Here is a 72,089-nt window from a genome sequence, read left to right as displayed (position 1 = left end):
TCCCACCATTCATTTTTCTTTATAAAAAAATCAAATAAGCCCAGGCGAGTGCACTCTCCCGCGCGGGTGGTCGAATTCCTCAGAGACAGAATGAACAGCGATAGGAAGGGAAGAGAAGCAGCAATACATTCAAGCAGGAATATGGGAGAGAGGGAACAGAATGTGTGAAAGACACAAGTTCCCCCCAACACTGTTTCCTCTCCTGGTTGCTTGTAGATCCACTGCTGACAAACTGCCCGCCCTCCCCCTGCCCTGTTAGCTCCCCTCTCATTTATTTCTATGCTTGCCACACAGTGTTCTTCCCCCTATGCTTACCAAAGCTAGGCCCGCGCTGAGCACTCAAAACGACACCATAATAATAACAATGAAAGGTAGACATTCGCGTGAGGTCGGTAGAACTTTATGAAGGTGTGAAAATAAGAAAGGCAGGGATGGAGATGCGAGAATGAGAGGTGGAGGTTAAATAAACCTTGTAGAGATATTGGTAAGATGAGGGCAATGGTAAAGATGAAGGTGAGAGAGTAACGAACATGGTGATGTGAAGAGAGTGAGGCAGAGGGTACCCAAAGCACTGGCACGTTACAGATGCACACTGGGGTTGGCATTGATGTACATCTGGCGGCCTTATGTCTCTCTCCGTATCTCCAGCATTAATGTTTCACGTGTGGTTGCTTCTCCCCCTCCCCAGCATCTGAGCCCAGCATCCAAGATTTTAGATGTGGTTGCTCCCACAAGCCTTTGCAAACATGTATTTTAAGCCTCCCCGGTAGAGAAGCTGTTAGGCTCAGTAGGGGATCAGTTTTTCCTCTCATTATGAGCACCACTGCTGCTTTTAGCATGCTATTTGCTTTGGCCATAGCCCCCTGCTATGATGGGCGGGGTGTTGGGACTGTAGACGCTGCGGTGCACGTCATTTCCTGAGATACTGCTGAATCCTCTCTCCCGGATGCTCCGCTGCCCCACCATACCCTGCACTCTCCTCTCCACCTATGAATTCGGCAATGTATGAGTTCAACACTGGGCTTTTTGTGCATATTTTGCTTGTGCCTAGGTTATGGGAGCATCTAATTTTCAATCTGCCAATTAAAAAATGATATGTTTGTCATGTTTTCCTGGTGGTTATGTCTCATTCTTTTTATATCCATATGTGTGGTGATCCTAAAAGGGTACCTACCAGCCCCTCGTTATCAGTACCATGTTAGGTGGAGGCACGGTTCCTGTGACGTTGCCTATCAGCTCGGTCCAATAGTTTGCCAGTTTTCTAAGTTACACCCATATAGAATTGGGTATTATAGCCATTGGGCCCCTCGCCTCTTTGCCAACAGACCGCAAAAACACCCTTCGTTAATTTAGAGGGCACTTAAGAGTTATATTGTTACTGTTCTCAGAGAATGAAAGGGGGCGCTTCAGGGGGCACGCGCAAGCGTTTCCATCTGGGTTGTTTTGTGCGCTGCACAGGCCAGATAGCTGGCTGCACATAGAGCACCTCTTTCGTAGGTATAAATTGGGGCAGGGAAGTTTCGGGAGCAAGCGGCAGTTGGTGGGATAGCGTTTGTCGGGTTGCTGATCCCGAGCCTTCCCTGCCTTGGCCTGTTCCTGTGCCGTTGGTTGTCGGTCGGTAGGGAACTGATGTATTGGTGGAGAGGGCACTTGTGTCTTTGGTTGGGCAGGATAAAAAAATGGGGGCTTATATTAAGGGGGGTTTGTAAATAAAGCACAGCTTGTTTATCTGGTGGGGGGGTTTGTCACATGGTACTTTTCAGGGCCGGTATCTCTTTGCCTCCTTTCTGTTTTCTTGATGGTGTTGTGCCTGCTCCTACAGGCTTGGCTTTCTGTCGGGGTATCGCGTGTGGTCCTGGGATTGGGGGAGCACGGGCGCACAGTACTTCTTTCGCCTTCCTGGGGGTGGGCAACCTGTGCTTTTCCTGCCACCTGTGCAGGACCCGGTGAAATAGGGCAGCAGGCAGTTTTAGCAAGGTGGAGAGCACCCTCTGCTCACACGCAGTAACTTTACAGGCGGTGCCGTTGTGGCCACAAGGGGGTAGTGCTGTGCGCAGCATCTGAGATTGCTACATTTCCTACAAACCGTGGGGAAGCCGATTAGCAGCGCCGGCCAAGGTGTGTGGGAGGAAGCATAGAATTTGAAAACATTTAGTTGAGTTTAAGTAATTAATATTTATATATTGCAGAGGTCAGGGTTTATCATTTAGGTTATTCAGATCTTTGCAAGCCCTGTGAGGGTTTCAGGAGTTTAGATGTGTTTTTTACTTTGTGGAAGGGTGGTGGCCCCTTGGCTGCTATGGTATATATGAAAAAATATATAGATAAAGGATACATAGGTATACAGAATAATATTTTAAGGGTTGGCCATTACAAACATATATAGGAAATAAGCCCCGAGAAAGGCGATTTAGCCTCCCAGGTGCTTGGTAAGAAGTCAATTCCTTTTTTTATAGGTGATGGGGCCGGTGGCATTAGGCGAACCCGTTTCTTTCTGGAGGCAAGATGGCAAGGAGGGATATACACAGGAGGGCGGCCAGGAGTAGGGGAGCAGACGGCGGTGGGCCAGGCAATGGGCTTGGAGCAGCTGGTGCGGGAGAGGGTGCTAATGGGGAAGGAGCAGGGGCGCAGGTGGGCACGGGGCAGGTTAGTGAGGTGGGGTTGGGACGGATTGAAGGGGCGCAGCGGTACAAAGGGGGCAAGGTGTTAAATGCCTGCAGAAGAGTGCAAAGGGAAGGAGGAGGACAATATCTCTGGCTGAGGGTGGAGAAAGGGGAAAGGGGAAGGTATGGAGCAACCTCCCCATAGTGTGGTATGCATAGGGAATGGCATGGCCCCCGCAGTGGTAGAGAAGGTGGACGGAGAGGGTTTTAGAGCAGTCCCTCCGGCAGGCAGAAGCAGATAGCCTAGAGGGTGTGGTACAGCCCCTAGCACGACAGAGGGCAGGGTGGAGGAGAGAATGCCTCGCCCGAGAAGAGCAGGAAGGGGTTAGTGCGACCCCGCCGAGAAGACGACACAGGAGCATCGGGGTGGACGCCCTGTGCTGGCCCGACGAGGATCTGCCCGGCCCGAGTGGGTGCTCGCAACATGAATGGTATATGACTGGGGAAGATTTGGGGATGAGGATTGTTTGTGGTGGGGGAGAGGGACCTGCGAGAGCGGTTGGGGATAGAAAAGGTGTGAAGGGGTTTAAGGTCTGAAGGGGAAGATGAGACTGGGAGTAGCAGGAACACAAGAAGTATGCGGGGAAGATGGCCTGGAGATTCTACTAATGTTTTTGTCCCCGCAGTAGGAGCCTGTTGAGGAAAGAAAGGAGGAGTTGCGGTGTGGAGGCAAGGATGACGCAGCTAGGTGACGGCTGGGCAGTAAGAGGTGAGCAAGAAAGGGAATGGTCTGCGGCATGGGTAAGGATGGGGACTAGGTGGGGGACGCAAAAGGGGGTCGGGGCACCTGGGGCAAGCAAAAAGAAAGAGTGTGTGTCAGCAGGGGCATTGGTGGGGGCGAACAAGAGAGGTGTCTCCTCAGTTGAAGTTCAGACAGACAAGGCCGCGGATCCAGTGGCACAAAGGGTGGAAATACAAGTGAGAGTATATAGAAGATTAAGAAGCTGCCTTACATCGGCATTACAAAGCCACTGGGCACGCATCTGATGATGGCCACAAAGGAGAAAATATGGGCAGAGGAGTTTGTAGAAGTGTTTAAACTCTTACACAGGGAGATGAGAGCCAAAGAAGGGTACAAGGAAGAGGAGCGGGAGCTAGCATCAAGACCAAGGGTACCGTTCATGATTGAGAACTGGACGTAAGCATTTATAATATATGCTAGCGTTTATTGTAAAAAGTTCCCTGAGAGGTGGGTGGACTTGCTGAAATATATGGACTTGATTATGAAACCTTTCACAAGTTTTGTGGGGTTTGCATGTGTGAGATATGATGAAGAATTCAGGGCAAGGAAGGGTGAGGACAAGCAAGCGGTATGGGGAGAGATTGATATGGACTCCTGGTTAAAATGGATGGGGCCCACGCATCCAGCCCCAGCGCTGCATACAGGAAGCGGTTTACCTGTGCCTTACCGGCCTTTTCCTGGTCACCCTGCCTTTGATGGTGCAGGGGGAGGAGGTAGGGGTCAGCCATCAGCAGTATGCTGGGCATTTAATAAAGAGGACTGCTCTAGACCAGTGTGCAAATATAGGCAAAAGTGTAGCATATGCGCGGGACGGCATCACGTTATACAATGTTTTGCAAAAGGAGACAGAAGGAGGGGTTGTGGGACAGGGCGAGGAGTTGTGGGGAAAGGTCTATACTCCTGTTAAGGTGGAGGTATTGGAGGAATGGCTCTGTTTTTACCCAGATAGGGAAGGGGCAAGGATTTTGGGGGAATGGTTTTGTGAAGGTTTTAATTTGGGATACAAGGGCCTGAGGATGCAGCGGTAGGTGGCAAACTTGAAGTCTGCTCGGGAGAATTTGGAAGTGGTAAGGTTGAAGCTGCAAAAGGAGGTGGCGGTGGGAAAAGTGGTTGGGCTGTTTCTGGATTTGCCGCGTGATTTGGTGGTGTCCCCTCTAGAGGTTGTGCCTAAGAAATAAGCCAGAGAATTCAGACTGATTCATCATTTATCAGGGCCAGAGACATGTAGGTGAATGACTTCATTGCACCGGAGGATTGCGGGCTGTCTTATGCCAGTGTAGATCAGGCTGGGGGTTTAGTGAGGAAGGAAGGTGGTGGTGCTTTCATGTCTAAGTGTGATAGCAAAGCAGCTTTTCTTTTGCTACCGGTGCATCCTGAGGGTTTTTGCCTCCTGGGAATGCAGTTTGAAGGTCAGATTTAAGTTGACAAAGCATTGCTAATGGGCTGCGCAATTTCATGTGCATTGCTTGAGTGTTTTAGCTCTTCTTCAGTGGGTTTTTACTTACAGTTCTGGTTGTGGGGAGTGCTGCATTATTTGGATGATTTTCCTGTCATCAGTGGGGCGGGCAGCAAACAGGAATGTCAGCAGATGCTAGAGGTTTCACTCATTGATGCTGGAGTTGGGAGTGCCATTGGCAGAGGATTAGACTGAAGGGCCAGCGGTGGTTTTGACTTTTCTAGGAATAGAGTTGGATTCAGCGGCCATGACCTCACGCTTGCCATACGACAAGGTGAGCAGGCTTGTAGAGTTGCTGGAGAAGGCGATAGCGGGCCATAAAATGACGCTGGTGGACATGCAGATGTTAGTAGGGCATCTCAATTTCGCATGTCAGTGGTGGCCCCGGGTCGCACTTTTTGCAGGAATATGGCACTGTGTATGGTGGAAGAATTCAATGTAGTTTCAATGTGGCTGCAAGGGGACCGAGTGGCATGGGAAGTTCACGTTTCTTTGCATGCAACAGTTTCTGGAGCATTTGGAGTGTACTCAATGGGTAGGTGGTGCGCAGAAAAGTGGCCTGAGAAGTGGCAGAGAGGGGGGAGGAGCATAGCCTTTTTGGAGTTTTTCCCATTGCTAGTGGCACTGGAGTTGTGGGGCAGAAAGCTGCAGAATAAAAAAGTTAATTTTAACGTTGACAATGAAGCGGTGGTCTACATTGTGAACAAGCGGTCAGCTAGGGACCAATGGGTAGCCAGGATAATGAGAGAATTTGTGCTGCAGTGTCTGAAGTGGAATGTGGTGTTCAGAGCAACTCACGTCCCTGGGAAGGATAACTGCATCACTGATGCATTATCTCATTTTCAGTGGTACAGATTCCGTTGGATGGCACTGGAAGCAGAGGTGAAAGGGCATGAGATCCCGGAGGTGCTGTGGCATCTAGGAGATTGAGAGCACTGCGTTTAGTAGAGGGTTCACTAGCCCCAGCTTCGAGGGGTGCACACAGGAAAGCATAGTTGGACTTTCTGAATGGGGATGCATGCATTTGGAAGGGTATAGAGGATTCAGAGTATTAAAGAAGGGAGGATGTGATTGAATTTATGTTGAGATGTGTGGACAAGGGTTGGTCTAGGGCAACAATAGCAGAGAAACTGGCGGGCATAGCTTTCTATGGAAAGTGGTTCTGGGGTTTCCAGCCCAGTGGGGGTGAAATGGCAAGTAGGATGTTGGAAGGTTGGGCAAGGGAAACAAGGAAAGGTAAGGACAGGAGGAGAACAATTTCAGCTGCCCTGTTATTGAAGTTGTCCAAGGTTATTGAGGGCGTGTGCTGGTCATCATCGGAAAGTGACATGTTTGCAAAGTGTTTCATTTGGTTGTTTTTTGGGGCATTATGGGTCTCAGACCTGGTAGCGGGTTGGAGAGGCGAAGACGGTCTGCTGTGGAGGGTTGTTCAGCTGTCAGGAAACAGCGTGGATATAAACATTTGTAGATCATAAATGGATCAGAAGGGCAGGGGGTTTTGAGTGCATCTGGTTAGAGGTAGTAAGTAGTTGTTTCCAGTGAAGGCGGGAGCATGGTGATGGGACAAATGTAAAGGAAGAGAGGGTTTGGTTTTCCAGCATGAGAATGGGTCAGAGGTGTCGGCATCTCAGGTTTTGGGTGCGATGAGGAGAGGCTTGTTGGCATTGGGTGAGAAAGCTGAGGATTTTGGGACTTATTCTTTTAGGATGGGGGCGGCATCCGAAGGTAGTAGGATGGTCTGCCTGAAGAAATGGTTGAGTTTGGGGTGCTGGAAATCGGCAAAGTACAAGGGATACATTAGACATCTGGGAAATGGGGGCTGTTAGGTAACAAAAGGGATTTGGGCGGAGGGGCAAGTGGGTTGTTGGAGAGAAGGCTCACAAACATTTTTCTTTTTCAGATGTGGCACGGAGGAGGGGTGAGTTGCCTCAGATCTAGATATGCGGACACTCCATTGTGAAATTGGTGGAGAAAGATGCAGCAAAAAGGATTTTCGGGACCCAGTCGAGGTGTAGTTATAACTTGCTGTGGTTGAAATGGTCTGGTGGTCAGGGGGCTCAGGTGGGACCAATTGTTACCTATTCTGGTTGGTATGAGTGAGCTTCATGAGGTTTCCGACGGTTCGCATTTTACATGCAGGGGAGAACGATTTGGTTAAGGATACGGGTGTTGCACTGTTAAAAACTATGAAGATGGATCTTAGTTGGTTGAGGGTGATATGGCCCAGGGTGGGGTTGGTTTGGACCAAGTTGATGCTGAGAAGGGTATGGAAAGGGACTGTGAAGGAAGGGGCGGTGGAACGAACGAGTTAAAATGTCAACAGGGAAATGGGGACGTTTTTCAAGTCCTGTGGGGTGTGAACGCTGGCGCACCAGGAGATAATTTATGAGGCTTTGACTTTTTTCGGGAGGATGGGGTGCACTCGTCACTCATGGGAAAGCAGTACTACTTCTGTGATGTTAGGATGGCAGTGGAGGATATTATAAAGGGTTGGAGGTAGACGAGAAGTGGGATGGGGGTCGGGCAGAAAGAGCACCACAGGGAAGGGTTTTTCTGGTACCGGGGACATGGACATTTGGAGGAGGGTTAGGGGAAGCAAAAAGGAGTACCAGCGCGGTAAAGGAGGAGGGTGGTGCTGTTTGCACGAACAGGCTACCCCAAGTGTACAAAGAGGGTGAAGAGGTATTGAAGAAGGAGGGGAGTGGCCTCGGGGAGAAGATGGGAGAAAGCGGGAATTAAGGTTGAGAGGAATTGAGGTGGAGGGGAGGGGAGGGAGCAAGGGACAGGAAGTGATGAATTGTACATTGTTTAATTGTTTATTTCTTTTGGCGATTGTTAATTGATCTGTTAGTCTGTAAGGCCAGGGAGCCAGATTAGTGTGTTTTTTGTAAGCTGTGGTCTGTGACATTAAAGCAACCTTTTCCACTTTAAGCGAGTCTGGGATTGTTTGTGCATTAAGCCCAAAGGGCGTGACTGCATGCATGTGAGAAACGTTGGCCACAGGCAGCACCGGTCTACACTGTGAAAGAGTAAACACCTCAGACTGACTTTGTCAGTGGAGCCTTAAAATGCCACAACGCTAAAATCCACCTGCAGCCGGTGTGGGAACGGCCTCCAAGCGCTGCAGTGCAGCCTGTCACCCGGCCTGACCTGGGCATGCCTATACATGCATCAGAGTGCAGGTTCCTGTACCGGGCCAGGCCTTACGCCTTGTTGCCCGAACACCATCCCTGCCTCCGCCACGCACTGCAGAGGGTAGGCCATCTTACCAGACATTCTAGATTTTCCGGGCGGTCACTGTTTTCACTTCCTGACCCTGATTGCAAGTTTACTCGAAGTTGTCCTCGACTTTGCATCCTATTTCTGCATACTAAGAGTCGGGAAGCAAGTGGCTAAAGTCATGTGTGTCCCACGTATGGCGAAAAATGGCACGAACATGCAAGAGAGAGCGTCATTCGGGGCAATGGTAATAAGCATCCAGCTGCCATTTCACTACTTAAAAACGAGAAAACATTCTGAATCAAGGCAAATGCAAAGGTGGCAGGGGTCTGACGCGCCCCGGCAGCCCCTGTGGTGCAGGTGGACCTCCGCTATCCAGTGGCCGCCTAATTGACATGAGTCCTGTGTGTGCTGATTGATGGTGGGAATATCAGGGGACCTTCAGCACACTCTGCACCCCTCATTCTGTCTTGTACCAATGAGCCGTGCAAGGGAATAATCAATGCAAGGCCAGCATAGTAGGAAAAGTCACTTTATTTTAACCATGCCATATTTGACGCCCGAGTTAGAGAGGGCCAACCTACTCCTAGGTTGGCTGCACCTTGCTAAAGGCTTTGGTTTCTACCCCTGGTATTAGGCTGTGCCCTGTGCGGGGGAGCGCAGATTCAGGGACAGGGCACATTGACTCCTTCATGGCAGCCACTTAGTGTGAAGGGTTGTTCTTTGTTTTTGGGGGGCATTTTTTGTAATGATGGGGGGGCCTAGAAAGGTTCATTTGTTTGACGTTCCTCTCTTGGAATTATTCACGCACATTTCCCGATTTGTCGCAAATATGGCTTTGCAGAGTGACAAACTAGTGATTCCGGGAGCACCGAATATTATATAAAACACACTAAGGTAGTGGTCGAATTCGCGGACTTCCCAAAATGTATGCATTTATTCAACAATGCCTACAAGGGTGACAAACTGCAAGGACCCGTGGAGTCGGTCGCACCACCGCGGCACCCGTGCCTACCATCCATCATCCAGGGAAACAGCTCCCTGTGAGAGGGACAGGCTGCTGGGAATGGGCGAGCAGCGACATGTACCGCCCTCCTCTCCTGCACGTGCTTCCTTGCTAAACCAGCTCTCTCTACCCGTCTCCTTGAACGTGCGGTTTTCCTGCCGCGCCCTCCCGCGGCTTCCAGAGAAGAGGGAAGTGATGCGAGCGGCAGCCACATGGGCGAGGCTGTTCCTCAGTGGCCGTGTCGGTGCGGCTGGCAAAGAAAACCAGGCCCTGTGACCCGGGACGCATCAATCCTGACAACCGACACCAATCGAGAAGAGGGCACTAACTCACTCGTACTTCTCAAGTACTTTTCTTTAGGTGGAATCCTGCGCCTACGAAATCCGAAATTGCCTGGTGTCATGTATTTTGCTGTTTTTTCCCCTTCAACCGCACCCTCCCGCCCCCATCCCCTGGCAAAAATCGCAGCTGAACATTCTCATTAACGAGCACAAAACACAAAGGATGCACTTTTTAAATGTGCGGTACTTTTAGAAATGCGCACGTCACCTTGTTCTCATAGATGGCAAGTACAGGGGGGCTGGACTAGAGTGCAGAGGATGTGCTGGCCGCCCCTCTTGCATGCATTAGTGTTGGGGGCTGGCTCTCAGCACTCATTTACGGCTGGCTTTCTCCACCCACTGGATGCTGGGAGAGGATTTCACAGTGGCACGCCCTTGAAGTGGCCCCTTCACATTGCACTTGCTGTAATTAAAAGCGTGGTGAATAGAGAGGGAGGTTGGTAATGAAGAATTCTGAAATCTGTGAATGTTTTCGTTCTTTTTATGAGGCTTTATATGAGGAGAGGAGCTAACCCGTGAACAGGATATGGATACTCCTTTTCCCATGATTAATTTACCCAAATTGGCTCCTGATAGTGAAATGGCTTTGGAGGCGAGAATTACAGGTTTGGAAGCTTTAACGGCTATTTCCCAACTTCAAGCTGGTAAATCTCCAGGGTTCGATGGTTTACCGGGGGTACGGGGGGAGGGGGGATTTCCAAGGTATTCCAAACTCAGTTGTCCCCTTTTCTAGGTGAGTTGTACAATTTTGTGCTGGGGGTTGGTGGGTTATGCCCCTCTATGTGAGAAGCTCTTATTACTCTAATCCCGAAACCAGATAAAGATCATATGAAAATTGGTCATTGTTGCCCTATATCATTGTTCAATGTCGACTTAAAACTTTTCACGAAAATATTGACGAACAGGCTTGAGAAATGTATTAAGGAGATTATTCATCGGACCCAATCTGGATTTATGCGTCAGCGTTTTGGTTATGATAATATTAGACACTGATCGATATTTTAGTGCAATTTGGGAGCGCTACTTCTGGTGCTGCAATGTTTTTTTTGGACGCAGAAAAGGTCTTTGACAGGGTGAACTGTGCTTTCTTGGAGCGTACGATGAGGGAGATGGGATTTGGTGACTTTTTTGGGGCGGCAACAGGTTGTTTACATGCCAGGGCAAAGGCTAAGATTTGACTGAATGGGGTCCTTTTCAAGGGAATTTTCATGATGCAGAGTAATAGGCAGGGCTGTACCCTCTCTCCGGTTCTGTTTAATATTGCATTGGATCCGCTTGCAGCTCGCCTAAGAAAGGATGAGGATATTCGCGAGAAAACAATCTCTGGCATTAAGAGCATAAAAGAACAATTATAATTATATGTGTATGGAGCCAGGAGTTTAAGGTCTTGTCATATGCTGATGAAATGGTTGTACTTTAGTCCAAGGTGAGGGAAGGTAGAGTTTTGTTGAACAGGGTTTTCGAAGAAGTTGGGCAATTGTCTGGATACAAGAAAAACGGACAAACTGAGGTCTTTCCGCTGTCTCCCATATGCACTCAGGAATGATTTACCTTCTGAGATTGTAAATTGTCAGATTTGCAAGTGAAATATTTAGGGATTTTTTTTTACGTAACTTGAGTAAGATTGTAGATTATAATGTGGATAGACTGATAGAGGTGATCTTGAAACCTCAATCAGTCGGTCCGATAGCACAGCAAGTAGAGCGCTCGCTTTGACATCTGTGCAGAGCCTGCTGACACAGGTTTGAATCCCGGCGGGGCCAAACTCAGCCTTTCATCCTTCTGATGTTGATAAATGAGCACCACACACCGTGGCTAATAATAAGCAGCACTCAGATACCTGAGGGTTGGTAGCGCTATATAAATGCTAAATTATTATTATTATTATTGAAAGATGTGAGGAGGTAGGAGACATTGCAGTTGAGTGTTGGGCCAGGGTCAGGGTTAATGCGATATAAATGACAATACTCCCTAAGGTACTCAATCTGCAGTTGAGATTTACGAAGAAAAATGTGCGGAGGATTGACAAGGTTTTTCAGCGGTTCCTCTGGGGTAGTGGGAAGAAACCCACAATTCCTAGGTTATATTGCCACAGGGTGTAGATGAGGGTGGGTTTGGTTATCCTGATTTATCAGAAGGGGTTGATGCTGAAGAAATCAGTTTATTGCTCTTTGGATCGGAGGATAGTTGTGTACTGGGTTGGAGAGGGAGGTTGTGCATCCCTTTTCCTTTGATCATTTTATTTGCATTATTTATTTTTAAAGCTCTCACACAGCGGGCAGGGGGGCATGGAGGCGCTGTTACAGAATTTCTTTTTGTTGTCTTAGTTGCATATTTATAATGCGCTTAAATACCAAGAGGTTTCTAAGCGCAGACCCGGGGATCGAACCTGTGCTGCTTTGTGTCGTCTTGCTTCCAAGGCGAACACGTTGCCACTGGGCTATCCTCCCGGGACTAATGTTTATTGTTTTTATTGTGTGGGTGAGGGGGTATGCGTATGTGTGGTTTTGTGTACTGTCTTTTGTGGGGGTTCGCATACCTCATGCGATTTAGTTTGTTCATATGTTTTACTGTTAATATGTGCATGTTTCACACTTTATATAATTGCTTGTTCTGTTTATGGAAAATGAAATAAACCTACCAGAAATGCACAGGTCACCTTGTTCTCATAGATGGCACGCACAGTTAAGTGGGGCTGGACAACAGTGCAGAGGATCTGCTGGCCAGCCCCCTTGCATTCATTGGCTCTCAACACTAATATGTGGCTGGCTTTCTCCACCCACTGGATGCTGGGAGAGTATTTCACAGTGACACACCCTTGAAGTGGCCCCATCTTTTGAACCCAAGTGATGGGGCACCTTCACATTGCACTTGGTGATGCCGCCTGCGCGTTCAATGATGGTGAGAGCCTGTGACCCTCTTCCCAAGGGGCAACATTGTCACTATCCCCTGGAAGAAGGTTGAGCCTAACACATCCACTCCAGCAGAGAGCAATATCTGCTCATAAGGCCGCACCGAGAGGGCCCACCATGGATGGCCCTGGCCACCAGCATTTCAGCCTCCTCTTGTAGCAGTATGTTGTGCCTGAAACTGCTGCCCATCCATAAATGCTGATTGAATACCAGGCCCATGCAGATTAAATGTACATCTCAAGAGAATATTGGTTGCATGGATTGAATAGGTGTAAGTAGAGTGTCAGTTGGGCCTTAGCAAGTAGAGAATGATGATGGCCAGTGGGTGCTCTCATTATGTCAACAGTTAAGAGTAACAGGAAGCTTGTCTATAGCATAAATCAAATAACCTGGACATTTGTAACTTATGCTAATGGCTGGCTTGTGCAGAGAGTAATCGTGCAACTCTAGTTACAACAGTGGTGATGAGGATGGGATAGAAATCCAAGTGAGCACAGGACAACATACAGGCACACACATTGATGGGGCAATGACCTCATACACCTAACGCATGGAAATAGAAATGGGACCTACAGAGTAACACAACACAATTTAAAAGCTACCTTACCTCCACTGCACTAAAATCCCTAACCCCAACCTACACTGAATTTATGCCACGGCACTCATAACTAGGCACATACACACACACACACACACCAGTACCTCAGCCCCCAATACCTGACCTAAGGAAATTAACCCAAAATGGCTACATGGCAATAGAAAGAGTCCACCATGTTCGGGGGCACTGACTTCTGGTGTACCCTGTGAGTGTCGTCGCCTGATAAAAAAAAGTCCCATTTATATAGGGACTTTTACTTAGATGGCCTTTCCTGGTATGCAGATGGCCTTTCCTGAGGGGAGGGGTGGCATGGAGCACCCGCATACTCTGTGCCCCATGCCATGTCTACTGTTCAGCACAATGAGCACACTTATCCTGATCACATTGTCCCCACTGGCATACACAGACCACCGCCAGGCCAGTCAGCAGATGTTCCATCTGCACGTCAAGACATCGAGCAGCACCCCAACATCCTTAATGGGGCCATGGAGCCATGGATACAGGGGGTGCACATCTCTGTTATGATGGAAATTGCCAGGTGCCCCGCCCAACAGTAATGGACCGCCGTATATCTTGATGCTTCGCTTGTGAATAGAAATGGCCACAATTTCTATAGTGGACACCATGAGCAGGCCTTGAGAGTTCAAAAGGGCGGGTCAAGGAGGTAGAGTTTAGGGTGGGCGTAGTTAATTGTGGTCACGAGAGCACAATGGCGAACTTTAGGGACAAAAGCAATTTCTTATAAAGTTGTCTTTATTACAGTTACCTGTGTCTAGGGGTCTGACTAACTGGAAACAGCTGGGCCTCCTCAGCAGGCTTTGCTATCAATGGTAATATTGGAGGATCAAGCCTGAAACTAATGTTGGAAATTAACATGTTTCAAGGCTAAGGGCGAAAGAGAATTACAGCTTATGAAGACCACGCAATTTCCTAGAAAAATTGCTCTAAGAAAACTAGTTGGATCCAATGTTTGTAATTACAACTGTGGAAATGGTTCACAAAAGTACAACACTTTGTCAAAATATGTCTTTAATAAGTACACATGTTGCAGTACAATACATTTAGTATTGTGCAAAAAATAAAAACAGTTCCTTTATAGACGTTCTTGTGCAATAAGTGAAGTAAAAACACAATTACCAGCTAAGCTTCATAAAATAATGCAATGAGAAGACGTCAATAATAAAGTGTCCATTCATATATTGCACACCACAAAATTCTCTTGGTTTACACAGGAAAAACTGGCATTCAGGATGGGGAAAACAAATGTAGAATCACATTCTTTTGCTTGACCTGTTTCCATATTTATATATATATATTGTCAGGTAAATTTACTATGTGATTTGTGCACTTTTCAAGGCATCGCTTGACAATTATATACCCTTTTGATTACCAAGTCTTAACAATACTGATATGAAGTATACCTGGGAAGATATGTGGTCAAGTTCTTACATCTTCACCTGGAACAGAATCCTGGTTTCGCTACTTAAACAAAGTGTTTAATCCTGGGCAAATCATGCAATCTCATCGTGCCTGATCTACCAACATTGGGAGCCCATAAAAGCAATTCAGTTTGCAACTTTTCTGATTGGCCACCCCAGTTGCCACCCCATTATCCTAAACTATGATCATTATGTGTGTGCACTCATACTTCATGCCTCCCCTGCATAAGTCAGTGCCCCACTTTGGGACACCACAGTCAAAAGAGCCTGGACAGCCACTGCAAAGCACACTTTAAGCATTTGTGCAGCGCATTTGTTTTTTGGGGGACCAAACTGGGAAGAAAGTCAGCTGTCAAGACTGCCAACAAGTCGTCTGTGGACCAAATGAAGCAACACTTCTGTTTTTGCCCGTCAAGGTGCCTCAATGATCCTACTGGCCCCCACACTTTTACCATTCTATCACTGCCTGCTGCTTGAAAGCCATTGCTGTGGGTGTCAAGTAAATGATGGAGCGCCATGCAGTGCCAACTTGTTACTATTCTCCCCCAATCAAGCTGTTTTGTTAATGGATTGCGTGTGGAAATCCTGAAGAACAGTTTTAAAACAGCTACAATATTTCCCAACGCAAAAGCAAGAGCTCTACTGTAAAATGTGTTAAGATTATCTCAAACAAAACAGAAGCTGTTCCATGCTATTTAAATACCAAAGAGGGTGGGGGAGGCGGATTTCCTTACCATCCCTTTACAGGTATGTGTCGCAGGCAGGATCCGAACATGGCCCACGGGCCTCCCATGACCTAATGAATTCACTTAACCACTACACCAATGCGGTTCTTTTAACACGGCGAATGCTGCCGCAGAATGTGTCCTTTGTGTTCCTTCCTCACTGACATTTATTTTATGGGAATGGATGCCACTGGCTGGAGTCACAGCAGAAAGGGCCTTGTGGCCTGTGTCTTAGAGAGAGACTGGAAAGGAAAGGGGCAGGGCAGGGCACAGGGGCCTGCTCGCCGTTTGTCGGCCTGGCGACCGTTAGATCAGCCTCTGACCCTGGTGCTCCAAAACGGCACCACCGCACATGCACGCCCACATTTGAAGTTGAATTATATCAGAACGGCTGGGTTTCCATGCTGTTCCTCAGGTCACAGAGGAAGAGCATGGAGTATGCAGGTTTCTGGCTGTCCCAGCAACTCTGTCCACTCCTCCATGTAATTGGCTAGAAACAGAATGCTACTGGCCAATCACATGTAGGTGTGTGTGAGAGTGACTGTAGGTGATATCTGTATGCGTTCTGTCATTTCAATTAACAAACAGCGTACCCAAGTGGTTGCTTTTCCCTGCACCTGGTTCTCAGTCAGAGCAGGAGGCAGTAAGGAAACTTCAGGGAACGGAGTGCGATAGCAGTCGCCCCTGCTGCCCCTTGCCATGACGCTCAGTGCCAGCCAAGAGCCAAGTGAAGGCTTGGGAGGAAGCCAGTGCCCGTTGCTGCTGTGATCCCATTAAACAGCACAAACAGGCAGGTAGTGAGTACCTTGACTTGGAACTGCAGCAGAAAGGGTTTGACTTTTTTTGGAACTTCACATTTTTTCAAATAGTGTCAGGGAAATCACACTCATATCAGGCGTAAGACCTTTTTTTAAAAAGTGGGCGGGGCTGGAAGGCAAAAGTGGGTGTGGCGGTGGGTGGGGTCTTTAGTGGATGTGGGCGGGTCATCGAGTGGCGCAAATTTCTGGATTTTCCTTTTTGAAATGTAGCCAGGTATGAATTGAATATGATACCTGGCAATAGGATCTGTGCTTTTGTTGAGACCTGGGACTCTGAAGTTCAGTACTGGACCAGATACCAGGAGAAAGCACACATGGCTCCCTGGTGGGGGCTAATTTAATGCTCATAGTGAGCTTGCACTGTGTGAATGTCACTGCAGCACTGTGCTTCCCAGCTTGTCTGGCATCAGTGCGTTCCTGCGGAGCACACCATCTGAGTTTACAAACACCAAACTGCATATTTGCACTGTGGGGTCCTCTGCTAATCTCTTTCTCCCCATCAACTGTGCTTTTCTCCTAGCTGGCACTGCAGCTTTTCTGTCCTTAATCATCTACACTCCCTCCCTGGCAGTTGCATGTTCTGGGGATACCAGGGTCTCGAACATGAGCGTTATCTAGCTTGAGCTGCACCTGCACCTGAGCTGCTGCCTTGCACTACAGAGGGCCATTATTGACTTCCTCTGCAGCTCTCCTCCCCAATGGGGCTCACCTGATGATGGATGGTCCCTTGAGGGGAGGTAGTTGTGGGGTTTAATGACAGCCCCAAAACAACATGATCTGGTCTGATGGAAAAGGCACACTGAAAAAAATGACATGCCAGGCACAAAACTTTCCCACAGCCAAGGGCCCTAGTGAATGCAGAGTGTGTGTCTTGCTGAAAATTACACAAGGAACATTGTAAAATGGAAAATGCATGTTGTGCATGACAAAATTAAAGGGCATCCTGACAGTTTCCGCTGCTACATAAAAAATACTGGACGTGCAATGCAAGGGGAAGACACATATTCTAAATGGCCTAAATGGCCTAGCATGTAAGTGATAAGGCCAAAAAAAAGTATGATTCTACATGAAAAGCAGGGTTTTCAAAGATTGAAACTGCAATGTCCCAAAGTGTGTGTATTTCACAACTTTAAATAGAGACCTTAAGATAAAAGGTTTCTTGCTAAAAATGAACATATCAGTAAGAAGGGCATTGAATAGCAATAGCAAGATGCAAGTTATTTAAAGGAATAAAGGCTGCACATGGAAAATGAATGCAGCCATTATTGCAAATGCAGCATTCCATGGCCAAATGGGCCCAAGAAAGACATGACTGTAGGTTGCTTGGCAGAATTCTTACGTGATATCCCTCATTGCAGATCTGATTGGCCCTTTATCTGGAAATTAGATCTCTTTGAGGCTTGAGCAGAGGGACTTGTCTCTTGCATAACAGGTATTTATGGCTGCCAGATCAACAACAGGGCCAGCCCTGAATGGGTGCAGCTCTTAAAAGAAATACAAACTGTAGATGTTAAACGTGGTGAACTCAAGATTGAAAGGACATATGACATATGACAATACTGCCTCATGATGTTCAGAGGGCAGAGGTGAAGCCATGTGGCCTGAGGGATGAGAATCTTTTGACTCCACAAGAGTGATTTATCATTTTATTGCAGGCAAAGTCAACATTTGGACCCAGAGACTGTAACAGATACCATGACCTCTCTGCAACTTAAATGGAAGAAATTAAACTGCAAATTATCTGTGTTCATTATATGGCCATAGACACATTAGAAATGTCCTTTTACTCAGTAATCATTGAACCGTGATACTTCCAGGGTTTGGATATATGTAATTTTGGAGATATTTTCCAGGCAGCGGTGTTGATATAACATTCATCCAAATTCAAGTTGCAGAAATAAAGTGATAACCAAAAATGTGTTTCTTGCTTCCCCGAACATGTCCTGAATCTGAAAGTTGGTGAGGTAATGGCTTCTTAAATTAGATATCTGGGTAGGCAATTTCACATTCGTAACTACGATAATGTTTGCGCATGGGCGAAAAACAATAGCTTGCACATGCAATAGCATCCCAAAATCAAAATAAGTTTCACAGACCTGTCATGATTAGGGGAACATACATATATAAACATTATGATGTTTATTTGAAAATTGCACATTTTTGTCATGTGATTTATTGGGTGAAAAATAAGAAAAGTCTTAATGGTAACTCTGGTGGATGGATTCCTCTTCACATCAATTCCATCATATAATTCCAAGGGCCTATTGGCAGGAAGGGATTGAACCATGGGGTTAGGAGAGGACTGTGAAGGTCCAATGAAAATGCAAGTTTAAAAAGTTAACACCTCCAGGGGCCAGATTACAGAATCTTTGCACTGGTGCAAGTACAAAGATTGCACAGTGTTAGCACTAGGGCAACATTTGCCCTATTTTTTAAAACACTTGGAAATATTAGAAAACCATTGTACCATGACAAGTGCATTTTGGCAGTTTGGCATTTTGGCAGTTTGTTGCCTTAGTGCTTATGGTGCCAAGGTGAAAATGCTTGTAGATTGTATAGCAAAGCTTGCACCTGATTCCTTTAGATGAATCAATAATTTACATGTAAAATACCATTTTTAATTTTTGAACACGATTTGAATTGTTTTTTTTAACTTTATTGTGTATTAGAATTGTGATTATAGCCACGTAAACCTGGAGCACACTTTTGTAGCCTGTTAAGATCTTCTAGGACTTCTTTTTCACCTATTGGCGCCCGTGGTCGGGTCATCTAGAAGCACTGCACGCTTAAAAGACTTGCGTCGGCACAGAGCCTGTTCGGGGCTGTTCGCCGGTCGGCACGGAAGACTGGCGTCGAAGTAGGATCAGCAGGTTGGTTATTGAAGCGTGCTAGTAAGCTGTCCATTAATTCATAGTCCTACTTAAACATATCATCTGATTCCATTCCGGACATTTTTGTGTATATATATTGAGCTTAAGCTACCACAATGTTGACCTGCTCTACTGAGTAATTGTTGAAAATGCAAACAAGGGGAGAGGGAAAGATCACCCTGCGAACATTGAATAAAATAAGACACATGGGAATTATTAACAACAATAACTTATTTAGGGAGGAGCCTACTGCTTGGCTACAAGTTGCTCTGATTAATGCAAGGCCTTCCATAAAAATTTTTGTGGCAATCAATGACCTTATTATATCTATGAACCTGGACATCCTGTTTATAATGCAGTCCTGGTTCAATTAAGTTTCTGCTGCTCATTTTCATCTTTTAGTACCTGAGAACTTCGTAATTAAGTGGGCAAATAGAGAGGGGGCAAGGGGAGGAGGGGTGGCCATTATTGCATCCTTAGAAATACAGATATACAGTCTCAACTTTTAAGTTTTATGCTACGCACATCCCACATTTGTTCCTTTCACCTGGTGTTGTGTTATAGACCCCAAGTTAATATGGGCTCTTTCGTACAAGGGCTGGATAGCTATTTGGGCGTAGAGGCTCTACACTATCAAAATGTAATCATTTTGGGCGATTTCAACATTTGTTTCGGATAATCCTGAATACATGCAATTGAAGGATATCTTGCTCTCTCATGGCCTCTCGTTATTCACTAATGCCATATCTCATGTAGGTGGTCATTGTTTGTACATAATTTTGTCCAGAGGCAAGATAATACATCACCAAGAAAACTTACCAGCATCATGGTCAGACCATTTTATGGTCAAATTAGCCATAGCAAACGAGGTAAAACGTAGTGAAAATGTCACTAATCATAACACTCAGCTTACTCACAATAAGAAGAAAATTGACATTAGTAGCTTAGAACTAATGCAGGGCTCTTTGGTTGGTTCGGCCAACCTAGGTGTGATAAACTTTAGACCAGTTTTACTACCTGTCTACAGCCAAACCGTGACAAATTGGCCCCCATTACGTGCACCAATAAATCTAGTTTAGGAATAATCAATGGTTCGATGAATCATTGAGGATGAAGTAAAAGGAATATCGTTGCAGGGAGAAATTATGGTTAAAATCCAGATCCTCCGTTGATTTATTGGAGGTCAAAGAAGCCTTAAAAGGCTACAAGGAGGGCATAATTAGGGCTAAATCAGACTGTCTGCAAAAACAAATAGATCTTACCCTAAGCAGACCAAAGGCTCTATTTGAAACCGTAAAAAACCTTAGCTGTCCGCCTTGCACCACTCTTCGCCTTACCCCTTACTCATCCCTGACCAATGACTTTAATACTTTTTTTTCAGAAAGGCTTGACGTGATTCGAGCTAATATAGAATTGGGAACATTATCTGAATCCAATGATTATTTGAATACCATTTAGAGGGCTGAGCCAGACCTGACTTGCCCAAAGTTTGAATTTAAACCAGTGGAATTGGACATAATCAGTAATCTCATGTTCAAATTAAAACCTACTAATCACATCTATGATTTTATCCCTGCTTATCTAGCTAGAAGACACGTGGAAGTATTAAGTGCACCTGTGTTGGCTATTGTAAATGCCTCATTAACACAGGGTTGCATTCCAAGGGAATTAAAGAGGTTGTATATTACACCTCTGTTAAAGAAAAATACAATAGACCCCAAGGTGCACTCATATTATCGTCCAATTGCAGGCTTACCATGGTTGGCTAAAATCCTGGAAAAAATTGTTACAATCCAATTGCAGCCCTTTTTGGAGGACCGGGGCATTCTGGACTTGTACCAATCTGGCTTTAGGCCAGGTCACGGGACCGAGCAGCACCATTAACAGTCTGGGATGACAGTCTAAAGGCAGCCGATGACGGTGACATTAGCATGTTGGTCATGTTGGACCTCTCGGCTGCCCTTGATACGGTTGATTTTGAATTAATCAGCTCAAGACTCTCTGCTGTGGCCCAAGTCTCTGGCGCTGCATTTCAATGGTTTACCTCCTTCTTATACGATCAATTTCAACAGGTCAAGTTAGGATCTTTTATCTCAATCTTTTTGAAAGTCAAATATGGAGTCGCCCAAGGTTCTTCATTGTCACCACTGCTTTTTAATTTCTATATTCGCCCTCTGTTGGACCTTTTTGCCGAATTCAGTCTGTTATATCATTCATATGCCGACGACATGCAGATTTATGTGCGGCTAAATGAACCTTTGGAAGCCATACAGAAAGTACTTGCATGTGCTAGTAAAATCAAGAGCTGGATGGCCTCCAGCAAGCTCCAGTGTTTGGTCCCAAGAAGAAACTGGTAACAACCTTACCACTGGTGCCTTGCCCTGAGCTTTTTGAGGCTTCAACATCATTTGCCTCAAAAGTTAAAAATCTAGGCTGCACTTGGCAGGGAGGCTTAAGTTGTAATGTGCAGGTTAACGAAACAGTGAAATCGGTATATTACCAACTTAGACTGTTAAAGCCTCTATTACCATTGATCCTACCTAAAGATCGCCCCTTGGTGGTTGGTGCCTTGGTTAATTCAAGGCTCGACTACTGTAATGCCTTGCTTATTGGTGTTCCAAAAAAGCAGATTCAGCGCTTACAGGTTGCACAGAATTCAACTGTTAGGTTGATTTTTTCACTGCCACGCTGTACACATATCACGCAACCTCAGAGAGATCTCCATTGGCTGCCTGTGCAACAGAGGGTTTTGTTTAAGACCCTCTGTTTGGTTTTTAGGTGCATCCAAGAGACGGCCCCAAGATATTTGGTGTAAAAAATTCACACCTATCAACCTGAACGTTGCCTGCGTTCCTCTAACCAACAATTCCTGGTGATTCCCCATTCCAATTCGGTTACATGGGGTGACCAACGTTTTTCCTATGCAGGACCAAGAGCTTGGAATGCCTTACCAATTGAACTGCGAAGCATAAAGACTCTGAATTCAGGAAAAAACTAAAAACCCATCTTTTCATTTAAAAAGCATTAGCTAAAAGCTGGCCTCTATTCGTGTGCTAATTTTTTCCATTTGCGCCCAGATGCAATATTGCTTTGCCCGGACCCCCCCTCGGGTGGGAATGGCTATACAAATCGACAAATACATACATACATATGCATTAGGGCAAAAACTGCCCTAGTGCAAAAAAGATACATTTTCACTGTATTTTCGCACCAGGGCAAAGTTTGCCCTAGTGCTAATATGGAATGGTATTAGCACTTGGGCAAACTTTGCCCTGGTGCAAATATGCATCGGAAATGTATATTTATTGCACTAGAGCAATTTTTGCCTTGGTGCCTATACCATGCCAACCTGCACTTGTCATGGTGCAATGGTTTTCTAATATTTTCAAGTGATTTTAATAATGTGGCAAACGTTCCCCTAGTGCTAATACCGTGCAAACATTGCACTTGCACCAGTGCAAAGTTTCTGTAATCTGGCCCCAGATCTTAATATTTTTGGGGTGGGACTTCGGCATTAAAAACTGACTGCACCAAACAGAGGGGACTAACCTGCCAAAAAAAACACATTTTAGGGAGAAGGACCGCTGCCTAAAAATCTTGTAGGAGACTTGCCTATAATCCATCTGGGTGAATCCTGACAAAACTGCCTAAATATTATCTGGGTACAACTATTGAAAGTTGAATGGATATTTAACCTCGCATGGGAGACAACAATTGAGAAAGACAGAGGAATCTGGGATTTTTCCAAGGAGAGCAAAGAACAGAGGGATGCATGCTGGTGGCTATCTGGTTCCATGTAATAATGTCGCCACAAAAATATCGCCATGCAAAAATATCGCCGAAAAATGGGCGTTTTTTGTGGCAACATTATTGCATGGAACATGCGGGGGACACCCCCGCAACCCCCAATTTTTTTTTTAAATTTATTTATTTTTTAATTTTTTTTGCTCCTGTCGCCATATATATGGTCACCCAAATAATATCGCCACGACATTTTCCCGGCGATATTATTTACGGCGACCATATATGTGGCGATATTAATACCTGATACCAGCTATCTGTGACTGAAGTCCCTGACCAGATCTCTGTGCTTCTCCAAAAGAGGATCCTGAAACGCTGGGGTCTTTCCTGAGTGCCAAAAACAGAGGTTTTGAATGTAAGTAGATTTGTTCAAACAAAACCAGGTCTGTGGGGGGATCTGCCTGCCTTAATATTTTCACTTAATAGTGGGCGGAGGGCAAATTGTTAAACCCTTTTGCATATTTGCCTGAATATTAATTTAATTAACTCCCAGATAGATTGACACAGGGGGGGAGCTCAAAGAAGTTCGAAACCTCCACCCTCTTTCCTAGCAGGAAGTTAAGTTAAATTCACTTAAAGTAATTGGGATGCCTTTATATTACCTGTCAACGCCAGACTTCTCTAAAGAACAGGGGTGTTGTTGTCCAAAAAGAAATTCCCAACTGTCCCCACTCCCCAGACCTTGCCTTTACACCCAGGGGTTCCCTTGTCCCAAAACGACATTCCTAGCTGTCCCCACTCCACATACCTTGCCTTTAAACAAAAGGGTGCCCTTGCCCCAAAACGAATAGCCTGTCACCACTCCTTAGACCTTGCCTTTAAACCAAGGGGTGTTTTTGTCCCAAAGCGAAATTCCTAACTGTTCTCACTCCCAGTCATTGCCTTTATTCCAAGGGGTTCCCTGGGCCCAAAATGAAATTCCTAAACTGCCCCCATTCCTTAGATCTGACCTTTAAACAGAAGGGTGCTGCATGCTTCGGTTTTGGTGCTGGGGAAAGAAGTGCTTTGCACTGAGACCAAGTGTAATTCTCAATTTAAAAATATACACTCTTTTCTGAGAGTAGAAAAGTGACCCTGGTAGAAGGGAGATTTTGTATTGCTTTGGGGTGAAGAAGGAACAAGGGTAGAAATTAAACATACCCAGTATCGCATGTGATATTGTTTGAAAACCAAAGATGTGCGTTTGTTTTAAATATAACCTTTATCAAACAATATTCGTGTTATAGTAATGTGCCCGGATACCATTTAATTTCAACATCATAAGGTGGTGGGTGTAACCATTTAGAGAAAGATTGATTGAGCCTATACTTTAAATAATATATATTCTCCGCCGGCCTTGTTCTTGGTTCAGGGCTAGCTGAACCAAAAGAATCTGTCTGCTGTGGACCCTCTTGAGCGGAGGGGGGGGGCATTGGGAGTGGAATTCCCCATGTTAAGAGTGATCTCTCAATGTATTGTTACAGGTTAGAGAGTGCCTCTCCTTAACTGCTTCCCTCCACCGCAGCACTTCTTTTGCATTCATCTCATGTGTTCTTGACAAATGTCGCAGTAGCCCCATGAACTGCCTCTGGACTACTGCACACTTAGGGACTGTATCTGCAACCCTACAGTCCCCTGCCTCCTTGCACTTACTCAGAGCTGGCCACCGCGGCAGCACTTACTTGAGCTTTGCCGTATTGCACTTCCCACCTCCCTCCCCCTGGTACTTCTCCCCCCCCCCTTCCCCCTTAAACTTGCACAATCTGAATGACACACGGCCTAGTAAGATTGTTTGTTTTGTCCTCCATTTGCCTCCCCTTCCTTGCGCCTAGAAACACTTGTCTACAGGCGCGTTATAAATGACATATCATATCATACTGAGATGTATGGTAGCTAGTAGGACACAATTCAGGTTTCTTTAAGTACACTGTCGAAGTATAACAATGCAACACGCAAATATAGCTGCAACAGGTGACAAAGTAATCTTTATTTCATTGCAATGCAAGACAGAAATCATACATAGTAGCACCGTCTGACAAAAGAAGCTCCCCCAACCAACATTTAACACAATTTCATAGGTTTTTCTACCTGCATTAGATACATTTGGGGGTGTTACACATTGCATTACATTCTAGCGCAGTTATCACAGTGGCCCTCATTACGACCCTGGCGGAATACGAAAAACGATGGCGGAAATGTAATACCGCCATCGAATACCGGCCGTTGCGATTATGACCCGTCACCGTAAAGTACGATGCGATTAGCGACACCGTAATGAACGCCAACGCTAACTGCACCAAGTACGCGCACGCGCGCCTTGCAAAACCGCAATATCCGCCATGGCGCAATGGTACGCGAATGCTGACCCCAGCGGACATTCACCTAACGCCATCAAGCATGGCGGAAAGTACCATTCCGCCATGGCGAGAACTACGGCATCGCGAACCAACCGTAATGGCCCTACTGAGTGCCTGTACTCCACTCCCTGGCCACATTTCACAACTCCTCGTAGGCGCAATGCAGTCACACCATGCAACCAGTGAAATGTACAAGTCACCCATGCATGCCAACGAACAAATGCATGCAGGGGCCCCAAGTGCCCTGTGAGTGGCCATCCACAATTGGCAACACACCATTGCCGTACTGATGCAGCACAGGCATCTGAAGGTGCAAGTACATCAAAATGAACTGAAAATTCCATGACACAAAACAACAACAGTCCCCCATCGCTTGCCACCAGTGTAAACCAACAGTCAAAGCAGTAACCTGAGGGAGACTGCACCAGCCCTGTACACATGGCAGTAGTCAAAACAACCATCAGCATAAGCACGTACCACACAACTGTACCCAGAAGCCGGAACCCAATGCAGAACACCTCACTATACATCGCGCCACAATTCGGAATATGCCACATTACTAGCAAAGAATAACGCTACACGGTTAATATCTGAATATAAATTTAATGCACATCAAAATCACCAAGGCCATACAGCCATTTGAGCATAAACTCACAAATGATCAGCATTACTGTGGGCTGCATCCGCAATAAATGACCAGCTTCCCCATGTGTGACGCCCTGTACCTCCATGGCACACAGGGGCTACATCGACGTCCAAAAAGGCAACATGGAAGCGCCTAGGACCGCAGGCCCGTCCCATGAAGTAGGCACTAGTCCAGCTGGAAGCTAGGTATGCTGCACCTAGCCACTAGTACTGCGTAAGGGCATGTGGGCCATTGCCGATCGTCCCATAAGATCGTAATGGTGCTCCACTGATTAACTCGAAGCTGCAGGTGTCGACTGTAGAAGCCATCTGCAGGAGTGGCGTACAGATGGCAGCGGCAGAAGGGGAGGAGATACCTGTCACCCAAATGAAAAAAAATATAGTATGGGCATCCGAACTTCATATGTATTACTCACTACATCCAAACCTACAACCATATGCATGCTAGCCCACTCATAAGGATCAATTGCACTCAAAATTCACTTGCGAATCATGACGACACAAATCGAGGTGAATACACTATTCCAAACGAGTGTCTGTGTGCATGCGCCTGTCAGAACAGGATCCATCAGATGGGATCATCAACGTGCATAGACACAAGTGATTGAAGGCGCGCCGAGACAGGGAGGGTTCGACAAGGGCAGACAGACGATGGTCCCACTATGGCAGCCTTGCATCACATAGCGCAGGGGAAGGGGATACATTCCAAATAGCCATGTACATGGCCGACTCCCAATTAAAACATCTTCCCATGCATCCATTCATCATTCCCTCATCCCGTAATGAAAACGCCTGAATATTCACTCACATCACATTCGAAATTTCCATTGAGTCTGTGCGTAATGCAGCCTTCAAAATCCACTGTGCTCCTGCCCGGATTCCTTGTGTAGTGAAGTCACATGTATTAGGGAACGTCCTGCCTTATCGTCCACTACGCTATAGCGCATCCCATTCAAATCATATCATACATTGCATTCCCGTCATGGGCCCTGTCCCAAGGACATTCAACAATAGAACGTTACATTTACAGTCAGACCTGTGGGCGTCTCCACGCCGCTACTTGAAAACCGAAGGCGCTGTCCTTCGAATTCCTAATTTGCAACATCACGTTGAAAAGGCATCTGTGAACGCTAGTATTTCACAAATACATCTATGCAGTGCGTCTGTGTGTGAAAATGGTAACTGCCCTCAATCACTGATGGGACTCCCCGCCGTCGGTGAACCTCGGTACAGTGCTGCATGAGGGTCCACCGTTGATCGAGCACTACATTCCGCTGACCCTTCACAAGTCTGCTCGCGAATGCAAATATCGTATGTGCAACAATGGGACCATAGCAGAATCAACATATAAACCAATATTCCACAGCCTTCGGGATTATGAACATGAATGCGAATGCAAGATGCCATGCGTCGATTTGCAGCGTCGTGTGCGGGACGTGCTCGCACGAAAGGCATTGCAGCTGACACAGGTGGAATGAATCACCACAGGTGAAGGCTATACAGCCTGAAGACACATAAATTGCATACCCAAACCCCTCCCACAACCACACCCACTCCAGAATGCTACCGGCAGGACTAGCGATGTTGGGCCTGGGGGACCTGATTGCACTGCAAGTACTCCAACTTCAAGAAGAAGACGAACGCCAACGACTGCAACAACCGGCCGCACAGAGGAGACGCAGGAAGAGGAGGAGGAGGGCAAGGCATGGCCAGCAAGCCCCACCAGCACAGCCACTACCACCACGCAGGCAGCCCGCAATCCCACGCCTCCGAGCTAATCCGTTCAACCTCACAGCTGAGCAGATCCACACCCTCTACCGTTTGGACCGGGACACCATAACCGCCATAGTCGACATGACACACGCTGACCTTGTCAGCATGATAGATAGCCCAACCGCCATCCCACCCCTACTGAAGGTGGTGTCTGTACTCCACTTCCTGGCCACAGGCACCTACCAGCACACAGTCGGACAGTTGCATGGCATTTCACAGCCCCTATTCTCACGGACACTATTGCAAGTGCTTGATGCCCTCCTGAAGCACTCAGACGACTACATCACTTTACCACGCTCGGAGCAGGAGCTTACAAACACAAAAGTGGAATTCCATGCACTTGGCGGCATACCGGGTTGCATTGGTGCCATCGACTGCACCCATGTGGAATTGGTTGTCCCACATGCCATGGAGGCCCAGTACCGCAACCGGAAACAATATCATTCTATCAATGTACAAATGGTGTGTGACTCCAACAGGCTCTTTACACATTGTTCTGCCCGATTTCCAGGATCAACACATGATTCAATGGTCTTGCGGAACTCTAGAATACCACGCTACATGGAGCGACACGCAGGGCGCCGATCCTGGCTACTCGGTGAGTCTCATTTAATGCATGAGTATGTGGGGTAGGTGATGCGTGAATGACCTGGCAGGAAGGGGGGGGGTGCGTACGTAGCAATGACATTCCACAAACATCCTTTCTTGTCCACATACAGGTGATTGCGGGTATCCACTGAAGAGATGGCTCCTCACACCAATCCGGAACCCACAGGACCAGCATGAGGAGGACTACAACCATGCCCACTCACGTACCCGTGTGGTCATAGAACAGGCATTCGGCCTACTGAAGGCTCGTTTCCGCTGCCTCAGCAGGTCTGGCAGGGCACTCCTGTACCGCCATGAGAAGGTGGCAAAGATGGTCATGGCATGTGTCATGCTACACAACATGTGCGTACGTAGGAATGTGGCCATGCCCCCCGACGCAGAACTGCTAGCACCTGAAGATGGTCATGATGAGGGTGGGGATGTGGCAGCACCTGAAGGGGTCCGCGAGGCACAGGAGGCCCGTGAATTACGTCAGAATCTCATAGATGCATGCTTCTAGCACTCACGCCTGGTGGCTGTTACATGGACACGGGACTTGTGGCACTGTGTGTGTCTGGAACATGCACAATGTGGACTGTACGCATATATAGGCCTCGTGCACAATGATCAATGTCCACACATCTCATTGGATGATTGTGAAGAGTTGTATTGCATATGTGAAATGACATTACACACCCAATCGACCCGCCACCCAATGAAGCCCAACACACCCCCTACACCCTCCCACCTCCCCCCCGAACACCAGTGTCCGAAGACGCTCATCGTCAGTGGGCAGACGCTATTGCAAGCCCCCTCTCCGGGTATCAGGGGCACCCCTGCCTGTGGAGCGCCGGTTCCTCCCAGATCTACGTTGGGGGCTGCCCTGGACGGAACTTGCAACGGATGATGTCTCTGCCTGCTCACGTCCATGCATGTCCCTAAGGGTTTGTGAGAGCTCAGTGAGCACACGGCGCACAGCGGCAAGTTCACCACATACGTCTTTGGACGTCGCATGCAGTTCCCCCCTCAGGCTCTCGGTGCTTCTCTCCATTTGTGCCCTTAGTGTCTCTGTACTACGCTCCATTTCTGCCCTAAGTGTCTCAGTAGATGTTTCAATGGCTGCCTTAGAACCCCCACATTCATCAGCATGCTCCTTGAGGAGCGTGGCCATTTGCTGCTGTTGCACTATCATCTGCTCGAGGGACTGTTGCCTCTGCTGGGCCATGCCCATTTGCGGTGGTGTCACAGAGGGGCTGGACGCCTCATGTTGCCTTGCAACAGGCCTTGTGGGGGTTGGCCAGTCGTCGTCTTGTGGGTGCCCCTGCGTGGTGTCCTCATGGTGTATGGGATGAAACATACAGGGGGATTGGGACAGGTCATGGATGGATCCTACATCTACAGCACCGTTTTCTGTATCGGAGCATGCTGGCATGAAAGCAGTGTCACCTATGGTGCTGCTGCCACCAGAAGCAGTGCCTTCTGTGGCATCCATTGGGGGGACCTGTGGTGCTGCTGTTGTGGACATGCTGGCTGCTGGGGTGCCTGTTGATGTCCCCTCCAGTGTGCTGCCACTCGATTTGTGCTGCTGCCGTGTCTTGATCCGTGCAGCTGAGGTGGAGGGTCTTTGGCCGTTGGTCTTGGCCCTCTTTGCAGGTGTGCTGGTGGGGGTGTCCTGAAGCTCGTCGTTGGAATCTGACCCTGTGGTGGAGTAAAGGAGGGCGAGCGTTATTCATGGGTCTGTGGTAATTGTAATGGCAATTGTATCACATGCATTGGGGTGGTACCTGGGGGTGATTTGGGTCAGGGCCTTGGAGGTGGTCTCATTTTTGTGTGCATTGGGGATGCAGTTGTTTTGCAGTCTGCAGTTAGGGTGTGCATGCTGCACATGTAGAGTGTGTTTTTTGGATTTTTTAATATTTATTTATTTAATCTGACTTTTAAGGGGCGCTGTCATGGCATTGTATGTGGTCGTTCTCCTGGACATGTGTTTCTAGTGCACTATGGGGACACATGGTACTTCACATGGTTGGTAATTGTGGATTTGGCATGGTTTTATTTGGGCCACCTACCTGATTCTTCTGATGTCGGCACTCCTTTCTCCATCCCTCCGACTCCCTCTATGCTCTCCATTCCAATGGTGGAGGCACAGATTTCTTCCCAGGGGGTCAACTTGATGGGTGATTCCGATCCTCCCCCGGTAGCTGTGGCAATGCTCCGGTTGGCAGAGAGTATGCTCCGGACACGTATCCGTAGGTCGTCCCATCGCTTTCTGCATTGCTGTGGGTTGCGGGGTGCGGTCCCCACCGCACTTACCCGCTGTGCCACCAGCGCCCATATGGCCTTCTTGTTCGCAAGTGCCGTCCTGGTCATTTGCGTCGAGAAGACGACGGCAGCGTTCTCCTGGAGGGTCTCTGTGAGCATGGTGAGTTCCTCGTGGGAGAAGTGGACCTGCCGCTTGCGGTCGCACGCTTTTTTAGCAACTTTTCCCATATTTATTTTTTAAACTGGGGTGGCTAACGGGTTGGGAGGTGTCTCAGGGTCGGATTTTTAATGGTTGTGTTGGGATTCTGCTCTTACAGGTGTACGGCGTGCTGTTTCCCGTTCCGGCCCCATGTTTTTACTTCCGTTTCCGTATATTTACAGTGACCGTATTTAGCGCTGTCCGCTCATTACGGTGACCGCTAAGATGGGTGGCGGAATTGCACCTAGGGCGACGTACGACGGCGGTAAGGGGCGTTTTGGGGTCATTTCCGTCATCGCGGACTTTGCACTTCCGCCATGGCGTAATGCTCGTGCCGGATGGGTCAGAATTAGCCGCACTTTCCTCCATCGCGCAGTGGCGGAAACGCTATTTACGCTATGGCGGTCATGTCAGTTGATTTCCGCAAGGGTCGTAATGAGGGCCAGTGTATTGTCTTTGAACATGCCAGTACCTTAGAAGTGTCTCGACTCTCACTCATACCTTTCCAGCCTAGTCACATGACATTCTCTCAATTGACTTGTATCCCTGCATTAGTGGATGACACAACCCCAACTGAAAACATCTTCCTGCTCACATACTGCTATATCGCATGCTCTACCTTTCCCTTCAGAAGTAGATCCTCACTCTGGAGGCCTGCTGCTTTCTAATTACCACAGCCTGGTGGGCCTTACTGCTTTTTTGTACCAACCAATCAAAGGGCTTTGCTGCCCTGCCACTTAAGACGTTACATTTCAACAAGGCTACCATTGTTTGTTTTTAATAGCTAGCATGACATTTCATATACCCAGAATGTGAACTCATTAAAATCCACTTCACCTACACTATATACAAGGTTCCAAGCTCGCAGCTGATCTCCTGAGCACAATCACTGTCACAATGCAGGACTAGATCAATATTTGGTCAGAGCTTTGCTATGTTTCTTTCAAAGACTGATTATTCATCAAAAAGTGATTAAGGAATTAACAATTGGGGTATGCATGTACTTTCTCTGCTGGTTATTTATTTCAATCTAGGATACAAGCATACACCAGTCATTTCAGCTATCCACCACGATAAATTCGGCCTAGCTGCACACATAATCTCCCATACTAGCACAACCTCCACTAGAATGAAGCCACCCCATGACGATTCGGCCTAGCTGCACACATGCTACCTGTCTCACATACCATGTACTACTTCCACCACGAAACAGTCTGTCTAGCTGCACACATACAGAGTGCACACATGTACTATTTACTACACTGACTATCTCCACTGACCTGGACTCCGGTCCGCAACGGCCTACAACCTACAGCATGTTGAAGACATGGAATTGGTGAAAGGTGCTGTACAAATGCCCATTAACATTAACAAGAGGCACACATATGTTTCTTTTTGTTAAGTTGTGCGATACATCAGGTCCTCGAAGGAAAGAGACTTTTCGTGCAAAGAGACTTAACCATCGACAAGTCTGATAATTGAAAGCTGAACTGTCAGCTCATGCTGGGAAAGCTTGAGCGTGTGCTGTGCTCAGAAGTGCCTCTTTGTCCCATGCTCAAAAGTTGGGGACGGGAGAGCCCTGGCTAGCACATCCTGACTTATTATTTGTGAACACTTCTTTTCTTTACTGTACACCTTATCCCACACTCTTTCTATATTAGTTGTAAGGACTGGCAATAGTTTTTCTTTTAGTATGGGCCCATTTACTTTGACCAGGCGCCACAAGGACTACCTTATTTTTCATTTGATGGTCGAAGCCTGCTCCCATCTTAGATTTAGGTTAGATTAGGTGTTTTTACAACCTGCACACTAATAAAATAAACACCCTTGTATCTGTCTTTACTATTGCCACCATGAGTTCCTTACAATACAAAATAAAACTCTTGTCTTTCTCTAAAAAGTGTGCACCTAGCCTTTTTCCCTACTGGGTTATATTATCCTTTTATACTTTTTGCAAGTTACTCGCCACGGGATCTAGTAATGTGACGCCATATGCTGTACATCAGGGGCAGCAACAGGCCCCCCACATCTCAAACTATAATACTGTTCCAAATGGTACGGCAACCAAATATCAGGGGGCCACTCTGGTCGTATGGAACCCATTCATTTTTCCAGTAATGAAAACATACCACTGATTAGTACATCCCACAGTGAACCTTCGCATGTCACTGCTGACCCAGAAGAGGAACCCTTGGTAGGCGTGGGGATGGCAAATAAACAATTTTTTTATGGTAGCTACAAGTGCGACCAAATCATGCATTAGTGAGGGAGGGAGGGTTCCCTTTGTCAGTTAAGGTTATGGAAAAGCAGGGCTTCTCTGGGGCAGTTCAATCGGCTCCTTTTACGAACAAATAACCCATTGAAATAGGGGTCGGAGAGGTGTTATGTTATGTTATGTTAATCAGATTTGTAATGCACCAAATCCCGCGGGCATCCAGGCGCCGAGAGACAGAAGTAGAACGGAAAAAAACTGGAGATTTATCCTAGCTAAACAGAATTGTCTTCAGCTGTTTGCGAAAAGCAAGATGATCCTCTATCTTACGTATCTGTGGTGGAAGGGAGTTCCAGGCTTGGACACCCTGAACGTAGAAGGCCCGCCCTAGTCCACGGGATCTTTTTATCCGTGGCAGTGCCAGCAGGGAGCCTTACGAAGATCTTAGGCATCTCTTTGGTTGATAGATGCTGATCTTCTCCTTCAAATATAGAGGAGCATTTCCAAAGATACATTTGTGGCATGTAGTGAGCAATTTAAATTGAATACGGGCTGCCACCGGGAGCCAGTGGAGTTTTTTTCTTGCAGCACTAGTGGGTTCAGAACTTTTCATCTGAAAGATGATTCGCACGACTGCATTTTGTGTCTTCTGCAACTGTTGGATATCAGCCTTATTGGCTCCTCCCAATAAGGCGTTACAGTAGTCCACACGTGGCAGTATCACTGCTCTTACAAGTTTTATACGGTTTCCCACCAATAGTAACAGAGCTACTTGTCTAAGTACCTTTAGATGGTAGTTAGTGTTCGTAGAGATGGCAGTGACATGTGCCTCACTATCAAGGCTTTCCTCCATGTAAGTGGCCATGGTCTTGACTTTTTGCACGATTTTTATTTGGATGCCTTCTATAGTAAAGCAAATGTATTTTTGGCTTAGTTTAGATTGAGCATGCTGAGAACCGAAAAGCATCAGCTCAGTTTTAGCAGCATTTAAGAAAAGCCAATTTGCTGACATCCATTGTTTTATGACATCGTATGCTTCAGCTAGAGTTTATTGGTCAACATCGTGATTCCCTGTTATGTTCAGTACCAACTGAAAGTCATCTGCGTAATTACAGAAAAAAATCCCCAGGGATTCCAACTCAACACATAAGGGAAGAATATAAATGTTGAACAACAGAGGGGAAAGACATGCCCCCTGAGGAACTCCACATGTTATAGTCTATGGCTCAGAAGCACAATCGTCCCAATAGACCCGCGACTGGCGACCCTCCAAAAATGATCTGAGCCAAGTGATGGCATTGTTGGAGAGTCCGCCATCAGTCGCCATCCTATTGAGCAGGATTTTATGGTCTAGCAAGTCGAAAACTGCCGATAGATCTTATAGCATCAGCAGCCCTGACTTGCTGTGTTCAAGTTTACCAAGCATGTGTGTCTGTAAATCCAACAATGCGGTCTCAGTTCCATGAAAGCTCCGGAAGCCTGATTGCTTCACATGCAATTTACCGGTATTAAGTACATAAGATTGCAGCTCTGTAATAGCTGCCTTATCAATGAGCTTAAGGAAGAATAGGGTATTTGTGATGGGTTTTACGATAGCCGCATCCAACGGGTGCAAACTCGTTTTTTTTAGCAGGGGGGTAACAGCCACATTTTTAATGGAATGGGGAATGGAGCCAGTACGGAAAAAAGAGCTGACAAACCGACAAAGGAACTGCGCAAACAGTTCTCGATGCTCCAATATATATTTAGAGGGCAACATTTCCCCTGGGCAATTTGTGGCATGCATATTTTTTAATAACTCCAGCATTTCGGTTAAATTAGGTTCTATAAAATTGAAGGTGCCTGGAGGGTTGGTGGAATTACCTATTTTAAGTGATTTAGGTATGGGCAGGGGATCTGGCGAAGGAATAGTTGATGTTTCCTGTTCAATTTTCTTTTGAGCCTTCAGCAGTTTGTCTGCAAACACCTTCTGGTCTCTACTGCAATCATCGGTAGTAGGTTTGATAGAGGGGTTGCAGACTGTAGGTTTCTCCCATGTTCTGAAAAGGCAGAAGAGTTCCTTTGTCTTATCTCCAGCCTGATTTATTTGATCATCATAGAAAGATTTCTTAGTCTCTATAATCATCATCCTGTACTGCTTTTCAATGAGTTTCCAAGCTTTTTTGTTCTCATTTGATTTATTTTTGTGCCAAGTATGTTCAGCCTGTCTTTTGCTGGTTTTAAATTCGGCCAAAGCAGGAGAGAACCATTTATGGCGATTGAGCAGGTCTTTAACTGTTTTATCTTTTATAGGGGCATACTTGTCCAGCATTTCCAACATAACTTCATTGTAGACTTTTATAAGTCCTCAGGGTCATCTAGGAGGTGTGGGCCCCCTTGTTATACTCTACCGTGACCCCAATCAATTTGTTCGGGAGGGATATTTTAAGTAAGCTCAACATGACCATCTCGTTCACAGAAAGGGTGTGGTGTGTTCCACACCCGCTATGTGTGCTGTGAGAGTAAGGTTGGCCTTGCATGCATTAGGTGGTGAGTCTGTGGCAAGAGGCCAGTGGCCCCCGATTTGTTTCTATATGGTATTGCAATATTATTCAGTGCAGTGCCACAGGTGGCAAGTACTGATAAGTAGCCTGTGAGTTTCTATTCAGGCCCACCCACCCTCAGGAGAGAGTTACAGGGACCATTATTGAACTGGATATTGAAGGCCTTCTAGTGGCAGAAGACCAGATTGTTTTGATAGCAGTTGATTCCAACAAGGGGGAATGGCGCACGGTTCTGTGCATTGATCCCACAATACGAATGAAAAATGTCTCAGACAAGCAGTTGTTTGAGAACTGAGAAAAATGAGGGAGAAATAATGCTGGAAGTATGTGTCCCCTGTGAAATAATGATACAGTACAGACATGTAGTTTGCCGCATGCTGTTAGTAGGGACTGCTCCTTCATTCACTTCTGCAGATTTTTCTCAAGTTCCTGACAAATTGTGGACGATTAATCCACATGATGTGGCACCCTTAAAAGGTGTCATGCCGATACGCATCACCCTGAAATCGGGCGCTATGTTGCCACAAGTAAAACAGTATCCTCTATCGAAGGCAGCGGAAGAGGGCATTTAGGATACTATTATTGCCCTTTTACACCAGGGCTTCCTAGTACCCTCAAACACACCCTGTAACATGGCTAATTATCCGCAGAAGAAATCAAAAGGTGCTAATTGGAGGATGATTCAAGATCTACACCCACTTAATGACATTGCACAGGCAGAGTTCCCAGTGGTTCTGAACCTCGCTACCATATTGTGATATTGTGCAATATACCTGTTGAAGCCACCCACTTTACTGTAGAGGACTTGAAGAATGCTTTTTTCTAAGTACCCTTGCATCCTGATTCACAGTATCCCACTGCAGTTATGTTTGCTGGGTGTTGATTTCAACATATTAGGCTTCCTCAAGGAAACTGTGTGTCCCTGAGCATTTTTAATAGGTTGCTACATGAAGATTTGGGTAACATCGCTGTTCCTAGTACCATCAATCAATATGTGGATGACTTGTTGGTATGTAATAGCACGGAACACCAATGCAGGAAGGACTCAAAAGAATAAAATGTCAATATTGTCAACAAGAGGTCCCGTTTTTAGAACAGTTGATTTCAGTGAATGGTAAATAAGTAACTCCAGAACATGCAGCAGCAGTGCACCCCACAACTCAGCCAGTGAAGGTAAAGTATATGCAGACATTTTTCAAGATATGTAACTATGGTACAGCATGGATTTTTGATTACACGTCATACACTAAACCATTGCTCCAGGCCCTCAAAGAAGCTCAGCGGACAAAAAATACTATCCTCTGGACAGATTTAATAATTACTACGTTTTAGGAGCTTAAAGACGTTATTTCTACCACCCCATTATTGGCTACTCCTGATTACACGCAAGAGTTGTATCTCTTTTCACATTATGATGGTCAGATGATGACTGCCGTTCTGACACAACGCAGCACAATGGGGCGTAAACCTCTGGCCTATTACAGTGGCATGTTAGATTCTGTCATGCAAGGGTAGTTCCAATGCAAACAGTTGTTGGCTGCTGCTGCTTTCGCTATTGAGAAGTCTGTGACTATTGTCATCGGATGTTCATTAACATTGTATGTGGAGCATGCAGTTTTTGCAATACTAGAGAGGTCCAAATCCACCCGGACCACAGAAAGGGCTTCTGCATACGAAGTAATAGTCTAAAGACTGTCTATTCACATTGTTCATTGTAAGACAGTGAACCCAGCTACCTTTTTGACTGAACCTATTACTGATGATGACGAGGTGCATTACTGTGTCACATATGAAGTTCCAGAGGATGACATTCCTAAAGCACGTGACAATGGTTTAGATGAAGGAGAAGTGTACTTCATTGACGGGTCTTCGACTATTGACCAGGAGACAGGTCAGAACATACTGGAGCAGCAGTGGTGCATTTGGTTGATGGAGAATATGAGGCTGTCTTGCAGCAAAGCCTGCCAGTATATTATTCAACACAAGCAGCAGAACTAATTGCCCTCATTGAAGCTCTTGAGGCAGTACAGGGGTGCCAAGTGACAATACATTTTGACTCGGCATACACCATGACAACTGTTCATTCAGGGCTGTCGAGATGGATGAGAAGAGGGTTTCACAAAGCAGACGGATCCTGTGTACAGCATGCAGCATTGTTAGACAGACTGATTGCTGCGCTTGTGCATCCTGTGCTTGCTGCAATAGTAAAGTGCCAAGCTCACACAAGTGGTGTAGACTTCGTTTCCCTCGGGAACGAATCGGCAGACACTGTGGCAATACTTGTTGCAGAAATTATTGAGATACAAGGCCAGGCCCCGCAAAGTGAAAAGTTAGTGTGGCAAAAGAGAGGGTGTGCACAGTCCCTAACTGACTTGGTGTGGAGACAGATGAGTACAGGGAAGGTCGTGATGCCTCAAGAATTGGCTTTGGTGGCGTTTGAGCAGCTCCACTACCGTGCCAATGTATGTAAACAACATATTGCAGCAGATATTCAGGAAGATTGGCATGTGCCCAATATCCAGGAATTGTTATCCTTGTTCACGTCTAACTGTGTAGTGTGCCAGACCTATAGTACGGGACAAACTTTGAAGACATTAAAAGGTACTCTGCCACGCCCAATTGGTCAATTTTGTGATTTACACATAGATTTCAGTGACATGGGAGAGAGATATCATTCTTTTCGTTACTTGATAGTGGTTGTTTGTCCTATCTCCCGTTGGATTGAGGCTGGTCCGTGTGCGCGTCCTGATGCCAAATCGTCTGCCAAGTTCTTGGTGAGAGAAGTGTTTCCCCGATGGGGGGTGTGTAATACCCTTAGCAGCGACAATGGCGCCCACTTCTTTAATGAGTTGTTTAAAGAAATTGCAGCTCTTTTAGGAACAAAACATAAGTTATGTTCCATTTATCACCCTCAAGCCAACGGGATTTGTAGAGAGGATGAATGGTCTGTTTAAAACAAAACTGTCCAAGTTCTGTGCAACACAGAAGAAGAACTGGGTGCATTGTCTCCCCTTGGCCTTGTTCAGTTTAAGGACGCAGCCCTGTAAGGACCATCAACTCTCCCCTCATGAGATTGTGACAGGGAGACATATGCTCACTCCACTGACTCCTGTGCGCAGTGCTTCAGATGCTCACAGGGCTGCATTGATCCAGGGGGATGAATTCCATTCGTATTTAACACAGTTAACGAAGTGTATTAAATAACTTTCTCCACAGATTTCTCCCCGACGGTCGGAAGACGTCGACAACAGCCCTTCACCGAAATCTGCGAGCTCACCGCCATTGCAATTGTTCACTAATGATAAAGTTTATATTAGAAACTGAGTGTGTATTTGGAGTAAAACTCATTATAATGGTCTTTACACTGTAGTATGTGCTACTCCCCTTGCTGTTAAAGTGAAGGAACTGCGTTATTGGGTACATTTGTCTGATGTTGGAAAGGCACCACAAACTGTGCCCCAACTTATAAACATTTCGACAGTGTTTCTAAATGACTGTCGTTGTTTGATAATTCAGTTTGTTTAATGCTTACAGCAGCATTAGTTGTATTATTTGTTTGTTTTTTAGACACTGTTGAGGTTTTTATGCACCATGTTTATTCAAATGACTAGAGTATGGATCAATATAAAAAATGTGTGGGTTTGCCTTTGGGTTGCTCATGTATATTTTTAGTGCTGTTATATGGGTAGGCCATTTAAAGGGGGAGTGGGAATGTAGCAGTAGTAAACGGGACAGTGTAGGGGGGTGTTATGAGTGGGGATAATTGGCGGGAGTGGGAAATCGTACAGGGGAAAGTTATTCAGTAGTGTTGTGATTGAATTAAGTAGAATGTAGTGTAAACAAATATACGACGGTCATAACCTGAACTAACACCGTATTTACGAGTAGTCCTGAATCCTCGGAGGGCGTGTTTTCACAGAAACACAGAACAACAAGGCCTTATCCCTCACCTCACCATTTCATCCCGATTCCCAGGCGCGGCAAAGGAACAAGCATTTGCTCCCACATCAGTTAGGACTTTGAACTAATTAGGTAGGAATGTGTGCAGCTGAAGAAGTGAAGGGCTGCTGCCTAGTACCAAGGTTGTATTCCTGGGAGCGAAGGCAGAGGTCTTGGGATGCAAAAACATGAACCAAGATTTAAGACACTAGCGCCCTTTAGAACGATGGTCTCTCTGTTTGAACTACAAGATGTGCAGGAAAATTGATTGATTAGGGGACACTAGGCTAACCCTTGGGGAGAGGAACTGATAAAGGGGAAAGCGGAGAATGACATGATCTATGTTTTGTGCAAAGGAGAGCTAAGAATGATGCCCATACAGTGGGAAGGGCATGATGGGGGCACCAACGTGTTTGTTCGCAAACACCAGGCGGACCTCGAAGTTGCCCACTGAGTTCACATTGATAACCAGGGGCATGTCACGTGGTTAGGATCAAAGGTAGGGTGCTGCTAATTGATGTCAACCAATTACTTTTTAGCATTTCAGGATGGACAAAGACATTACTCACATGTAGTGAAGAGGAGTGAGAAGACAGCTGAACCAATCAGAGGATGGGCTATATGTTTTTATTAGTATGCATATTGGTGGCAGCAAATGAGGGTGGGGGAAACACACTGTATATCGAGTGCGTCATGAGTGACGATTTGTGTGTTTATTACATTAATTTTGTACGAAAGATGTCAGAGAGTTCTTTGGCAGTGGATTTGTAATACCCTGTTACCTTTTTCGTTTGTTTGTTTGTTTGTTTGTTTGTTTATTTGGTAATGCGCCCCAAACCCTTGGGTAGCCAGGCGCAGCAGTGTACAAGAAATCTTATTACAATATTTGGCATGAGTATAGCGAACACAAGGCAAAAAGAAATATATGCAGTAATATATACAAACATGTGTGTAAATACAAGACATAACTTAGAAAAGTCCGAAGCATTCTAGCAAGCCTGTCTAACAGCTGAATATATAATCAGGTTTGTAGGTCAGACTATAAATCTAGGTATCATATACTTGTGGTTGGGTGTTAGTCAGGTCATATGTCATTGGCCCGCAACCAGTTAATTATCTTGTGTCTAAATTTAGGGTACAGTTGTTCAGTTCTGAAGTCGAGTGGTAACTTGTTCCAGCAGTGAGCAGCTTTGACAAGGAAGCTAGTTCCTCCCGCGGTCGAGCGTTTAAACCAAGGAGTTTCTAGTTTAAAGGTGTTAGCCGATCTCGTGGGTCACATGGAGGTTTTCCTCATAATATTTTCCATTAGGTACAGGGGGGCTAGGTTGTTCAGACATTTAGAGGTGTGGGAAGCTGTTTTGAGTAGGATTCTGTCCGTTATTTTTAGCCAATTAACCTCTTTCCTGAATTTGGTGACGTGCTCTCTGTCCGGGGATGTTTAGTGCTGCTCTCAAGGCATTGTTCTGCAGTCTTTGAATTTTGTCTGTGATGTATTTGTTAGCTCCTGAGTACAGGGCATTGCAATAGTCTAACCTAGACATGATGAGAGCATTAGCTAGAGTGATGCAGCTAGCACTGGAGAGGTACGGTCTGGATGCACGGATGAGTTTGCAGGTGTAGGTGGTGGAGGAGGCGAGGGAGCTGACCTGCTTCTTGAGAGTGAGGGAGGAGTCCAGATAGAATCCAAGGGTTTTAACCACAGACATCACTTTGATAGGGTTGTTATCAATGCTGAAGGATGTGTAGTTTGGGCTTAGTTTTTGGATATTAGCTCCAGAGGCTAGGATTAGTATCTCCGTTTTATCGTCATTCGGCAGAGGCCATGTGAGGCCATCCATGCCTGAATGAGGGTGTATATCTTGTTCACCAAGGCTAAGTCTGTCTCGTAGTCGCCCGAAAGGGTTATGAGGATCTGGGTGTCATCTGCGTAGTTCATGTAGGTGACACCCAGTCTGTCCAACTTGTCAAACAAAGGCTTGGTGAAGATGTTATACATGGTGGGGGAGACACAGGATCCTTGTGGGACACCACAGGTTATTTTGATAGGGTCAGCAGAGTCGGAGGTGGAGAAGACTCGCATAGTGCGATTAGCTAAGAAGGATTTGACCCAAGCAATGGCATCTCCGGTGAAGTTGGCAGCAGATTCGAGGTGGTTGCATAGGACTGCATGGTCTACCAAGTCAAACGCTGCCGACAAGTCCAGCAGGAGGAGCAGGGCTGTTTTTCCAATATCCTTTAGTTCCTCAATTTGTGTCTTGAGGTCTAACAGAGCTGTTTCCGTACCATGGAGTGGACGGAAGCCAGATTGCCGTGAGCCAAGCAGGTGGTTGCCTTCCAGGTAATCCTGGATTTGCATGTAGGCGGCTCTGTCTAGGATCTGAAGTAGAAATGGCACAGTGGTGCATACAAAATAAAACTCTTGTCTTTCTCGAAAAATGGTGCACCTTGCCTTTTTCTCCCACGGGTTGTATTTTCTTGGTCTGAATGCTGGGATTGGCCCTACAACCCCCAATTTAATAACAGTGATTCCTTACAGCTTCTCTCATCTTTCAGGACAAGAAACACAAAGGGTTGCCCAGAAGGTCTATTTTTGAACAAAATAGAAATAATTGAATCAATTTAAAAGATAAATAAGTTATACATCCATGACTGCCTACAATCAACACACTAGTCACCTCAGTTTTCAATTCTGCAGTTATAGAAATAGAGACTTTAGTAATACAAACTTCACCATAGGTATCTATGCATTTCATTCATCCTGAGCGTGCATGCACCATGGAATCAATGCACGAGAGTTCAGGATGAATCTTTCATTTGTTCAAAAGCACATTAACTCAAAGTATCCCTACCTATACAATTCTTGCTACTTCCCCTTTATTCAAAATAGATACCCCCCCCCTTACTCAATAGATAGGTCAGCATTTTAGACTCAGTTGCCACTGCCTAGTAGACCTTCATGCATGTAGGTGGCATATAGGAAGGAAAGAATGTTCAATATTTGTGTGGGCTAGATTCCCTTGCATGATTTTTCAATTTAATTATCGTGTAAAAGTGTACCTTTCTCACTTTCAATGGGGAAACTTTAAACAGTAAGAGAATTGGTTGGGAATAATCACCCTCTCCCTTTGATGTGGAACACTGAGCTTTAACAATGGGATTCCACTTGATGCCGTAACCAGGAAGTGACTTCCATTACTTTAATTGTCTAGGTGTGCATACTGTGACATGTACTTTGCTCTTCTGTGCTTGTGCAATGCACAGAGAAGGACTCAGGGAACCTCACTATAGACAGACCATAGGTACTATTTAATTGTTCTATAATTCCAGAAGCACATACGCTTATGAAATATTCACTTATATCCAGGATGTACAGTCAATTTCTATACCGCCGCCCCAGAGTACATGCAAATAACAGGGCCAGGATTTAATCTAATTCTCATTATAGTATCATTCCCCTCAAGATGCTTTAGCCTTTAGATCATACTCACATATGAATTGATATTGATTTTTGACTGGATAACAGGCAGTGTTGGCTTAGGTATACCAGAGGAACTGCGAGTCACACTACGAGCTCACCGTTCCAGCTCCCAGGACCCAACAAGCATTCCCCCACTACTGTTAAGAAGGATTTCTAAACTCTGTTCTGGAGGAGCAGAGGTTCAGAAGGTCTGCCTAGTTTCTTGGAACAGGGTAACCTCTGGACAAGCCAGACCAATCAGGGTAGCTATGGCAGGCGGTCAAGACTAAGTCTCAGGAGGGGTGAGGGTGACTGAAGAACCTCAATGAGCATACAAAGCAAGGACACCTACAAATTACTCCAGACAGGTGTTATATTAAAAATATAGACACCTTTATTACAAGGCCTTTGTAACATAGACCATAGCAAAGAATCACAGTAACACTAAGTAAACCAATGCATCACACTCAATACAATATATATACAAGACCAATGAGGTCTAAAGGGTTAAACACACAAAATATGTTGACAACCTAGACGGGAAGAAAACAAGCAGTGCATGTAATCTTAAGACCCAGTTCCATATCAATAATACACCTAACTGAGAGGCAGTCCAAGCCCTACGAAGAAAGGAGCCTTGTGCTCAATAGTACATGCACGCGCTTGTACCAATGGGCAGGATAGGGTCTCTAGCAGCTCAGGAAGGTGGATGAGGCGATGCAGAACAAGTTCCCACTATTCAAGAAGGACCTCCACTTGAGGGCAGAGGCAGTTTGAGAGTGCGGGATGGAGTCGCTATTTCGCAATAGCTGTGGAAATGAAAGGGGCCCTCAGGGGCAACTTGTGCATAAAAATGGGCTCCTGCGCTAGGGGCCACCGGTTGGGGTAAGGACTACTCACCGGTCCCCGATGCAGGCAGACCCAAACTTCGCCAGTACTGTCCACTTCACTGGCAGGTTCGAATGCGGCAACAAGGACGTCTCGGCACCTTGTCATTCCCAAGATACAGCGATGATTACCAAACGGGACAGTGGTGATATCTCTGCTCCGTGAGGAGGAATCAACCCAGATTCCCTGCAGCAGGCTTCAGGGGCAAGAGGGTCACAAATGCAGGGAACTTGCACAGGTCGTTGCCACGGCAGGGCAACACGGTAACCACGTTTACTCCGGTCCTGGCGCACTCGCCTCACTTCAGACCTGGGAATGCCAAGTGTACAAAATTCGTTGTGAGGGTGCCGTGGACAAAGAGCTAGCAGTATACCAAGTTTCGAGGGCCTCCTTGAAACAGCGGCGGTGAAAGAGCAAAGCAACTGGCTAAGCAGGTCAGCCCACTGGTTGGCCCAGGGACACTTCAGAGAAAGCTTACTTGCAGGGTTTGATGAAGGCGCCGGGAATAGTTGGTCCCACTATTCCAATGGGTCGAAGCTTCTTCGCAGACCTTCTAGGACGACCCGATGCAGAGGGGTCAACAGCGGGCTCAGGGTGCCAAACCTTCCAGCGGGTCACCAGCGGTTCCTCAACTCGGCTTCGTGTTGCCACATCCTGGAGGCACACACACAAGGCATGCAGAAGCCCACGAAAGCATTGGGATTTGCGGGAAAGTGCATGACCAAATAAGGACTGACCCGGGTCGACTCGACCTGGGGAAGCTGAAGGGGCAAGATGGCCAAAGGACAGGACAAAGAACCTCGTGGCATGGCCATTTTGGAGACAGGCCACCTATTCATACCAACCGCTGTTAACGCAGTTAACATTGCAGGAAAGGGTTAAAAATAATGCGAAAAGATAGCTGCCACCAGTCCTGTCCCTGACACATCTGCACAGTTCATAAAAAGTCCAGCGAGAGTTTCTATGGCCTTTGAAAATGACTAGATACCCAAGTGTGCTGTATGGTAAGATACATTGCACACTTGTTACATGCTGCACAAAAGCTGCTACATGAGGAAAGGACTAAGGGAAACAAAGTCTCCCAGTACTGACTGTCTTAAGGGCATGTCAGTTTCCCCATAAAAAGAGAGCGAAAGACCAGAGGAGTGCAGCTGAAGGTTGTGCTTCTCTGACAAAGTCAGTCAATGGTGTCTAAACAGTAGCAAAGTGTTTGGGGGTTGACACATGAAGGGAAAATTACATACAATTATGAAATCTTTCCTAACACTCCCCCCTCCCAGACTAAGGACAGGGGGAACTAATCCACCCCTGGAGGAGTTTCTTGTTCAGGTCGGTTAAACATTCTGGACAAACCATCAGCATTTCTATGTTGGACACCTGGCCTATGGTCAATAGTGCAGACTTATGGACCACCTAAGCAACTTTGGATTCTGTCCCTTCATGTTCATTAGCCACTTTAAGGGCTTATGGTCAGTTTGTACAGTGAAGTGGGTCCCATAGAGGTAGGGCCTCAGCTTCCTTAGGGCCCACACAACAGAGAAACATTCTTTTTCTACTGTGGACCATCTGAGCTCTCTGTCCTTAAGCTGGTGACTAATGAAGCCAATAGGGTGTTCCTTACCCTTCTCATCTACTTGTGATAGTACAGCTCCTATCCCAGTGTCAGAGGCATCTGTCTGCACAATAAAAGGTCTTTGGTAGTCAGGTGCCCTGAGAACAGGGGCCTGGCACAAGGAGTCTTTTAAGCCTTTGAAGGCCTTGTCACACTCTTCAGTACAAGTTACCTTCTCTGGTTTCTTTGGAGTAGTGAGAGCAGTCAGAGGGGCAGCTATGGTACCATAGTCTGCCATGAAATTTCTGTAGTACCCGGTGAGTCCTAAAAGGGCTCTCACTTGGGTCTGTGTAGTGGGGGTAGGCCAGTCTTGTACTGCTTGTACTTTACTGGGTAGATGCTGTATCCTCCCTCCACCTACTTCATGTCCAATTTAGATCACTGATCCTTGTCCAATCTGGCACTTACTGGCCTTTATGGTCAAGTGGGTCTTCTGAAGAGCCTGTTACACAATCCCCAGGTGTTTCACATGGTCTTCCTAGGTGGCACTGAAAACTGCTATATCATCCAGATATGCAAGACAGAATTCAACCAACCCATTCAACACATGATTCACACGCCTCTGAAAAGTGGCAGGTGCATTCTTCAACCCAAAAGGCACTAACCTGAACTGGTAAAGACCCTCTGGAGTTGTGAAAGCTGTCTTCTCCTTGGCATGTTCTGCAAGGGCTATTTTCCAATAGCGTGCATTGAGGTCAAACGTGCTGGGGTACTTGGAGGCACCTAAAGTATCTACCAGCTCATTTGTTCTAGGCAAGGGGTGTGCATCTGTCTTGGTGACAGCATTCAGAGTCCTGTAATCCACACAGAACCTCAATTCAGAAGTACCTGCCTTTGGAACCAAAACCACTGGGCTCGACCAAGTTCTTCTAGAAGGTTCAATCACCCCAAGATCCAACATTTTGTTGACCTCTGTCTTAATGTAAGACCTTACTTTGTATGACATTCTGTATGCCCTACTTTTGGTAGGTACGCTGACTCCTGTCTATGTTATGTTTGCACCAAGGTGTCAAACCAGGAGACTGTGAAAACAAGGGGAAAAATTGCCAAAGCAAGCTTTTCACCTCAGGCTGTTGATCAGAAGTCAGGTGAGGGGCCACTCAGACACCCTTAATGGAGCTGTCTGAAGGACTGCTTTGGAATAGGTCAGGGAGAGGTTCTGACTCCTCCTCCTCAACATCTGAAGCCAGCAGCAGTGCAGCAATTTCAACTCTTGGGATGAAAGCCTTCAGTCTATTTACATGGACCATTTTTGGAGCCTGTCCAGGCCTTCCAAGGTCCACCAAATAGTTGACCTCACCCAGTGACTCCACCACTGTGTAAGGGCCTGACCATTTCTCCTGTAAAGCTGTAGGCCTTATAGGATTCATGATCAGGACTTGCTGACCAGGTGTAAAATTGATGAGGGAAGCTTTCTGGTCATACCAATGTTTCACCAAAGCTTGCCCTGACTTCAACTTTTCACTAGCCAGACCCATCAGGAGTACCATCCTTTTTACGAGCCCTACCACATAGTCCAATACATTGGTAGTAATGGGGGGAGTGGGCATTTCCCATCCCTCCTTGACCATGGCTAAGGGTCCCCTTATAGGGTGACCAAACAGAAGTTCAAAGGGGCTGAAGGCAACACCCTCTTGTGGTAATTCTCTGTAGGCAAACAGTAAGCATGGTAACAGAAGATCCCATTGTCTTCTTTGAGGTTCTTCCAGAGGCCCAATCATGCTTTTCAACGTCCTGTTAAACCTTTCAACCAGATCATTGGTCAGTGGGTGGTATGCGGATAAAAACGTATAGGTGACACCACCTTCCTTCCACATGGCCTGCATATACTTTGACATAAAGTTGCTGCCTCTGTCAGACACAACTTCATTAGGGAAGCCAATCCTAGTAAATTTGCCAAGCAAAGCTTTTGCAACTGACTTGGCAGTCACAGCTTTCAATGGGATGGCATCAGGATACCTGGTGTCATGGTCGACCAGTACCAAGATAAACCTATTGCCTGAGGATGTTTGGGGTCAAGGGGACCAACAATGTTGATCCCTACCCTCTCAAATGGTACTCCCACAACTGGGAGTGGTACCAATGGAGCTTGGATTGTTGAGCCACTCTTACCAGATAACTGGCAGGAGGCACAACTCCTGCAGTGACTTTCTACTTGCACCCCATCTTGGGCCGGGAGAAGTGCATGGTTAACCTTTGCTTGGTTCTCTTGATTCCAAGGTGACCAGCAAGGGGCACTTCATGCGCCAGCTGCAGGAGGAAGGGTCCTACAGCAAGGGGATCCACCAACCTCCTATGGTCTCCTTCTGTAGACTCTGTAGGCTCACTATACAGGAGCCCACCTTCCCAATACATCCTGTGCTTCCCAGGAGGTTCACCCTCAAGCTGGGAGCAGGCCTGTCTCCTTAGGCCTTCCAGAGATGGACACTCATATTGACCCTTACTAAATTCATCCCTGTCAGGACCACCTTCTACTAACAAATCATTTAGTTCAGGATGGTCATTGGGGTCAAATATTTCAGGTATCACCACCTCCTGGTCAGGTCCTGGTGATTGACCAACTACCTCCACCTCAGTGGTAGGGGAATTAGGGGGAATATTGTCTTTCCCTCTTTTTGATTTCCTTACTCCTTTAGCCTTTGGTTTCCCCTTTGGCTGGGGCAGAGCATTGGCCTTGGCCAGTGATGCCCTTTTTTCAGACCTTGTGCAGGGTCTGTCAGATGTATCTCCCACAAGCCCTAGTGCTCTGAGATCATTTCCCAGCAAAACCTTTCCGGGGACACTCCTCTGGATGTTCACTGGAATCCTGACTGCTGTGCCATTTATAGTAAGATTTACAGGTATTACTGGGAACATGAGAGGTGGGCTATCAGCCAACTTAGTGGGCAACAGAGGAGCTCTGGCAACCTCCTCTGGGTCTACCAAGGTAGAATCCACTACAGTTCGACTACACCCACTATCCCTAATAGCTGGAGTATCTACTCCATTGATCAGCACAATGTCTTTAAAGTAGTGCTTGGTATTATCTGGAATCCTAGCATATGCCTCTGAGACGTAAGGCTCCCAGAAACCCAGGGAAACTAAAACTACCTCAGCTTCTATCCCACTGGGGAAGGGGTCTGAGAAGAAGGATGCCTCTGTAATCTCTTCTTCCTCATAGGAGGAGAAGGCCAGATTATCAGAGTGGACCCCCAAGGTTTTGACCTTACATCTGGGATCCCCTTCACATGGTCAGTTCCTCCACAAGCAAAACAAGATCCACTGGGTCAGTTTACATAGGGAGGCTTACTATAACCAGAGTTCTATTTTGGAGGCTGATATCCACTACTCTGTGAGTTCTCTTGTGTCTTACCTTTATTTTTCTTTTTGTGGCCCTTATGGGAGGAACATTTCTCAGATTCCCCACCCTCCTTATCTTTGGACTTTTTCCTTCCTCCTGCTTACCAGGATGAGTCTTGTCCTTGTGGGACACTCTATGTGACACCCACAAATCTGCTGCTATGGTAAGCTTCTTAGGATCTATCTCCTTTGAATCTTCCAAATGCTCTTTAAACTCAGGGGAAAAAGATACAAAATTATGTTCCAGCATGACAAGACATATCATACCTTCAAAGGTAGAGACCTTATAACCTTCAACTCAGCCAGTCAAGTTCTTTAAGGATTCAGTTACATAAGATACCCAAGTACCACCTTCTTTCTTTTTGTACTTTCTGAATCTTTTTAAGTATTGGGCAGGAGTCTTTCCAAACTTTAAAATGAGAGTTTGCTTCAACATTGCAAAATCTGCTCTCTCAGCTTTTGACATTTCCATAATGGCACTGCAGCCAGAATGGGGCAATTGTCTAAGTAACCAGGCAATTTTATCAGCATTGTCAACTTGTTGAACTTTACATTCATACTCAAATGTATTCAGCCAGTCCGTAACGTCATCCTTTTCCTCATACACACTGAGCAGATCCTTAGGAAACCCTGGATCCGAGGAGGCCTCAGACCCATGTCCAGGACCCTTGGATCCATTGGCAACTTGAAGCTTGGCCAGTTCCAACTGGTGATCCCTGTCTTTCTGTTTTTCTGCCTGTTCTATCTTCAGTTTGGCCATGTTAAATTCAAGTTCCTTCTGCCTAAACAGCAGCTCTTGTTTCTTGAATTCAAGCATTGCCTCACCTTCAGCACTGGCAGAGGAAACATTAGACATTACATCTTCCAAATCCTCATGGTCCCTGGAGACCAGTGCAGCGACAGAACTACTAGTTCTGCCAGTGGGAGCAGCCCCACCTCCTTCTGCACTGTCATCAGAAGCTATGGCACTAAGCTGAGCTTCTTGCCGGCCATGATTCTTTGGACCATTTCCATTTTTGTGCCTTGAGCAGAGAAACCTCTCTCAGCACACATCTTTCTCAATGTTTCAGATTTAGAAGCATTTAAAGTTAACAAGGTACTTGTTTCCATATTGTTAGATAGGACTATGGCTTCTTTTCAGTTATACTACAACAATTCACTATGTGTCCTGGTAGGAATAACTTGAAATGTCTTCACCAGTATGCAACACTGGATGCCTTCAGTCCTATCCCACCGCTGTACAACAATTTGTTAAGAAGGATTTCTGAACTCTGTTCTGGAGGAGCAGAGGTTCAGAAGGCCAGCCTAGTCGCTTGGAACAGGGTAACCTCTGGACAAGCCAGACCAATGAGGGTACCTATGGCAGGCGGTCAAGACTAAGTCTCAGGAGGGGTGAGGGTGACTGAAGGACCTCAATGAGCATACAAAGCAAGGACACCTACAAATTACTCCATACAGGTGTTATATTAAAAATATAGACACCTTTATTACAAGACCTTTGTAACATAGATCATAGCAAAGAATCACAGTAACACTAAGTAAACCAATACATCACACTCAATACAATATATATACAAGACCAATAGGGTCTAAAGGGTTAAACGCACGAAATATGTTGACAGACTAGAGGGGAAGAAAACAAGCAGTGCATGTAATCTTAAGACCCAGTTCCATATCAATAATACACCTAACTGAGAGGCAGTCCACGCCCTACGAAGAGAGGAGCCTTGTGCTGAATAGTACATGCACACGCTTGTGCCAATGGGCAGGATAGGATCTCTTCAAGGGTCTCTAGCAGCTCAGGAAGGTGGATGAGGCAATGCAGAACAAGTTCCCACTATTCAAGAAGGACCTCCACTTGAGATCAGAGGCAGTTTGAGAGTGCGGGATGGAGTTGCTATTTCGCAATAGCTGTGGAAAGGAAAGGGGCCCTCAGGGGCCACTTGTGCGTAAAAATTGGGCTCTTGCACTAGGGGCCACCAATTGGGGTAAGGACTACTCACCGGTTCCCGACACAGGCAGACCCAAACTTCACCAGTATAGTCCACTTCGCTGGCAGGTTCGAATGCGGCAAAAAGGACGTCTCAGCACCTCATAGTTCCCAAGGGTTTATAGTGATCATTTCGAATTATTATGTCGAAAGTCATAATGTCGAAAAAAAAAGTTGCATTTTTTTTTAATGTCTATTTTTGTTTGTTTTTTGTTCGAAATGGTGGGTTCCCCCAACATCCCTTTTTTGTAATTTTTTTTTGTTTTTTTGTTTGACCCCTTTTTTTTACTTGCGGAACCCAAAAAAAACATGTAAATACAAAAATAAAACATTAAAAAAAAGATGTTTTGACATTTTTTTTTCAACATTATGACTTTCGACATAATGTTTTCGACTTTTTCACTGCACACAGTTCCCAAGATACAGCGATGATTCCCAAACGGGACAGTGGCAATTTCTCTGCTCTGGGAGGAGAAAACGTTCCAGGTTCACTTCAGCAGGCTTCAAGGGCAAGAGTATAACAAATGCAGTGAACTTGCACATGTCGTTGCTGCGGTAGGGCAACACGGTTACCGCTTTTACTCCGGTCCTGGCGCACTCGTCTCACTTCAGACCTGGGAAAGCCAAGTGTACGAAATTCGGTGTGAGGGTGCCGTGGACACAGAGCTAGTAGTATACCAAGTTTCGAGGGCCTCCTCGAAATAGTAGCAGTGACAGAGCAAAGCAACTGGGTAAGCTGTTCAGCACACTGGTTGGGCCAGGGACACTTCCGAGAAAGCTTACTTGCAGGGTTTGATGAAGGTGCCGAGAATAGTTGGTCCCACTATCCCGAAGTCTTCGCAGGTCGAAGCATCTTCGCAGACCTTCTAGGACGACCAGATGCAGAGGGGTCCCACGGGACACCAGTGGGCTCAGGGTGCCAAACCTTCCAGCAGGTCACCAGCGGTTTCTCGACTCAGCTTCGTGTTGCAGGATACTAGGCTCCTAGCCAATGTTTGGTGTGAATTTAGGAGATCGACATGGTAGTGGTGTTTTCAGCCTCCTCTTATGCAAAGTTCCCTTTGCGCCAAAACAGAGAGGACCCAATGGGAGATCTGCTCACAAACACACACTCCATACGTGGACCAGTCATGGACCACAGTGGTCCCAGGCATTCAGGGCATTCCAGACTCTCTGCCACCCAGGATGTGTATTGGGATCAGACATCCCAGCCCACATCCTGGAGGCACACACACAAGGCATGCAGAAGCCTGCAAAAGCATTGGGATTCACGGGAAAGTGCATGACCAAATAAGGACTGACCCGGGTCGACTCGACCTGGGGAAGCTGAAGGGGCAAGATGGCCAAAGGACAGGACAAAGAACGTAGGGGCATGGCCATTTTGGAGCCAGGCCACCTATTCGTGCATACGCGGTTAACGTGGTTAACATGGCAGGAAGGGTTAAAAATAATGCGAAAAGATAGCTGCCACCAGTCCTGTCCCTGACACATCTGCACAGTTCATAAAAAGTCCAGCGAGAGTTTCTAGGGCCTTTGAAAATGACTAGATACCCAAGTGTGCTGTATGGTAAGATTCTTTGAACACTTTTTACATGTTGCACAAAAGCTGCAACATAAGGAAAGGACTAAGGGAAACAAAGTCTCCCATTACTGACTGTTTTAAGGGCATGTCAGTTTCCCCATAAAAAGTGAGCGAATGCCCAGAGGAGTGCAGCTGAAGGCTGTGCTTCTGTGGCAAAGTCAGTCTATGGTGTCTAAACAGCAGCAAATAGTTTGGGGGTTGACACATGGAGGGAAAATTACATACAATTATTAAATCTTTCCTAACAGCTGCACAGACGGAGAACTCAGCCAAGGGCAAGTTAGAACTGTTGTTTATTACACAAACAGACAGGGATCATACAGGACATTTGAAATCTCCCGGACTCACCGCTGCTAAGCCTTTGTCAGGCCATTTTGTTCGATTTCTACATCACAACATGGGGCTCTTCCTCAAAAACCCACTAGAAGACAGGATTGGGTAGTCGTGGTGTTAGTGCCTATGCATGGCACTTATAGCTACTACTCTATTTGTCCTCACGTGTCAGGTGGCTTTCCTGCCCTTTAACCCAAGAAACTATCTATTAAATTGTTGCAGGATCGCAGGATTACCATTGGCCCTTGCCCTCTGCCATCCACCCCTGGATTTCTGTTTTCTGATTGGCTGGAGCTGGTCTCCCCAGGCCCGAGTCCCAGCTCTGTTCTTAGCTTTGTAAGGAACCCCTGGTGGGAACAGTAAAGACAGACACATGTGATCACAGTTCAAGGGTGTTTATTAAACTGTATATGCAGGTTGCAAAAACGCCTCATCTAAACCTACAACCATTAAATGAAAAATAAGGCAGTCCTTGTGGCGTCTTGTCAAAAATAAAAGGGCCTATATTAAAAAAATCTATTGCCAATCCTTAAAAGTAAATATAGAAAGAGTGTAGGATAGGGTTACAATAAAGAAAGAAGTGTTCATAAATAATAAGTTAGGATGTGGTAGCCAGGGGTCTCCGTTCCTCACGTTTTGAGCACGGGACAAGGAGGAACTCCTAAGCACAGCACATGCTCAAGCTTTCCCAGCACGAGCTGACAGTTCCTTTTTCCGGTATCAAGTTGTTCGCTGGTTAAGTCTCTTTTCCTTGAGAGTCTCTGCCATCTAGGACCTGATATATTCGATATAACAAAACAAAGGTTGTTTCCAATCGTATTTTGGTTGATGACTTGTCACCTCTGGATCCCCTTCTTTCGGGTTCAGACCCCTTTCGAATCTTAGCCTTCCTCTGTCGGGTTCACTATGGCTTTCACAAAAACACTTTCTCCTGTTGCATTCAGAGGACTTAATGTATTTTTAAACAACCCACTGTGGACATCCCTCCATCGAATTCTCTCTGGTCATCATAATATTCTTTAGGGCATCATGCATCACCCCTTCCTGTTGGCATCCCTCTGTCGGTTCACTATTGCTAATCACACAGAGTTCTTTCTCCGCTCTCACTAAGCGGAATTTTTTCCCCTTAGCTTTCCCAATTGTTTGTCGGTCAAAGACTTTCGACTGTAACGAGGATTTGGCTAGGCCCCTGTATGGCCACTTTGAACATCTGCTTACGGCTCTACAACGGCCTTCTGGTAATGGTAGTTTCAACAAATGCAGGATTCACCAGAGTCTCTCTAGTGAGCACCCACGTGGTGCCGGACCCTTCTGCAGCTGGTTTTCCCTTAACGGTAACAGTTCTTTGAGCTTCCTTTCTCTAGCCACTTTGCCATTTTCATTCAAAACAATTTGGTTTCCTATAGGCTCTCCCCTCGACTCACCGGCTTTGATGAACCACTTGTTTTGTATCTGGAGTATAGGATGGTACCATGGTAGCAGGCATCTCTCTCTGTCCTGCTTATCAGAGTAGGCATGCTCCGTGCACCATTGACATCTGTGGCAACATACGTTAGCTATTGTCTGAAGTCTTACAATTCCTTTCAGGGAGGCTTTGCGAGCCTGGGTCGGAAAGGACAAGGTTGCTTCTCTCCATGTCGACCCTTCGGTTTTATCGACGCCTTTCTCCTCCTCTTGAATTGCTGTACCAGGATATTTGTCTCGTCGTGCGGTCTGCCTTGCGCAAAGTGTGCTCTCATGCTTCACCTTTTATCCCTGTGGGGAAGGGGAAAGGGCCATCAGGTGTGTGTGGTTCTGGTCAATTGCCTGACTTTGCCTGACCCTTGGGTTGGAACATGTTAGGTAAACGGCTCTGGTGTTAGTCCGTTGTCTTTTGTGTTGTGAGAAAGTGTCCGTGTTGGAAAAGGGGGGGGGGCAGTATTTCTGAACGTCCTACGTGGTAGGATGGGGAAAAGGTTGAAAGAAGGGGGGTACTGCGTCTCACCTGTCAGTGTCCTACTTCCACTCCCTGAGGACCCCCCATCCAGGTGATCCTCCCCCACTGGTCCAGCCCCAGGAACTAGATCTAATAAGAATGGCCGTGTGCTGGCCACCTGGATGACAGATCCCTGGGGACTAGTTAGGGACACACCTTCAGGGTTCTGACAGCGCTCAGTGCACCTTCTCAATGTGATGAGAAGGACTATGGGCCTCATTACGACCCAGGCGGAGGACCATGGTGCTAATAGCACCATGGTCCATGCCGATGTCCGCCATGGCTGAAAGGGGGATTACCACCCCATTCCGAGGTTGGTGGGGCGGTAATTCCCCATGTCGCCATGGCCCTTCCCCATTTCCATTTTTGCCCCATAGGGCTCAATAGGAATGGGGAAGGCTCTAATAACGGTACCGCAAATTGCGGTACCATTATTAGCACCAAAGTCCCTTTTCGGGTCCCTACTTTACGGGCTGGAAAAACCAGCCATTAAGGTTGGGTCCCGCAAAGGGACCTCGTAATGAGGCGTTAAGGGTTTAACAGCGCTAACACTTTTTACGGCGCTGTTAAACCCTTAAAGCCAGGGTCGTAATGAGGGCCTATGTGTTCCCAATGTAACCGTTACTGCCACCCCTTTGCCTATGAGAGTGCCCTCAACATTGCAACATTTTTAAAGAATCCATGTTTGACTTCATGTCTGTGTTGCTGAGAACCGTTCGTCTTCCCAACGTGGGTGAATGACCATTGTCTGGCTCAGTCAGGTCACGTGATTGAGGACTGCGAAATTGAGCTCTCTGGTCTGCAATTTATGAGGATTTATTCTTCTCTTCTGCAGATGGCTCTGTGTCTCTTAGCTTCAATATGTGCTGTTCATCTCTGACCTTGGAAGAGAGCCCTGGCCTGCAGTTCTGTGCAGCCTAGTTCTGCTTTTCTTCGTCTCTCGTACTGTGGTGTGTGGCCTCATGTAACCTAATGATAGTTATACTTTGATTTATATATATGTATACCGTGCTATGTTTTCTATAGGTTAGTAGTATTCGGTTCTTCCAGGCTTCTTATACGATCCTGTAGTTCCATAGGGTTAGTTGCGATAAGTGTCTGCAAGCTTGTGCTGCATCTGTTCTTTTGCCTTGCATTCAGCGTTTCTGCACTTGGCTAATTAGAAAAATAATAAAAGCTTTTGACAGCATGTATATGTATCTGTCCTCTATATACAGAACTGTGTAAGCATGTTCTTCATTTGAGCACCTCTGTGTCCGTGTAACTTCGTGCATGGCTGTGAGTTTGCTTCATGACTAACGTTGCTATGTCATGGTGTCATTAATGACATCAGCACAATAGTTTTCCGTTGTTAGTCAATCTGATCCAACAAGGCATTTGGATCCATGATCAGATTAGTGGCACCTGTGTCCATAAAAACATTGGGCCTCATTATGACCCTGCCGGTCCGGAAACAATGGTGGTGGTAAATCCACTGCCACCGTTGTTTCCGGACCGGCTGATTCTGAGTTCTGCAGGCGGGAGGAGTAACGCCACCTGCCTGCAGAGGGAAATGGAAACACTGGCTCCATCAAAGACGGAACCAGTGTTTCCATTGTCCCCATCTCCATGGAGTCCTGTGGACTCCATGGGAAAGGGGATTTATAGAATTCCGCCTCCAGAATTACCGGGTCACCGGGATTGTAATGCCCCAGTGATTCCGGCAATCACAGAGGCGAAATGGTATTTCGTGAACGTCGGCAGCCTGACGGGTTTTCCAGCATGGCTACCGCCGGACTTGTAATGAGGCCCATTGACTGGATACGGTTTGAATGGCTATCTAAGAGAATATCAGTACACATATGTGGATGTCACTGGCCCTCCAGGGGGCTGTCCAAACAGTGAGTTGCTGTGTGCGTTCTTGACTCTTCAGGCTGTCATGTTCATGGGGGTGAAGAGGGGCATTTAAGGGACCCTGTCTTTCAACAGGTGTGCGTTCTCTTAAGGACCGGTTCAATTCTCGTCCTCTGGGAAGTGGTGGGCCTCAGCCAGCAAGATGGGATCAACTTTACTCCACAGCCTGTCAGCTATTTCTTCCACTGTAAAAGGCGTGGGGCATTAACTCCTGCTAGACCTCACTTTCAGGGTGCTGGTAATAATCCAATATGGCTCCAAAAAGAGAGCAATCTACTCCTTCTACTTCCTGTTCTTAACAATTTGTCTTTCTCCCCATTAGCTGCGAGTGGGCAAGTTAGTCTGTCAGTGTCTGTTCCTGAGTGAGTGTGTGTTGAATCTTGTATAGAACAGTAATCCCACCTTTTTGAGGTATGTATACGTTCCCCAATCTAATTGGTCAATGTATGTGAATGGACAGTGTTACAAAAGTGACATCACAATAGACATCTCCCTCCACAGTCATTGGGCATATTAATGAAGGAGGAAGCCTGACAGGAGTAGCATCTACACCCAATGTCCCTCCCATTTAATGTTATGTCATCTCAGGGATTTCGTGCATTAAATATTGTCACAGTCTAAATTTGTAATTTCCACACATATGACGACTTTACTAATTTGCTCACCAGATTCCTCTCTCTGGCACAAATCAGTTATGCAATTATCAATAAAGAACCAATGGTTAATTATTTACACATTTTGGCTTATAACTCATTGATACTTTTCTGTACACATCATTTTTCCATCTCAAGTGAAAGGCTCATTCCTGGGGATGCTATGACATTTGACACATTAGCATGTGCCATTTCTTTGTGACAAAATGCAAATTAACCTAATTTGCATATGGGAAATGACATCACACAGATTCCACTGTTCTACCACTTAATAGAGTATTTCTAGCTGAACATTGCAAAATAAAAATTAATTTTCTACATGCTTCTGTGCTATGGGCAAAATGGTGAATCTCACTGTAAAAAGAATGCATTTTTCAAATGCAAAATATTAAATAGAATCTGCAGTTAGGTCCATTATCCACAGAGCATCTGAAGGCTGCAGTTATTTAGCAGTTAGTTCAGGGCTAATCTTTCCAACCCATAGGTCTGGTGGTGATAAGGTCTTTGAAGTTTGGTTGTTCAGGCTTTTATGACTGTTGTTGCTGCCCCCTTTGGCCAGGTCCCGGCTATGTAGGTGCTTCAAATTAACCTTTGTTTTTTCAGGTATTTTCATTTTTTGCTGTTATGAGATCCTGGGAGAAGGAAGATCAGATTAGGCACCAGAGATCTGCTGAACCCCCATCAATTGTTCCTTATCTGAAGCTCACCCTACACAGAGGCAACCCATAAATGCAGGCTTAGGATTTACATTCAGGTCCAGTTGTTATGTTTATGACTCCATTATCCACCAGTTCTTCTCCACAAGAAAGCACAGTATTTGTTTTTAGATCTCATTTTGAGGAAGGTGACATGGGCAGAAAACAGATGTCAGAGTTCGGTTATGGCGTTCTGTAATGTGGTCCCCTTCAAACTTTCAGCTTTTAAAATGTACATTTTCTTGTTCCTCATAATTTTTACAATTCCCCCAAAAACACACCAGCATAAAATGCAACTTCTTCTTTCTTGAAACTGTTGTTCTTTATCTTCTCAGGTTAAGCAGTTCACCATTTTAACAAAAGTTGCAGGCTATTTTCTGGTACTTGAAATTTTCATCTTAGGCCCTGTCAGTTATAGTTCTATTTGAGTGACTGGAAAACATTTTGCATGTGTTTTCGAGTGTGTTTTCCAACTGTTGTGCGCAGGCTGCAGCTTATGCGTTGTTTTTAAAACAACGCTTTGCTCTGCATCTTTCCAGATGAATTGGAGCTCCCAACAAATCTGCAGCCCCTTGCTCTTACTCCTTGCGACAGCAAAAGGGGAAGGACAAGATAATTGATCCAAATGTTGGTTTTTACCCCTGTTTCAGGTTAATCTTTGGTTCGACTTTTCCGGTGCCTTCACCTTCCGCTCAAGGACTGATAGAAGTCTCCTTTTCCAACCGGATCTTCTCCACTCTCCATTGTTTTTCTTTCCTAGTTGGGATCTCCTTTCCTGTTCCACAAGTCCTGGAAAGAATTCTTCATTAGTTGTCTGCAGAGAGGAATAGAAAGACTGGGTAAGTGACACATAGGGACACATAGGTTTATGGACGCAATGCCCCCTATCATGGAATTTTTTACATTACTTATTATTAATACTAATATTTTCATCCATTCATTCTCTCGCACTCTAAGTCGATTACTTCCCTGTTACTTTTGCTGGTTGCTCTTTTTCATTTTTCTGTTCTTTTGATTTGAATCTTCATAATTTGTTTCAGGCCTAACTTCAGATGGCTCCTCAATCATTCTCAAGCTTGCCTAGGGTGATAGCTTTTCAATTGATTGATGTGCACCAATTTTTCCTCAACCAGATTTCCTTTTGGGATTTGGATTTTACAGGCGACCAGACATTTTAGCGATAATCACAAAATCCTCTTACCAAGAAGATAAAAAATTCTTCTCCTAGGCTTGGTTTCTCTGAAAATTATAAAGTTAAACCCGGTCACCAACCCATACTCCTGTTTTGTTATTTTGAGGTTGTAATACATCCTCATCCCTTCAACAGACTTCTCCAGGTGGCATCAGGCATATGCAAAAGCATGCTAAAGATGCTTCCTCAAGTTCTCAATGCACTCATGAGCAGTTAAGGAATTTATCAATGTCTGCTCCTGAGTTCGGTAAAGCAAATTTTGAGGTAATACCATCTGTCGTCCTGTCATTATTTCAAATTGAGACACCTTGGTGGCAGAAGAAGTAGTAGATCAAATGGCCATCAGGACAGGCAGCAATCAGATGTACCAACTAGGTCCAGAATCAACAACAAACTTCTTCAAGATACTCACAATTGTTTTATTGTAGCTCTCAACCCCCACGCCCTGTTTGATGCTGGATGGTAGGCGATGTGGAGTTTCCTTTCAATTCCTAAAATGTCCCACATCTTTGTCATCACCTCACTGGTAAAATGACTACCTCTATTGGACTCAATCCTTTGTGAAAAATGAATCAAGAAAATATGTGCTTAATCATCAAAGTGGTAACTGTCTCTGCCTTACAATTTGGGACAGAAAGGCACTCAATCCACTTTGTGAAGAGGCATGACACCTTCAATATGTATGTGTTTCGTCTGGAAGAACAGGTTACTGGTCCAATGAAGTTGACTTGCACATCAGACCATGGTAATGTCATTCCTTTTTTCTGCAAAGGATCTCTGAGTGTGGAACTGAGCACAGACAAGATATTTTTTTTAATATGTTTTGAGATATTGACCCATGTGTAGCCAGTAAGCGATTTCTCACAGTATCGCAAGGATCTTTTGTAATCCACTATGACCCGCAGTGGACATGTCATGGGCTTGGTTCAGCATCAGACTTCGGAAGGAGGTAGGGACCACACACTGGTCATACCAGATTGGGGTTTACTCACCAACAGTCTGTCTTAAATCTTAAACATATTCTGAAATGTTATCAGAATGTGAAGGTCTTCTGTTCCTTTATAGTCTGATTCTGCCAGAGAAAATCTGACTGGACCCTCCAAGTATTTATATAATTTTCCAATAATGGGATCTGCTTTTTGAACAGTGATCAAATCTGCATCAGGAGCATCTCTAGTCCACTGACAGGACATGTGGACAGCCATAAGTCCACTGTCAGTGCGAATTTGTGATCTGGTCACTGCTGTGACCTGATTTCTCACAGGAGGTGCACCATATCTATGAATTCCCCCTTTACAGATCCTGTTTTGGTCATTTGATCGACCAAGTCATTCCCAGTTTTATCAGGGCACTCTATCCTGGAATGACCTTTGATCTTCTTCCAATAGATGGTCATTTTGTTAGAATTCACCAGATCATCAATAGTCTGAATCAATCTACCATGTGTTAACAGCGCATTATTTGCACAAATCATGATCTGTTTTTCCAATTGATCAGGTGTTCCACAAATCCATTTCACATATAATCAGAATCAGTGATAATCACTAGTTCTGTGAGTTGGTGGTTAAGTGCAGTCCAGACGGCTTGATAAATTGACATCAGCTCTGCCACCGACTACTTTGGGGACCTATTGTCATGATCACCTCCAGGGTTGTAGTTTTGGGATCAGGTATTTAGGTCAGAAAGGGTTCTTTGTGCGGATCTGTGGGGGCTAAATGGTACTAGCATGGCGTACCCGGCGTTCTCACAATCCTCAGTACCAGAATTACAGTGGGCTCCCATAGAGATCTAATGGTTAACAATTTCCCTTAAAATGGCCGCCCTGTGGGTCGCAGACTAGGTAGCAATAGAGAACAAGTAGTTTGGCACGAAGGACTATAAAAGCCCCACCCGTGCAGTAACACACGCTTCGTGTTAGTTCCTCTGACAGTGGTGTAACGCTACCGGCACTCTGCTCACAGACCTGTAAAAACAATAGAAAAGTCATGTTATGAATTTATCGAGTTAACAGAAAATCCACAGACCAAAGGTCCAACGTACCTGATAAGAATTTCCGTAGCAGCAGTCCTCCAGCAGGTGAAATCTTCTGCGGTTCAGTCCGCAACTATTCTCCTCAGCCGTGGCTTCACTGTGCAATTTTCCGACCTCCGAAAACCTTCAAGACAAGGTACAATAGTTAAAGAAAGAACATTTAAAACATTGTAGTGAGTGAAAATAAAACTATGTGCTTGCGTACCCGAAGTTCCTACGAACTCTTCCAAGCATTCCAAAGCCTGGCCTAACAGAGAGAGAACCTTTAGCTTGGTAACGAAGGCACATATCACCATGCGCCTTTCCCAATTACGCGCGCATGCTTACCTCAAGAGAAGACTTCATTTTTTTTCTTAGTTGACGCCAGTGTTTTCTAACCTGAGTTTTTTCTTCTGCCTCATCACCAACGCACCCCTACACGAAAGCAGCATGGAGAGTTCCCTAACATAAAACACAGATGAGGAGGAGAACGGGGCACCTAGATATTATAAGGGCACTCAGCGAGGTGGGAAAGGGTGAGCCATAGTATAGTGACCCACATTATATCAATTCCAATTCCCCTCCTGTTTTCTCTCTTTTGATGGCAGGGGAAATTCTAGTTTAACCAGTATTGGCAGATCAAGAGGGTACCAAGACCATTTACGATCCTGCAGAGATAAGGTAAGCATTACACCTATTTTGTAACCAGCAGAGAGGTCAGAAAGATCATTTACCCAGGTATTCCCAATGCCAGCAAACATTTATTTCTCCCTGTCTGTTGTAATATGGTAGGAACACCCATCCACACAAACTGTGGCTATCCCCAGAAAAGTGTTTTCTTCATATAATTCATTGTGCAGCGATGCCAGTTCTGCCTCCATATTACTATTGATGATTAGACTTTCATCCTCGAGACAGTGTTCTTCAGCACAACCATGTAAGTCTGCCAATCCTTGAGCTGGAGGGCTCTTCTTATTTTGGCCATACCTGACCTATACAGGAATGCCCTTCATTGACAGAACTCAAGAAGTGATTCTTGAATTAGAGACATTCAAATCCCATATTCTATCACTTTACAGATATTGTAACGTTAGTGGGAGGTCTCTACTATGATGTGCTCCCCCTGGATAAATGGGAGGTAGGTTTTTAATGCCCACACCATTGCCAGAAGTGCTTTTTGCCATCACTCAAGTTTTCTTCTACAGAGGATAATGTTTTGCTCATGTAGGATATTACCTTGTTGACGTTGTTATGTTTTTGGTATAACACCGCCGTCAAGCAGGTATCTGAGAAACCAGTCTCTTAGAAAAAAAACGTATTCTTGATGGGTTAAGCAAAACAAGGAGTTTGCGACAGATTTCTTTTCAAGTGCTTCACTGTCTTGGATTGTGCTCCCCCCCATTCCCACTTTACCACGGCCTTCAATAAGTGGACCAAAGGTTGAGTCATGTGAGAAACCTGAAGGTGTTTCCCTAACTAGTTCCCTGGGATCTGTCATCCAGGTGGCCAGGACACGGCCATCGCTATTGGATCCAGTTCCTGGGGGTGGACCAGTGAGGGAGGATCACATGAATGGCAGGTCTTCGGGGAGCGGAAGTGGGACACCGACGGGTGAGACATGGTATCCCCTTTCTTTCAACCCCTTTTCCCCATCCTACCACATAGGACATTCAGAAACACTGGCCCGCCTTTCCCGACGCAAAAACACGAAAGACAACGGACTAACACCACAGCCGTTTACTTGACATGTCCCAACGCAAGGGTCAGGCAAAGTTAGTCAATTGACCAGAACCACACACACATGATGGCCCTTTCCCTTCTCCACAGGGATAAAAGGTGGAGCACTAGAGCACACTACGAGCAAGGCAGACCGCATGACGCAATACCTATCCTAGTACGGCAATTCAAGAGGAGGAGAAAGGTGGTGAGAACCGAAGCACAGACAAGGAGAGAAGCAACCTTGCCCTTTCCGACACAGACCAGCGAAGCCTCCCTGAAAGGAATCATAAGACTGCGAACAATAGCTAGCGTATGTTGCCGCAGATGTCAACGTTACATGGAGCAACGGTACATGGTACATGGAGCATGCCTATGCAGATAAGCAGGACAGAGAGAGATTCCTGCTACCGTGGTACTGTCCGTGACTCCAGATAGAAGAGAAGCCAATCGGTTCATCACTGCTGGTGAGTCGCAGGGTGAGCCTATAAGGAACTGAACTGTGTTAAATGAAAGTCGCAAAGTGGCTAAAGAAGGGAAGTCCAAAGAATTGTTAATGTTAAGGGAAAACCAGCTGCAGAAGGGTCCGGCACCACGGTGGTGCTCACTCGAGACACATTCTGGTGAATCCTGCCTTTGTTGAAACTACCATTACCAGATGGCTGTAGGAGAGCCGTAAGCAGGAAGGGGTCTCGCCAATTCCTCTGTACAGTCGAAAGTCTTTGACCAACAATCAATTGGGAAAGCTAAGGAGAATGAATCCTACCTAGTGAGAATGGAGAAAGAACTCTGTGGAATTGGCAATAGTGAACCCGACAGAGGGATGCCGACAGGAAGGGGTGAAGCATGATGACCTAAAGAACATTGTGATGACAAGAGTGAACCTGATGCAGGGATGTCCACAGTGTGTTGTTTAAGAAGACATTAAGACCTGTGAATGCAACAGAAGAATGTGTTTTTGTGAAAAGCCATAGTGAACCTGACAGAGGAAGGCTAAGATTCGAGAGGGATCTGAACCCGGAAAAGGGAGATCCAGAGGTGAGAAGCTAAATACGGGAACACATGAACTTAACCAGAAGAGGAGATATCTAAGCCATAGTGAATCTGACAGAGGGAGGCTGAGAATCTAGAGGGTTCTGTGCCCCGTAAGAGGGGGACCCAGGGGTGAAGAACCATCACCCTAACTGTCAACATAAAAAAGGAACTTTTGTTTGATATTTCTGAACATATCAGGCCCTAGGAAGCAATAGCTAACCACTGAACGTCCTGATATAACTAAGAACCTTTTGTGTATCTCAGCCCGGAAGTGGGAGATCCAGGGGTGACAAGTCATCACCCAAAACACACGATTGGAAACAAACTTTATTTTGTTATATTTAATACATCTGGTCCTCAAGGGCAGAGACTCTCAAGGAAAAGAGACTTCACCATCAAAGAAACTCATAATGGAAAACTGAACTGTCAGCTCGTGCTGGGAAAGCTTGAGCGTGTGCTGTGCTCAGGAGTGCCCCCTTGTCCCATGCTGAAACCGTGGGGAAGGAAGACCCCTGGCAACCACATCCTGACTTATTATTTGTGAATACTTCTTTCTTTATTGAACCCCGATCCCACAATCTTTCTATATTTAGTTGTAAGGATAGGACCTTTTATTTTGACAAGACGCCCCAAGGACTGCCTTATTTGTCATTTGATGGTCAAAGTTTGCTCCGATCTTAGATTTAGGTTTAGATTGAGTGTTTTTCCAACCTGCATATACAGTTTAATAAACACCCTTGAACTGTGATCACTTGTGTCTGTCTTTACTGTTGCCACCATGAGTTCCTTACAATGATCTCGACATAATCCTTAATCAATTTTCGACTATAATTAGTCAGTCCAAGGAGGCTATGCAGATTTGTGGCGTGCTTTAATTTGAGTAAGGCCTCTAACTTATTTTTTGGGGGATTGTGACCCTCATGTATAATTGAATGTCCTAGAAAGTTTACTCCGGTTTTGCACCATTGTGCTTTCTGGAAAGATAATTGTGCACCAGCATTTTGCAACCGGGTTGGATTGTATCTGATTTCTGCTAGATGTTCTTCCACAATTGAACTTTTTATCAACAGATTGTCCACATAGGACACGTTTCCTCTTTCACTCAGATTTTCGCTCAGATCAGGAATGACCTTGTGAAGGAAAATGTTGAACTAATTTCCTGAACTGATGTATCTGAAGGGGGTACAGATCCAAGTTTATTGTTGCTCCCCAAATGTAAAGGCAAGCTTATACTGATCTTTCCTTTTCACTTGTACCGTCCAGTAACTGTCAAGTCAAATTCTGAGTATACTTTTGATCCTTGGATCTGTGCCAGTCCTTGATCAATGTAGGGAAGAGGCCACCTTGCTATTTGGACCCATTTATTAAACTCCCTCAGGTCAGCCAAGACTCCATTGTGCATTAGGTTTTTGGATCCCCAGAACTGGATTGTTAAAGGAACTGTGAATAGGACAAATTATGCCATGGGATTCCAGATTTCTGATGATCTCCGTGAGTGATTCCATGGAGGCGAGTGGACACTGGTACAGTTTTACAAACATGGGAGCCATTCCAGGGTCCATTGGTATCATCATAGGATGGAAAGTTGTATGCCCACAATCATAGGAGACAACTGAAAAGATACTCTAGAGATCCAGAATTACCTGTCTCAGTTGTTGTTGCTGTTAATCGGTCTCACAGGCATCAGCCAGACTGATCTGTTCCTCGACCATCTGCCGGAAACCCAGAAATACCTTTGGTTTTGATATTTCAGAAGTATCCTCCAGTTGGGTGGAGAGATCTCTTTTAATGGTGTTTACCTGGACAGGGGTTTCCATGAATTTGGGATAGTTATTGTGAACTCTGAATACTACCTCATCTTTCAAGATGTCACAGTTAACATCTTCTACACTGTAAGGGCATCAAGAAATATCACCCCTGTCTGGTATTGATTGTTTCTGGTGTCTGTCTTCTAGGAATTGTCCAGAATTGGGCATATGATTTCATTTTCCAAATCAATTGAATAGTATTGGGAATCGACTGCCATTCCAATAAAGGTGTCTGCTCCCACAGTGACACTTTGAGGGTCACTGTTATCTACCAATATTTGAATTGGGACTTCTTTTAGATAGATTGGTGGTGTTGGATGTGGGGACAATCCTTGTTGTTGGAGAGTATGACTCAAATGTATGAATGCATCCTGATTTTTTAGGGTTTGTCCTCTTTTTATTTTGTTTGGTATTGTAAATTGCTGCACCTGCCCTGGGAGAGTAACCTCTTAATTTGTTTGGACTTCAACAGCATAAGGCAAAGGTTAAGCTGAGTCCCATTGGATTACCCCCCGAGTATTGACCAAACATTGACATTAATAAAATCTAAATTAATTGCAAATAGATGGAGACTATCACTACCCAGATACAATTCAAATGTGACATCTATAACAATCGAACAATTATGGTCAATATTTGTATCACCAATAGAAATGTTTAACATGCACCAGCTAGGTAGTACCTGTTTTGAAGTTTGGGTTTCCAGACCAACTTCCCATTTATTTATCATACTATGCATGGAGTGGTAGGATCTTTTTGGAGTTGCTGGAACTGTGCTTCACTTATGAAGCTTTTCCCTGGCAAGCACAGGATCTTTCCCTCCATTTATCTGAATGGGCAAAATTGTGTTTGTCTTTTTCTGGATGTCAGACAAATTAGAACTATGTTTTTCGGAACTGTTTTCAGGAGCATTTTAAAATTCTTTGGGGTCTTCCTGAATGTAGAACTTCAAGGTATCGCTTTACAATGTGGAAAACCATTTGTGGTTAGGAGGGAGATTCCTTTTTAGAAGTTGGGATCAGGTCTCCTTACTGCTCTGTTCTCCTACTGAGATGATGGCGATTTCTGGAACCTGATTAAATTGAAAATGAAATTCCATTTGATTGGGATGTCATTCAATCAAGTGACAAGTACCATTCAGGCTGACATAACTGGTACTTCTCTTCAGTTTGATGGGACGGTTTGTTTAGGTGCATAGAATCTGGTTCACACAATCAGTCAGAGGGGGCATCCTCTGAATATCAATATTCCACGATTAACAGGGTGTTCCCACTGGATGTTTCAGACGGTGTCACCCAATTTTGATTTCCACACCTACAATTCCATTGACTGAAATATCCATTCAGTCAAAAATGTGGAGCTCTACTAGAGGAGGTTTGAGAGCAATTGTATGACTCTCCTCCTTCCTAGGTTGAGTTTATCGAAGGTTTGATTTGAAATCAAGGTTGCCTGTGACCCTGAGTCTACCAAAACTGAGAAATCACACTGATCTTGTATCTGAACAGGAGCATATGATCTACCTTCTTTAGACCCTAGTTTACAAAGAAAGTGTGAGTTATTAGACAACTCGGCATTAATTTTCTGGATTTCATTTATTTCTAGGTCATAACGCTGCGTCATCCCCACATATTCACTGCCTTCCTTAAGGTCCAGTTCATGTGACTTGGCTTGGTAAACGGGCAGAATGAACATGTATTTTGAGATAAGATATGGAGGAGGTGTATCCCCCCAATCCACAGACTCTTTGTTGTCTTCTCTATTCATAGGACAATCTTCAGAATCCGTTAGGAGGGAGGGTACCGCTACTATTTCTGGATTTTCTGGGCTTGTCATCCGTTTTATCTGATTGGCTTTCGTATCTAGGAGTTTATTTGGACTTTTTAGTTTCTTTTTCTACATTCTAAGATTCAGGGTCTTCTAATGTTACCCACTTTTCTTTAGGAGGTATCACTCCATCTCTGAAAGAGAATACTTTCTCTTCTGGGTTTTCTGTATACTACTTTGTCTCAATGGTGACTATTCTATTTTTCTTTTGTCAAAATGTCACTCTATTTCTCTGTTCTTTTGGTTCTAGTTTCCAGTGGAAGAGTTGTTACTACTATTTTCTTGTATTTCTTTATTTGATTCAGGGGTCGTTGTATGGGTCAGAAGGGAAAATTCCTATAAGGGTTGACATATAATTTCATCCCTATCCCGTTTTTACTATTCCACTAGAATAACATTACTTGCTTGCCTCTTGCCATTATCCCCCTGGGGTACCTGACCCAGACATTGCGGCTCTTTGGGGAAGATTGGTAGTGTGAGGGTTTTGTTGGGCCCTCAACATTTGTCCAATGTTCTCACTCAATTGCTTGACCTGTCTCTCAAGTTGAGAGATCTTTTCTCCTCCCTCAGAACCATAAGGAGTATTGGGCTATACTTTTGTTGCTCTCTGGAAGGGTAGCTAGCTCTCCTAGTAAAGCAATCGGGTATGTTGGACGTTACCACTGTAGCCATTTCTGGGTCTCCACTCCACGTGATTCTAGGCTCTGTTGTCCTTGATAACAGGACGAGGATGAACATTATTTTGAACATTTAGATTTGTAATGGGTGTTGGATTTCTTTCCTGCAAGAAATTCCGAGTAGGATGTCCTTGGGCAACTGTCCCTTGATTTGTATTCCCACACTGTTGTGGGGAAGTGTATCTGTAGCCCACGGTGGGCCTAGAGCCCAGGTTCCATGGACTTATCATGATATGAGTTTCAGAAGAGTCGGAAAACACTGGTTGAGTGTATGCTCGATTGGGACTGCACAGAGTGCCTCCTCTGTTGGCCATTCTGTTTGGTGGTAGGAGTAGCATTCTTCAAACCCCCTGACTCCAGATCCATAGGAGGTACACTCTTCACCCCTGCCACATTCACAATGGTTGGTGTTGAAGATGATTTGGGAGTTTTGGGGTTATTTTCGTTTTTTGCAGACTTTTGGACTTCCTAGATCCTACTGGCTTGTGAAATCACCCATTCAGGACTTTGCGAATCATCAAAGTACCTCACTAATTAGGAGACCATATATTTTGGGAGTGCATGGAAAAATGTTAGGATAAACTCCCTACTGTTAGCATTTACCCGCCGAGAAATCTGTGCAAATGCACGCTTCAACTCTTGGGCAAATTCTCTCAGAGATTGGGCCCTTGACCCACACCATGTTGTATGCAACTTTACAGGTCTCTTGTAGGTTTCTATGTGTGGGGAAATGTTTTAACATGGCTGCCTTATACGTAGACCTTTTATGGTGATTTTGGTCCACCAGCCCTGCAAAGAAGCTGGAAAACCCAGGGGAGAACATCCAGTTTGGACATTCTCCATATTGTTAAAACCCCTCCTTATTCCAAATGAGGACATAATTTGCTCAAACAACTCTAGATGTTTGCCTACAGAATATTTGCATTTTTATCACAAGGGGTCATAAAACATTTGGTGGCTTTGACTTGTTTGAAAGAGTCTTTGATGACATTCTTTTTGGACCTGCCCTCTTGTGTCTCTGAACCTGGGTCCAATCGCCCTCAGAATCAGAGCTACTGCTGGAACCTCATTCCGTATTGTCATCTGGGCCCTCCCTACTGTTCTGATTTCGGGAATGTCTTCTAGATGCATAGGATACAGGCTCCTTCCTTTGTTTTTTCTCTGGGAATTCTCAGGGTTATTTTCCCAGGATCCCTTATTAGAGGTTATATAAATTATTCTTTGATAACGCGCTTAATACCAACGAGTGGTTTCTAAGTGCGGGATGGGGATTCAAACCTGTTTTGCGCAGCGTTGTCTTGCTTCAAAGACAAACATGTTGCCCCTGAGCTATCCTTCCTCCTCTCCTGACTATTGAGCTACTTTCTCGGCGGGCTGAAAATAAACACTATGGGCCTCCTCACGAGTTGGGCGGTATCCCTGTGGTATTCCTGCTGGGATACCACCCAGGCTAATAGCGTTACCACCAACCGGTCCGGCGTTATTAGCGCCGGATCAAGGTTTGGGCGGTAACTGTAATTCCCCATCCCCCATTGGGTCCTTTGGACCCAATGGGGGATTTTCGGCACAATTAGCGCACGCTAATAGCGCAGCGCTATTTGCGCCAGAAAATGGGAATTTTCCCCGCGCATTTACCCCCAGCTGTCAGCTGGGTTATGCTGCCAGACTTGTGATTTGGCGGACCCTTAAATGCGGTGGTAATAGCTTTACTGCCACATTTAAGGGTTACCGCCCAACTCGTGATGAGGTTGTATCTCTCTTCTCCTGGATGACATATAGGTATCCTCCCACTTATAAAATGCCATTACATGCCTGAATCTTTTGTCTTTCGATGTCAGCTAAGTGGGCTAAATGATTTCTCTGCAGGCTAATTTTCTGCAGTTCCAGATCTCTCAATCCTTCATTTTAATTTTCCTCAGGCCCCGATGTATCTTCATTTCCGCGCCTGTCCACTCCTGCCATGCTGAATGGGGTACCCCCCCTTCTCGGTGGTAATGACGGGTAGCCATCTATGTCAGATAAGACATGTTCGCCTTCCTGATCAGATATATATGGGAAAGCATATGTTAGACAACTCTCAGCCTGCCTATAGGAAGGTGTAGGTGAGTGGAATGAGGCCTTTGGCAAAAGGAAATGGTCCCCTCTGACAAAAGTACTTGCCTCTGATGGTTGTCTACTGGGTACTGTGAGGGGTTAGACATGTGAGGTGGACAACTTTGTGAATGTTTTTCACAAGATTACATTTTATAAACTCAAAAGGGTTTGATAAACGCCTCAATATCCCTAACATAGTGAGGATTTCCCTACCTATAACGGAAACACTCACATCCCCCTTTCGGCGCTGGTCATGGTGGCAACATAGAAGGCAGCTTTATACTGTAGCCTGCACCCTTCCTAAAATGGCGCACAGAATGGAGTACGTTGCTACAGTGCATTCCAAGGCTCGAGCCAGCTCTCTGACTCCCCCCCTCAGGTTCCGGACACAGAATATCAGCTGCCTGGAATGGAGACACAATGCGTGCCTACCTCTCAGAGACGCTTCGTGAGTGAAACGTTTGCTAATGCTAGTAGATCCTGGTAGTATGAACTCTCTTAAACTCTGTTTCCTTCTGTATTCTGGTTCCCCAGCTCTTGGCTTCCCGCTTCTTTCCCGCACCAGCTTTGATACACTTGCCGAGTCCACACTGTTTCGGATGAGCGGAGACTACCTCCTGCTCCTCTTCCTAGCAGCCAGCATACTTACCAAGTCCCCGCGAATACAACGGTAGGAAACATCCCATTACACATTGTCTCACAGCACTTGACTGTGCATCGCTTACAACTCCATTTCTCCCCCTCAACCCAGTAGCGCGGAAGAATTCTCCCGCAGATTGCAGAATCCTTATTGGTCTTTCTCCCCGAGTTGCCTCCCGGAAACCATACAGCATCCTTAGCAGGTGGGGTCTCTCTTCTGTTCCTTTCCTTTCTCTCTTCTGTGCTAGTGGGGATTGTTCTGATCTCTCTTTCTACTTCACCAGCCAGTCGAAGGAAGTGCCGCTCCCGCCTTTCCTAACAAACACCATCAGGAACACCTCAAGGGTATGGAGAATTGTCCTTAGAGCCTTCCTTCTAGTATAACTTAGAGCTCATTCCCTTTTCCTGCTTTTCTTTCAGACCCAGCTTTCCACAATCGCCAACTGGTCAATTCTGGCCTCTTCAGCTACGCCTAGAAGAGACAGAAAGCATCCTTGCTCCTGGCTTCCAGTCATCAGGGTTTTCTTCCCCAGAGGGTTTCCCTGAGTACCCTGTTTTCTCCTTGATACCCCTTTCTGGGACAGGAGGGACAAAGCAGTCGGGGAGATTTCTCATGATTCTCAGTCGCTGCAACTGATCTAGGTTAGTGTCAACCAATTACTATCAGCTTTACCTGTCTGCGCATTCAATCTGGTGACACTAAAACAAGGATTCTGTCCCTCACAATTACACATACAATAAACTCAACATGGAAATGCATAGCGGTACAAACATGACAAAAATGAACATAGATCTGTAAGACCTAACAATAGTTCCACATTGTAATCTGGGTGAATTCCTCTTTCCCAGATTCAATCAGGATTTCAGTCAATGATTCAAAAGTATAAGCAATCCGATACCACAACAAAGTTCAAATAAAGTTCCTTTGTCGTGATAAGTTTCCCATTTCTGAGTAACCAAGAGAGTCCCACATATCAACTGCTTGGCAAAAAACAGGTATAATTCTACAGAGTATAAATGTCAACAAAAGAATTTATGTCAGAATGATTCTGCAATAGTTCACAAAGCACCTAATGATGTGCTTTGGTAAATGTGCCACTTCTTCTTTAACACTTTCTGTAATACCACTGTACTTCAACTAGTTCTGCCTGGTCTACTCACCTTCCAGGTCTATTCTACAAAAGTCCTTTTCCCTGGTGTACTCTCCTGCCAGAACACTGAGCAACTACTACTGCTACTACTGCTACTTTTACTACTACAACTACTACTACTACTACTACAAGTACTTCTGTGGCACAGTTCTGCTTTGTACAAATTATAAAGTCTTAGACTTTCCACAACTTCAATGTTGACTACTTCTTCTGGGACAACATGAGACACATTGCTTCTGTTTGTTTCACACTTGTGATTGGCACAGGCAATGCAGGTTATGCCACTCTCCTTCTGTACACTTTCCATCAGAAGGGTAGCCTTCCTGCCATTCTTGTTCTACCATGCTGGTTTTAACCAAGTGTTGATACTGGGTTTGTCACACTCCTGCTCTTATTTGGCTTAGGCAATGCTTGTTCAAGCCAGTTATTTATCTTGCCT

The sequence above is a fragment of the Ambystoma mexicanum genome, chromosome 3q (assembly GCF_040938575.1).
Source record: "Ambystoma mexicanum isolate Mex_15411 chromosome 3q, UKY_AmexF1_1, whole genome shotgun sequence".
Classification (NCBI taxonomy): Eukaryota; Metazoa; Chordata; class Amphibia; order Caudata; family Ambystomatidae; genus Ambystoma; species Ambystoma mexicanum.
Note: the sequence above shows the minus strand (reverse complement) of the source record.